We start from the raw sequence: 72,089 nt of genomic DNA on the forward strand, positions 1-72,089 counted from the left end.
CAATCAGAGACATAAAATTGGAATTCAAACGATGGGTGCCGATGGCGGCCTGGTTTCAGCGAGAATTGCTCAAGGGCTTTATTATGCACTGTTATCCCTCCGATATAATCAAAGTTATAGCAGTACTCGATAAACAAACTCTCATAATGTGATGCGGATCTCTCAATTTTCTCAGAATGCAACCCCTGTTTTTAACTAAATAACTGCTTTAAAAGTTTCGATGATGACGATTATTACGATGACGGATTCTTGAACGTTATGTTACTTACACATATTGTTGGAACAGTAAGTTTAAATGGTTTGGTTCATTTTCCACATTGTTTTGTCAGGTAGTGCTCTTTCAGATAACAGCATACTCCGTGGTTAGCTATGGTTTCATTGAGATGGTTATATACTGTTAGAAGGTGTCGTTTTTTCACACAACTACAAAAGATAATAAAAATACCGAAAGCGCAATGTGTCAAAGGATATTAGTGTAATCGGAAAGCAATTTGACTCAACTATAGTTAACGAAATAGCAAATAAACACACACGACTAAATTATGTAAAATGAATGTCAAGTGTTGAATTCCAGGAATTAAAGAAAAAAATATGATATGGAAAAATGGACTGCCAATATGTATGAAGCAAGTGTTCATAATTACCTGGAAGGTTATTAACGTAACCGCCGTCCAAGAGTAGATGTCCGTCTTTCGGGTCACACAAAGGAGGCATGTATCCGCTCAATGACATAGACGATCGAACATAGCGCCAAAGAGAACCTTCATTTCATCATTCAACCGGACAGAGGAATTTCACGCATCAGTGTAATTTTGGGTTTTGTTTCAGAAGGGTGTGGTATGAAAGTAATACAGTTCATAATAGGAAAAGTATCAACCAAACAATTCATAACTAAGAAATGCCAAACAGTACTACCATTCTGCCAATAATCAAAAATAAAAATCAAAATAACTAGTTTTGTAGAGATTCGTATAAATTTCGGTTTGATTAAAGGCAGACGTTAACTGGAAAGCAAGTTTAATCAAAGAGACAAAAGAGAGCAAATTTGAGAAAGCTTTCAGCAGGACAACATCAGCCGCTGTTGTCGCGGAAAAATCAAATCCTCAGAACGTATTTTATGGGGAAATGGAGCAAATAACTTGCAAAATGGCTTATAAGGGCGGTTAGAGCTACAAGTGACACATTACCATGGGTATGAGTACGCGCACAGCTGGCCGAAATGTCGGTGGTAAGCGTAAAGTACGGTATCCAGAGGTCCTCGATGTACACGTCGCCGAAAGTACCCCGAATGGTTTGATTGAAGTCACGCCCGGAAAACATGGAGGTGATTGGATAGGTCAAGTCCATCAGCTGTCGGCCCCACTGTGTCATTTTCTGCAAATAAATAATTAATAATATAAATGGATTCGCGTTGATAAGAGTGTACAAAATAATAGGTATGTCAAATTGTGTTTGCGTTTTAAGCAAATTGAGACCTGATCAATGGGATAACATTTATTTGCTTTTTTGTTGAGTTCTGTAGAGTCTACAGTAGACACGATCCAATAAAATTAGTACTGATCTAAGGTGGCTATCCAGGGCTCAAATAAAATTGGAGCAAATGTCAAAACTAAAAAAGCAGTTTTCTCGAAAATAACCGACCAATCGAAAAAAAGAAAATATACAGCTGTTTTATTTGCGATAAAACTACTTTTCAGTTTTGACATTTGTTCCCATTTTACTTGGGTAAGCATTTTAAAAACGTTTCCAACTTTGACATTCAAGTAATTTATTTGCTTATCTCACAGTAAATTATAAGAGCAGGGTGTTATGGCTTAGACTACTGAGAATACGTTAATTTCTCTACGTCAACATGTTCTAGATAAGTACCATTACTCATCTAGTTTTGGTAACTGCTCCTACTCATTTTTTACTCATGATCAGGCATTGCAGAATTCGCTCTCATTTGAGTATGAAGCACGATCAAAGCAAGCAAAGAAAAACATCCCATCTGTTGCGGTCCACGATCGTCATTGTATCGCAAGGTGTAACAAGTCTGATATATGGAAGCAGCGAGCGAGAGCCCCAAAGAAAGAGCGATGATAAACCTCATTTTACTCGCTTGTTTACCGTTGGGGATAGGTGTTTTTCTTTACTGGCACGATAAACAATCCACGAACTTCCAATAGCAATAGCGTCCCCCAGGCTTGGAGCATGTTTAGAGGGGTTTTATCATGCGCTGCTATCCCCCCAATCTGATCAAAGTGGTAGCAGTATACGATAAACAGTCTCTCATAATGTGCAGCATGTTATGATAGTTACAGAGAGCGATACGTGAGAGATTCTCTCAATTTTCTCAGGATTCAATCCCTGCTCATGGTTTCAAGCACGAAACAAATGTAGAGCATGATCTAAAACAGTGTTTCCCAATCTTTTTCGTTTTAGCTTCTTTCAGACCAATGCAACGAATAATCAGCGAGAGAATACGAACCGGGACAATCGGCGAAGACCACAGCAACGTAAAGGGACTAGCGATTGGCAACTCGGTACGTGTAACTGTAAATCTCTCAACTTTATCGGGAGCAAACGCATACTCGCCGACGTGCTGAAGGACCGCGGATTCGGCATCGTAGCGTTGCAGGCAGTGTGTTGGAAGTGATCAATGGTGCGAACGTTTTGAGGTAACCATACCATCTAAACGCGCAGCTATTCAGCAAGTCCAAGCTGAGGGTCGTGGGTTCGAATCCCACCGGTCGAGGATCTTTCCGAATTGGAAATTTTCTCGACTTCCCAGGGCATAAAGCATCTTCGTACCTGCCACACGATATACGCATGCAAAAATGGTCATTGGCATAGTAAGCTCTCAGTTAATAACTGTGGAAGTGCTCATAAGAACACTAAGCTGAGAAGCAGGCTCTGTTCCAGTGGGGACATAATGCCAGAAAGTAGTAGTAGTAGTATACCATCTACCAGAGCTGCGGCAACACACACCAGCTGGGAACAGCTTTTATAGTGATGGGTGATATGCACGGGCGCGTGATCGGGTGCTGGCCGATCAATGAGAGAATGTGCAAGTTGAGGCTCGAAGGCCGGTTCTTCTACTTCAGCATAATAAACGTGCACAGCCCTCACTCCGGAAGCACTGATGATGATAAAGACGCTTTTTACGCGCAGCTCGAACGCGAGTACAACAGCTGCCTAAGCCATGACTTCAAAATCATCATAGGAGATCTAAACGCTCAGGTTGGCCAGGAAAAGGAGTTCAGACCGACTATTGGAAAGTTCAGCGCCCACCGGCTGACGAACGAAAACGGCCTACGACTAATTGACTTCGCCGCCTCCAAGAATATGGCCATTCGTAGCACCTACTTCCAGCACAGCCTTCCATACCGATAAACCTGGAGATCACCACAGCAGACAGAATCACGAATCGACCACGTTCTGATTGATGGACGGCACTTCTCTGACATTATCGACGTCAGTGCCTATCGTGGCGCTAACATATCGACTCTGACCACTATCTGGTGATGGTTAAACTGCGCCCAAAACTCTCCGTCGTTAACAACGTACGGTACCGACGGCCGCCTCGGTATTACCTAGAGCGGCTCAAGCAACCGGATGTCGCAGCGGCATACGCGCAGCACCTCGAGGCTGCATTACCGGAAGAGGGTGAGCTGAATGAAGCCCCTCTTGAGGACTGCTGGAAAACAGTGAAGGCAGCCATCAACAATGCAGCTGAGAGCAACGTCGGGTACGTGGGACGGAGTCGGCTGAACGATTGTTTCGACGAGGAATGTAGGCAGAAGAATGCAGCGTGGGCGGTCATGCTGCAGCAAGGGACCCGGCAGAACGTGGAGCGTTATAGACGGAACCGACAACATCAGGCCCCTCCCCTTTTTTCGGGAGAAAAAACGCCGCCTGGTGGAGTAGGAGTGCGAGAGGATGGAACAGCTTTGCCAGTATCAAGAAACACGCAAGTTCTATCAGAAGCTCAACGCATCCCGCAACGGCTTCGTGCCGCGAGCCGAGATGTGCAGGGATAAGGATCGGAGCATTTTGACGGACGAGCGTGAGGTGATCGAAAGGTGCACTTCGACGAACATCCGAATGGCGCTGAGAGCACAGGCAATGATGGTCGGGACAACGGAGGAAATGCCTTCGTCGGTACTGCGGAGGACGGAAAGGAAAGGTTAAGGATGCCATTCACCAGCTCAAGAACAATAAAGCTGCTGGTAAGGATGGTATCGGAGCTGAACTCATAAAGATGGGCCCGGAGAGACTGTCCATTTGTCTGCACCGGCTGATAGGCTTTTTCTTCTTCTTTTCTGGCGTTACGTCCCCACAGGGACAGAGCCTGCTTCTCAGCTTAGTGTTCTTATGAGCACTTCCACAGTTATTAACTGATAGCTTACTATACCAATGACCATTTTTGCATGCGTATATCGTGTGGCAGGTACGAAGATACTCTATGCCATGGGAAGTCGAGAAAATTTCCAACCCGAAGATCCTCGACCGGTGGGATTCGAACCCACGACCCTCAGCTTGGTCTTGCTGAATAGCTGCGCGTTTACCACTACAGCTATCTGGGCCTCTCGGCTGATAGGCACAATCTGGGAAACAAAAAAGCTACCGGATGAGTGGAATGAAGGGAAAATATGCCCCATTTCAAAAGGTGGCAGACCTGTACACCCGCCTGAAACGTGAGATAGCGAAAGTTCGACTGATGGCGAATGCGGCCAAGACAAAGTGCATGCTAGCTAGTGGGGCCGAGCGCGACAGGTATCAGTGTTACGATAGACGGGGATACGTTCGAGGTGGTCGACGAGTTCGTCTACCTTCGATCCTTGCTGACGGCTGACAATAACGTTAGCCGTGAAATACGGAGGCGCATCATCAGTGGAAGTCGGGTCTACTATGGCCTTCACAAGAAGCTGCGGTCAAAAAAAAAAATCACGCCCGCACCAAATGTACCATGTACAAAACGCTCATAAGGCCGGTAGTCCTCTACGGGCATGAAACGTGGACGCTGCTCGAGGAGGACTTGCAAGCACTTGGAGTCTTCGAACGTCGGGTGCTTAGGACGATCTTTGGCGATGTGCAGGAAAACGGTGTGTGGCGGCGAAGGATGAACCACAAGCTCGCCCAACTCTAAGGCGAGCCCAGTATCCAGAAGGTGGCCAAAAATGGAAGGATACGATGGGCAGGGCATGTTGCAAGAATGCCAGACAGCAACCCTGCAAAGATGGTGTTCGCTTCGAATCCGGATTTTTATCATTTTTATGATAAAAAAAAATACTATTGAATGTCAATTCTCAGGGATTCATCATAAAATTCATATGAATCCCAACTCATTGTAATATTTATTGCAATGAACATTTCATTGCGACAAATTCATTTCTCCAAGAAACAAATTAACCCTCTGATGCCCAACCCTGCCTTTAGACGGGATGCACTTTAGAATTTTGTATATTTTTTTGTAGCTCGGAAATCAAAATGATTTCGTTTTTGGTTCAAATCTTTGACCAAAACATGCATATAAGGAAAGTTTTTCATGACTTTTAAAAGTTTTTTGTATTTTTGAAATATGTTAGATTTTTTTTTATAACCTACACACTTAATTCAGAATGCCGAATCTCGGCTTATTTCAACCGAGATTTCCCGCATAACTTATGATCTCGACCGGTTTCGGGCTCGATGTTGCCCATCTAAGGGACTTCCAACTGGTCGGACATCGCCCCGTAGATGGGCAACATCGAGCCCGAAATCGGTCGACATAAAAAGGTAATGTTTTAATATCCTTTTTATTTGTAAGAACAATAAGTGTGGTGTATCGTCTCGCGTCGCATTTTTTGTGATCGTAGTGAAAGTTCTTACGTTAGCACACCCCCAAAAATGGAATGTGATCCCTGTCCTTTTTCATCTTTTTTTTCTTGAAGCCTCTCCTGATTACTGATTTTTGGCAATAATAAAAATTCAAGTTTTTACGGTACTTTTGAAAATATTATTTTTTTTTCTGGGGCATTATTTTATTTTTCTAACGGAATAACAGGTTCGAAATTATTTTAATACCACCAGGCTCTTCTTCTGTTATAAATTAATTGTAGAAAATTATTAAAGATACGTTTTTTTATATTACACCTTAAATTAACCCCAGGAGAGCGGGGTTGGTGGTCTGATGGCTACCGCTTCTGCTTCATAAGCAGAAGGTCATGGGTTTAGCCCCAGGCCCGTCCCTTTCCTCGTACTTTGTAGTTGTATATCTTTCACTTGCTTCTATCTTCCATTCCATCACACTCAAAACTATTCGTTCATAGCAAACGCTAGAACCAAAGACGGACAAGAAACCGTTTCCCTAACGCTTCAATTCTTCCACGCGCATGCCTTCCCTTACGCCTGATACACAGGTAGACTGCTAACCACAAAAGCAAACCTCTCAGCCATGCCTTTCCCCCAATCCATACACTCCCGCATGAACTGGCGTAGATGCAGTCGGACTCCACGGTCTACAGTGGGCCAGTATAAGTGCAACATCATTTCCTTCTTCTTCCCCACATTGGTCTGCATTCTGACGTGGCAGGTACCATTGCAATGCATTGTCGCCTAAAAAAAAGAAGATCACCAGCACTTATACACTGAGGATGCCTGTTAGTCCCAAGCAGTCATTCAGTTGGTTCCTTGTGTAAGAGCAGCTGGTCTGGCGATACTGGAGTAGCATCCACAGGCGGCCAATCAAGCTCAAGCTCATTACACCTTAAATTAACCCCAGGCATTTGTACAATTTGTCAAACATTTTTCAAAAATACAAAAAAAGATCCAAAAGTCATGAAAAACTTCCCTTATATGCGTGTTATGAGCCAAGGTTTAAGCCAACAATACAATCATTTTGATTTTCGAGCTACGAAAAAATACACAAAATTGCAAAGTGGGTATTCAAGAGTTAAATTAATTTCAATTTTAATACACTCTGTAGTGCATATACCTATAGATAGATAGATAGTTATAGCTTACCTTACACCACTCTCGAGCCTTCTGCGTGACGGTCGTCACGTTTTTCTCGGAACACCAGAGTGCCCCCATAAACGCGCCGATACTTACACCGCCAACCATATCGATCGGAATGCCAGCTTCTTGGATGGCTTTGAACATGCCTACGTGCGCAGCGCCACGAGCTCCTCCTCCGCCCAACACCAACCCGACCGAATTACCCGTCAGCCATCTGGCCAAACGTGAAAAGTCCGAATGGATATTCGGTTCAGACATCAGCACTTTGCTGTACAAGTCGTTCTGAAAGTTTAGAATTGAAATGTAACTTTCCTAGGTATGCTTTTAATGGACTGTATTTTATTTTGTTTTCTTGCGCTTTTTGAATAGCACCAAACCGTTGATTTTAAAGATATTTTTTACTCGGAAATGTTTCTTGGTATAACAAATATGAGCTCAGAAACTTTCAAAAAGCTGGGCTTTTTAAAACCCCTCTGTCGAAGTGAATCAAAATTGCCTAGAATAGGATCCAGCTTCCTATCAATCTGAATGTTATGAAAAAATATATCAAGAAATTCTTCGAACAAACTATACCGCTAAAAGCAACGGTTTGGGCGTCATTCATTCAACAAAATAAAACACTGTGAAATGATGACCCTAATATACTTACAATCCGGTATTGGCTTCTCCTGGTGAACATTCTTTTAGGACACTGAATGTGATGATGGCCCGACACCCAGGCCCGCATGTTGAGCCAAGTGGTAGTGTTCGTTGGTCGTGCAGCTCCCTCATGATGAAGCAAAACTAGTTCCTTAGCGGTACGTATCGCGAGTTGATTAATCTGCGTCTCCAGTGACCCAATGGTAGGAGATCTGTCTCCCAAGCCAACGATCAGAATCACGTCGGCCTGCCGTAAACATCGCTGAGTCCAAGGACCAAACGTTAGATCGCACTGATACAGTGCAATGTTGTTGCGATCTTCCTGTTGACCGAGCCAACTGGTGAGACGATATTCGTTGGATTGATCCATGATCTGTGGTCCCAACGTTTTTCGAACCACGTCTGAGGTCAGTCGCAAAGTTGATCCAATGGCACATAGCGAGTGATACAACTCATAGGTGAATGCAGTCAACGGAACATCTTCACTGATAGGGACAATAGCGACAGTGGAGTATCGATGTTGAATCTGTTGGTTCGTGTCGAATGGGACTGTCGTCAGAGAGCTTCCTGTGATTGGACGAGCTTGCATCGAGCCCAGTATTCTATGGCTTAGCAAACTTATCAACTGCGTTACCACAATCGGATACTTAAACTTAATTGCATTGAAAAGACCTTCCGGCAGTTTCGCAAGTTCGGAATCACGAACTGCCATCACAGTTGTAGTGCGGGGAGTTTCCGTTATCATCTCCACGATGCCGATTAAGTCTCCTTTGCCATATTCGCCTACAATCTCTTTCTTACCATCTGAGTGAGTGATGACCGAACGGAGACGTCCATTTAGGACAATATATGTGCAGTCACTATTTTCGTCCTGTCGATACACAGCACGACCAGATTCTAAAAAGTTCCAGTCCAAGGCAAAATCACATTGACGAACTAGGGGAGATAGACGCTTCACTACACAGTTGGCAATGTCTAGCACGACAGCCGGTCTTTCACGCATTATACTAGAAAAGAAAACGAAAAGGTTGAAATGCATGAATGACATCCTAGGAATAGACATGGGCGTAGCCAGAGGGTGAACAGGTGTGCCCCTGCCGGATACAGGGCTTATATCGATCATGAAATAAGAACTTTAGGGACCTTATACTTGAAAACAGAGACCAGAATAAACGAACTGGAACCAGAAAGATACCGAATAGAATATATTTATATTTTTTTAATTGCGACATATATTCTGCCCTCTTTGCATAATTGTAATTGTAATTGTAATTGCTCGATCCACACCCTGGCAGACATCCGTCCGCCTATCTAGACACGGGCTAGGTGAGGACCTACCAAGCCTCCCCCGTTAACATGTCCTATACCGTTTAGCACACCGGGATCTTCCACAAGCAGGCGCCGGTATTTAAAGCGGTCCCACAAGTTTCAGATACATTAAATAGATATAGTCCCTCTGGTACTAAACCGAATAGCGCCCTCCACATCATCACCAGCACTGCCCATCCCGCGCGCCAACAAAATGCCGGAAGTAGCGTGCCGTGTAGCACATCAGATGTTTTACACAGCACACCACCTCCGACACCATGCTCAACGTACAGCAAAGACAGCGCTGATAAAAAGCGGAATGCGTCATTCGATTCAGTACCAGAGGGACTATAAATGTAACGAAGAGGAAATGAAAAAGATAGTAGAGATGGTTTGGCTGTTGGATTGCTGGAACGAGAAGAAATAAATAAAGTTATTACGTTAAAACGTGGTTTTTATAGTTAAATAAATGTATCGATAGTTTCTCATCTGTTTCTTTTCCGTATCGTAGTTGCGTCGATTATATCCAACTCGAGTTTTATCGTCTCCGCTCGGGCAATGAGGACCGCGATGAAATGAAAATATAAAAATATGAGCATTAGTGTTTATCTATTATTTAATGTGGTTCTCATTTGCTTTCCAATACCTAAGTAACATGTGAACTCTGCCTCTATCAGAAAATTCTAATAAATTATAATTTATCCTCCTACACTTCCCTAACACAAAGTATCTCTATTAAATAAAACATTTACTAGTGCAAAAGCGCAAATAATAACCAAACAAATACCCCAAAATTCTTTCTCATTGTACGACAAACATTTCAAAACAATTACGAAATGCTAAAATTCAACAATAACTACCCTCAACAAAACTATCATTCAATCACCCTTAAAATACCTACACAGTCATCAGTAGACCCTGCACTATAATAACCTCCTAATATAACGCAGAGCTAAAAATGCTCTCTTGCGTTACACAATCTAAACAAGAAGCCATTTTCAAATACTTCCCATAATTTGTGCGCGGCAAAACAGATTCCACTTTCTACATAATGTAACCCAGCATGAACAGCTGCCCAACTCTCCAGATCTGCGCCCTCCAAGTTCCAAGGTGCTGCTGCCTTACGTTGAAAACTTCTTTCCTCAAAGTCTGTCTATCAATTCCGAACTCTATTGCATTCTACCATACCAATCAGACCCTATTCCTGACTAGACACAAAGTCATAACCCCAATGTGATGGATTTACCCAGTAAATCCACAACCTTGTCATAGCCCCTTTTACGTTAAGCAATCCTCGAGAGTCATCCATATTGATGCTTGGCAAAAAAAAAAAAAAAATATAGGTGTCAGTATTCAATCCACAAATTCCAAATTACACCACATTACGTTGGTCCGTTTGGCGTCGCCGGTGGATACCTGTTCTGACATTCGTTTCTTTCAAATTTTACTTCTGTCCTCCCACTTTATCAATACGAATGTTGACGAATCACGATAATCTGAAGATCGTGATCAGAACGGAGGTAGGATTTATCACTAGGGACCAACCACCACCATATATTCTGCCCTCTTTGCATAATTGCCCATAATTTCCCAACATGGGGCAATTATGCAAAATAGGGTGGAATATTTGTTACAATTGAAAACAAAATAGAAATATCCATAGATCCTATTTGATCTCCCTTTTCAAGTATTTCTAAAGTTCTTATTTTTCGGACACTCAGTCGCATGGGACAATTATGCGAAAAGGGGTTGTTTTACTCGTGATATCACTGTATGCACTTTTTAAAGATGTTTTTTCCAGGAATTGCATCAGATTTTTGTCCAACGTTTACTGGCTGTGCTACTGGGGCTTGGAGGTCTAATGGCTACCGCTTCTGCTTGGTAAGCAGGAGATCGTGGGTTCAATCTTAGGCCTCTATGTAGTTTACTTTGTAAATGTATCTTAGTTGAGCAATCCGTATCTATCGATATTCTTTAATCTTTCATTTTCATTGATTTAGTTAACATCTAAAAAGATAATACTACTACTTGGACCCCCTCCCCTCCTTTGTTACGTTTTTTGTGTGTGTCCTCCGAAATTTTTGTAAGGCTTGTCACGCTATGCTTCACCCCCTCCCACCTCGAAGCGTGACATAATTTGTGCATGACCCCTGTTTAGATTTCAATTATTTTTACCCGTCACTGTAGATACCAATCAGTTGGTCTAAAGAGTGACCGCATCGGTGTAGGTATACATTTAAGTTATACACAAGAGAGATACCAGGTAAAGGGTTTGGGTTGTGCTCTCACAGCATGAATCGAAGTCAGCAAAGCTAAGAGAGTGAGTAAAATCTCGACCACCGACGGTATCGGTAACGATCGGAGGATCGCCGCGATCGAGTTAAATACAGTCCATTTAAGTTGAACAAAGGGGTTCAGTAAATTACTCTAGTGATTGTATCACAAGTGTTCTTGCGCGTTATACTTAAACGTCGATTCGCGGGTGATTCGCGGAAGTGCGAACCGGGAGTATCCCACAACCCCTTTCAGGCGGGTGTACAGGTCTGCCATTGTTCCAAAAGTTCTGCCGACAGTATCCATATCATCTGCGTAGCCAACAAATTGGCTAGATCTTGTGAAAATCATACCTCGGTTATTAAACCCGGCTCTCCGCATGACACCTTCTAGCGCGATGTTGAACAGCAGGCACGAAAGTCCATCACCCTGTCGAAGTCACCGGCGGGATTCGAATGAACTGGAATGTTCGCCCGAAACCTTCACGCTATTTGGCACACCGTCCATCGTTGCTCTTATTAGTCTTGTGAGCTTCCCGGAAAAGCTGTACTCGTTCATGATTTTCCATAGCTCTTCGCGGTCGAATGCGTTAAGCATCTCGTAGAACTTTCGCGTTTCTTGTGAAAGATGCAGCTGCTTCATTTCTTAACATTCCGCTTCTTCCATGCGGCGCTTTTTGTCCCGAAATAGGCGAGTTTTCTGCTTTCGTTTCCTATTATATAGCTCCACGTTTTGACGCGTTCCTTGCTGCAACATTACAGCCCGCGCTGCACCCTTCTCCTCCAAAACCTGCCTGCATTCTGTAGCCGCACTACAGAGTTCGTGGACGGCCGAAATACAACCGGAATTCAATTGCCGCCACCGTGGATTAACGCGATTATTCCTTTAAAGCGAGAAGCTTAAGCGCCACCTCTTTAGAGGATCTCCCGCTTACGTTAATTGTTTGCCCGATCTGAGATCCAACTAAGTTGGTCCGTTGAAGAACCTTGGAAAAAGGTTCGAAGAATAATCCGGTCAATTCCACTTTCCTAGCGTCCTACTTATTAGATTCCGAATAAACCCAAAGCGAATATTACTCACACGACCCTAGTTGCACGTGCGAGGAAAAGCTTTGGGATCATGCACAAATTACGTCACGCTCCAAGGGGGGGAGGGGGTCGAGCCAAGCGTGACAAGCCTTACAAAATTTTCGGAGGACTCATACAAAAAGTGTGACAGAGGGGGAGAGGGGGTCGAAAAAGTTGAAATTTAGCGTGACATAATTTGTGTACCATCCCTTTCCAAATTCAAAGTTTTATCATCATTGGAAGTCCCGACACCGTCCCAGAGATGGTGACACCGACCAGAAAGCTTACCATCATTTAACCACATTACTCAATGGAACTACGAACGCGCGCAAGAAGGAGATTGCTCAAGTGAACCGACAACCAGAGAACATTACACCTCAGCTAGGGGTTTTCATTGGGGGTTTTGTATAACACATATGTTCATATTTACAGCGCTATATTTATTCCTAGTACTTCGAAAATATTAATTAGACCTAATTCTTCCTATGCGTGTGTGCTCTTACCCCTACTCAAATCTCATAGCATTCCATTTCCCCAAACGTTACATGTCTCGCATAACCTGTGATCTCGCCCTAAAAGCCATTGGTACCGAGTATGTAGCTCCTTGTTTATAAGCAAATGAATGGACCAGGATGAAAACTATCACCGCTGGGAAATAGAGGAGGATCTCCTTTTCATCGTAGCATTGTTAAATAACGTGTAAATCCATTTGTTTACTCGGAAACAACAAGCTAAACACTCGGCTACCAATGGCTTTTAGGGCGAGATCACAAGTTATGCGAGATGTGCACATGGTTTTCTATTCACTCTTTACTGCATTCTATCGTGGGTACCTACGCTGATTGCGTCAGCAGGCGGCGAGGTGATCAGCTACGGCGGCCGCTATAGTTGGTCGGCGTGGCTTGAGACTATTGTTCGACGGCTTGGGTTGACTCGCTTGAAGAAATATCAACCGCGAGGATGAACGACGACGTAAGAGGGTCACGTTCTCGGTCGAACACTACTCGAAGACGATCGATGCTGGGCGCGATGTTGACGGCGCGGCCTTTTCGGCCACAGAACGGCGTAGGCCGGCGGCTTGCTGGACTGACGATCACCGTTGCTAGCTGGGAGAAGCAGGTTTCTAGATGCAACAAATAGAGCCGTCGCACGGCTATACAATATAAGGGATAAAGAGCACAACGCAACCTATCAAGCACGACTTCTATACCTTTCTATTCTGCACTGAGGTATTACTTCACAGACTTCTAGCATTACTTCGCACACGGGAATAACTTCTTTCCTGCAATGTTTAAGACAGTCAGTTCATCGAGCAATATACCTTAGACTATAAGTCTCACTTCTAGAGATTTACGGAACACGGGAGAAACACTTTCTAATTGTTACTGCTGCGGTGATCTCCAGGTGTACCGATACAGGAGGCTGTGCTGAAAGAAGGTGCTACGGCCATGTTCTTGGAGGCGGCAAAATCTATCAGTCGTAGGCCGTTCTCGTTCGTCAGTCGGTGGGCGCTGAACTTTCCAATCGTCGGTCTGAACTCCTCCTCCTTGCCAATCTGAGCGTTCAAATTACCTATGATGATCTTGACGTCGTGGCTTGGGCAGCGGTCGTACCCGCGTTCGAGCTGCGCTTAAAATGCGTCCTTGTCATCATCAATGCTTCCGGAGTAATGGCTATGCACGTTTATGATGCTGAAATTGAAGAGAACCGGCCTTTGAGCCTCAACTTGCACTTTCTATCGTTGATCGACCACCACTCGATCACGCGCCTTTGCATCACCCATCACTATAAAAGCTGTTCCCAGCTCACGTGTGTTGCCGCAGCCGTAGATGGTATGATTACCTCTAAACGTTCGCTCCATCGAACCTGTCCAGCAAACCTCTTGCTGCGCTACGATGACGAAACCACGGTCCTTCAGCCCATCGGCGAGTATGCGTGTGCTTCCGATGAAGTTGAGAGATTTACAGTTCCACGTTCCGAGCTTCCAACCGCTAGTCTCTTTACGTCGTTGTGGTCTTCGCCGATTGTCCCGGTTTGTATTCCCTCGTTGATTATTCGTTGCTTGATTTTTTTACGGCTGGCTTGCAGGGCCTGACACCAGCATCCTAGATTTCCGGAGGACCATTCCCCCTAAATTTTGGGAAGGCCATAGTGCACAGATTAGCTTGAGTCCTTCTCTGGCACTTGGACGATGATCAGCCGCCCTGACATGGAGAACAGACGCTTCCCTGTCAGCATACGAGTAAGATTCCCACCGAGGTTGGTTACCCGATCTTCCCTATGGTTGCTCTACCCCGCCCAGTGGCCAGTATCGCGAGGAGGTAGGGATATGAACTGCTGGGCAGGAGACTAAGGAGCACCCAAAGGGGTCTATTGTATTCCTTCAGGTACGCGAGGTACTAGGAATCGCTAGAACCAGATACGGACATTATACTGTTACTGTTATCTTCACAATCTATCATCATTCTGATCGTACCGTCAAACGGGGTGTTCAAGCCCAGCAGAGTGGGTCGAAAGGCAGCGGACTGTAAAACACTATTGGGAAGATACACGGCGGAACAACCCACTTCGCGGCGGAAGGATCACTTTCGCGGGAGGATTGGTAAGGGCCAACTTTTCTTTAGATGCGAAGGAATTGAACCTACAGACGGCTACGCTAAAATTATTAACTTTATTCTACTCGTCTTTACTACATCGATCTGAATATTATACGGTTTTACGCAAACGGTGCGTTCTCGGCGTCGGGTGAAAGTGAACTGATGCTGACTGCAGTTGGCATGAGCTGGGTTTGGAAATAGGGTGGTGATGGGTATGCATGGAAATAGGGTGGTACATGGTTTACGCTTCCGTCGGGAGACGGAACACGGGGTGACTTGCAAAAATTTTCAACTTCAAAGCTGTATGGGTGATACATTTGAGGATTCAAATGAGACAAAAACCATATAGTACTCTAATCGCCACGTGAAGAATATAAACGCAGTATAATTTTATCAGCATTAGGTTTTCTGGGATCAGGAGAGACAAAATATATAAATTTTTCATGCTACTCCTGATGTGGGGTAACATGCAACACACAGTGCTACCTGAAGTACACTATTGAAAACATAACCTTTATCGTGTTATTATGATCATTTAATAATTTTCGGCAGTAAAAGTATGACAATAATCAGAAAAAGCTACTGTACTCTTAGAAAACTAATAATTATTGATTGAATTATGAGTATTAAACCAATTTGATTGAAAACTTCATTGGTATTGCATAGGGTGTCCACACGGAAAAATTCTAGTATATCATAAGTCTTGACAGTTATTGGAAAACAATTAAAACATTTTAATGCAACTTTTCTACAAATACAATGCTTCACATAACTTAAATTTTATACAAATTCAAATCAAAGTGACGTATCACATCACATCACATATAGTGTTTAAGCATCACATTATCAAAACTTTTATATTTTCAACTAGTGGTCCCGGCAAACTTCGTCTTGCCATCAAGTAGGCTGTTGAAAAACGCTTTTGATCGTCCCATATAAAATGACAGTTTCGTTCGCGCTCGTTTTTTCAACTTTCCCGGTGAATATCCTGGGATTTTTATACACACGAACACGTCGGAACCCCTGACGAACAAAACTGAGAAAGAATCTTTCCAATCCGTTGACCCGTTCGTAAGCCATTTCGTGACATACAAACACCATTCCATTTTTATTTATATAGATAGATAGATAGATTTGTACACTACTAAGTACTGTTACTAATAGCAAATGCCTCGAATGACATATTTCTACCATTTGTGTGGTACGAGGAACGTTTTCCTGCATAAATTTCATGCAATCCAACATTTAATATGATTCTCACCTCCAGCAAACCAAGCGAAAAAGAAACAATATCCAAACCCTTGCCTAGATCTTCTGTTGTATACCTGAGGGTCAATAAATGGCGAAATAAATTATAAACATTTAACTCAATGCTGATCGTAACGACAATTCGATTACATGTCGAAGTGTTGCAAGTTACCCCGTTTGACGGTATCTTTTCAAACGCTATACAATATACAAATACTATACACGGGTGGGACATGGGCAGACAGTTGGGCGCTATGGAAGGCCCGCCAAATCACCTTCAACAATGTTTTACAGTGCCAATCCATGGAGGAATTTTGAGATTAGCAATTCCTGAGACAAACCGTTGATGAATACGGGAAGAAATCCATCTGAGAATTCATTTTCAACTGAAAAAAATGGTAAGGTTTCTTGGAAAATCCTTAACAAATTACGAACAAACTCTAATATGAACAAAATTATTTGGAAGATCTGCTAGGGTGACTACTGGAGAAATCAGTGGAAGCATTGGTGGAAAAATCTTTGGTGGAAATCCTGGAATAGTATCTGAGAAATTTTTCAGAATAATTACTGTGAAAATTACTAGACGTAGTTACCTTGCATTGGACCTTAGACCTATAGATATTTTTTGGACCTAGAGTAAATTCTTGCACGAATTTCTAGAAAACTTTGTAGAATTATTCAGAGATATTATATCTCTAAAGGAATTCCTGAAGGGATGCCTGTAGAAGCTCATGAAATTGTTTACAGAAAATGTCTCTGGAGAAATCACTAGAAGCATTCCTGAAGCTTTGCCTCGAGGAATCTGAAAATTAATTTCTTCAAAAATAATCACGTAAAAGTATCTGAAAGTTTCGCTGAGTCATTTTAATTAGAAAGAAGACTTTGGAGACCGTTCAATAAAAACAGAGCCTTCCATCAAAATGGAAACCAATTCTCTAAAAGGAGACCTGCTAACAGCCTTGCCGATTCAAAGAAATCGCTACGGGAATTGATTTTGTGTTTTTTTTTTTCAAAGAATGTCTCCAACACTCATATTTATTTATCAATTGCGTAGATTTCTTTGAGAATTATTGAAGCCCACCAACCAATCAGGCTTTTGAAAAAGATCTTACTGACAAGTAAACGAAAGTTTTTCAACAGTTATTTTTTGAATCAATACATTTAAAAGAATGAATTGAGGAACTTCAAAATTTTTTTGAAGCAAAGGCACCCGGAGAAATAATTGAAAAAATACAGGAGGAAACCCTGAAATGTTTAACGTTTCACGTTAAAAGGTGCAGAGGTTGTGTAGACTGCGTCTCTTTCGAGGTCGCTTGACCACCTCACTGATGGAAATTCTGACTACGCCCATGGGAATACAACACACTTACTTGTAAATAATTTCTTTCTGTAGTAATCCCACACGAGAAAAGTGCTTCGCCTTGATGGTGTATAAGCTGCTCTCTCCGGTCAGCACTGCCAGACCACCGACGACGTCTCCAGGGTGGATCGTAACGGTGTGGTTGTCCGATTTGTCCAGCTTCTTGTTACAGCCAATGTTAACTTGCGGATACTGTGCTATTGTCAAACCACCACTTATCACGAAAATCAGCAGCACGTCCTGAAACAATCAGTTAAGTGGGTTTTTTGTTTGGCATTCAATAAATGATATTAACTTTCTGTCCTGTGTGAAAAAAGTTACGTTGTCTGTGTCTTGGGGTCATATTGACCCCAAATTGAAATAGCGATAACCTCGAGAAATTTGAACAGCTTTTATTTTTGGAACAATTCAGAAATTGGACATATAATCCCAGAGATTTAGACAAAGCACTTTTGTGTTTTTAGGAGGTGAATCCAAACTTCTCCAACTTGCAACGGGGAACAACACTGAAGTTTTTTACGCGTTGTATTTTTGCACGATTTTTTTGCGATTTGAATTTGGGAAGTATATAATTCACTAACTAAAAAGTTACAGCCCTTCAAATTTATCTTGGGCCATATTGATACAAAAACACAGACAAAGAATAAACATAAACTTACATCACTTCTGCCTTGATGCGTCAGAGTGGTTCCCGGGGCTATTTCCTTTATATCGATGTTCTGCTCCACGACTGTTCGATCCTCTTCCTTCAGACCGAGTTCCTTCAGGAATCCTTCGACAGCAATCGATTTCATCAAGGTGTCATCCATGGGTTCACTCGGTAGTGCTGATGGCCGTCGGCTTCCTACGTGGTCGGCCAAATCGGCCAACATATCTGGACGGGCTTCGCCGGTCACTGTATGCCCTACCAACGAATGAGACGGAGCTTGCACATCCGATGGCACTCGCCGATGGCCGGGACTATTTTTTAGTGGCACGGCAACCTTCTTCCGCTGTGATGAACACTGAATTTCAAAGAGTAAGGTTGAGCATTATTAAATAGAAGAACATATCGTGTAACGGGGAGACTTGCAACACTTATCAACTTCAAAGCTTTTTCGGATGGAACATTGAAGGATTCAGGCGAACTGAGTACAATCTGGTTGAAAGTCTACCTCATTTGACGGTAATTGAGATATGCTTACTTGAATATATTCAGTGCTCAATCCCAAATAGTTGTGCAAAGCTGTAATTGTGACACGCTGCAACCGAATCATGATAACCTGTATCACTCGAACCAGAAGATCGGGACTTTCGTCAAAGACCTTTTTGAATGCAGACATTGGCAGAAGTATAACCTTGGAGTTCTCCATTGCTCTGGCCGTTACTGTTTTATACTGGCTAGTGTTTCCCTATAAAAAGAGATAAGAAATCACATTTGAAATGCAAGTATAGAAATAGAATAAATGAATGCGTGCATAATGGCTACTTACCACCAACACATCAATGAAACTCAACAACGAAGTAACAGATTCGCCCTTTCTTACCACCTTCAGCGCAATTGAACTGCCATCGGGATTGTTGAGAAATACGTTCACTTGCCCCGATTGTACGATAAATACGCTATCATCTGGATCGCCAACCTTTATCAACGATTCGCCTGCGATCAAATTGATAATTTTGGTTTGTCGGCATATTTCCAAAAAGACGAGCTTCTCAAAATGGCCAAAGATTCGAATGCTTTGAAGCATGTACAGCGCATCAAGCGGAACTCCTTCCTTGCCCTCTGCCGCTTCTTCGAGATACTCAGCCGGTGGCCCAACCACTTTAAGCTGAATCGGATCCTTTTCCTTTTGGATATGTAGGAATCGTTTGGCGTTGCGTATGAAGTTTCTGTGTTTTCTTTCCTGGCTATTGTAAGCTTGCCCGGAGATGGACTTCATCTTTCGGAGCATGCGCCGTCCATAGAACAGCATTTTATCACGCTTGCGGAATCGTAGTTGGGATGGATCATTCCTTAGGAATAGTAACTGAGCAGCTTTGTCGCGAAGCTCTGCAATAAAAAAATATTACGGTGTTATTACGATTTCTTTATTATTTACTGTAGTAAGAGGGGGTGGGGAAGATGGGTTATGTATGGAAAGGATCCCATAACTATCCATAATCAAAGATTGATTTTTCTAAAGAGGATGACCTGTTTAACTTTTTTGACTGAGTAGTGTTTCTCCTTTGATCTACGTCGCTTGCTCCTGCGAGGGTGGGCGACAAAAACTAGTTCGTCGTACAATACGATTATCAAATAATATCGCAAATTCGATCTTATCACAATAACCCAATATCATTTCCATGACTACTGTGGAGATGAAGAAGACTCTTCGGTCTCTAGTAACAATGGCTGTCTAACTAACATTTCATCCCTTTCACGATGACCGTAAGAACGTGGCCAACACCGATATTGACTTTACTACCGCCCGATAGCACTCACCAGCTGTGCATGCTAAATTGCAGAACGGATGGCAAATCGTCGTCCGATGGAGCAACTTGAGTCCAATGGCCTACTAGTGACCGCCAACATGCATTCCGGCCAGTGTATCTTACCGGGACTTACTAACAAACCTCGGAAGTATCCTCGACGACATAATGAAGGTGCAGGAAGACGTATAAATCGTATTATTCGACCTTGTTAAGGCATACAACCGGGCCTTGACCCCCAGAATCCTCAAGCAAATAGTAGAATGAGGAGTATCCGGAAACCTGTTGAATTTTATTAAGATTTTCCTCACAAATTGAACCTTCGTGGTCTTGACAGGAAATCACCTATCAAAGGTCACGAGAGAGGAGGCCGAAGTGTCTCAAAAGGCTCTGTGATTTCGGTCACACTCTTCCTCGAAGCCATTAGTGGGCTCTTTCTGGTGCTACCGAAAGCGGTATATATATTAGTATACGCGGACGACATCCTGCTCCCAGTCACCGGAAAACATCCCCGTTCAATACGCCGGACAGTGTTGTTCAGACTCATTTCCCCGAAAATAACATTTTCCGAACTACGAAGCCACGAACTACTACAACCATGCTCTTTCCTCCTAAGATAGAAAAGCAGATGGTTAAGCTTGAGTACTGCACACAAAATCGATCAATTTTGATCCCAGAGAGCCACAATTCAAGTTTAGGTGAAATGAAATGAGTTAGTGAGTGAGTGAGTGCGAATCATTTCACCGAAACTTGAATTGCGATCCACCGAGATCGAAACTGTCGGATCCCATGTGCAACACTCAAGCTCAACCACCTCCCCATCCATCTCAGGAATACAACGCCCAGTTATAACAGTTCATGGCTTCACAATTCGAATTTCGGGGAAATGAGTCTGGTCAACACTGACGCCGGAAGATGCAAGCTGCAGTGAATGCCGTAACCAAATGTGCTGGCAAAACGGACTTTGACATCACCTCCGAAAAGAGCTTAAGACTTCACATCTGCAACTCAAATCACAAAGAACACCTATCACGGCTAACGGAAAGACGGTCGCCTTGAAGAAGACCCTTAAGGGTGCAGGGAGGGACGCTTGATCGAAAACTTTCTTCCCACAGTAACCTTTTCGCGGTCTAGAAGAGTTGTGCAAACCGTGTCAACTTGATCCGTACCATATCCTCCAAACGGACCGCGACATCGGGTGGCCGATGCCGTAATTTGTAGCCGCCTCTTCTACGGAATCGAAATCACCAGCCGCGCACAATATAACCCAGTGAAAACAGTGGCGCCGACCTACAACAATACCATTCGGGCGATCTCTGGACTGCTACCTTCCACTCCTGCTGACACAGATTGCGCAGATGCCGGTGTGTTACCACCTTTAGCTATCTTGAAAGGATCAAGGAAGAGGGGCAGATTGGTTTCCGCAAGGAGAATGTGAACTCTACCCTTACCGCTGTGGCCAACATTGTAACCTCCCAAAAAGGTTACATTTGTTTTTTTTTTGTAAATATTTCTTCTTGTAAATAGTACTCTGTTTTTCTCTTGAAAATATTAAGGTAGTTTAAATTAGCAAATAGGAATTTGAATTTATTAATAAGCGAGAAAAAAAAACTGAACTTAACTGTAATCCAAAACTGAATTGAAAAAAAAACATCGAATGCATTTCTCTTGAACACCCCAACTTCCATAGTGGGCGTACCAACACCACCGTTACGGGCTACCACAACTAGCCACAGCGGCCCACAACTGTCATCGCCACGACGCTGGTAGCCGATCGACGCCGACGGCGTAATAAAACTGTTTACCACCGTGGGATCGCGGCCTATGAGCCATTTTACGAAGCAGGTCAAATGACAGGAGACCTGGGATTTTTCAATCATCGTCGTCAGTTTTGGCGATGATGATGGTTGATGACTGTGCGCATATCTAGCGTAGCTTTTCAGACAGGCGAAAACTTAAATGGAGAAAAAATATTAAAATATTTCTGATCGTAGAAATGCCTTTTTATGTGAAATATAGGTGAAAAAGAGGTAGCTGATACAATAACTAGGTGTAAGGTTGCAGTAACAAACATTTTTGGATCTCTTTTTTGTCATTTTCTTCATTTCCTCGTTTGGTAAGATGAGGCGTTGTTAAAAATCACGCTGGATTTAATCCCAGGTCTCCTGTCAATTGACGCCGTTTTGGCGATCAGCTGTTCCGAAACGTCTCGTAAAATGGCTTATTAGGTGAACCACCATCCTCACCAGAAGTGTTCTAGTTTTCACTCCGTTTTTTATCTTTTTTTTAAAACAGTGAACCGCCATTAGAAAATTATTGGCAGCGAGTAGTTAGTGCGCCACGTTTTGTAGTGCGGCCCGATCAACAAGCGAAAAGTTGAAGTGTAGCATCTCGCAAAGTGGTGCTGAGCCGCGGAAGACAAGTGTTGTGTGGAAGACGCTGGTGTGCTTGCGTGGCACTGCTGGTCGGTTCCGGATCGCCCGCAAACCAACCTGGTGATTGAAGATCGAATCCGGCCGACTGATTGTTACCCCGGTCCAATGAATGCCTCCATCCCGTCGCTGCACGACAGGCAGATACCACAGCCCAGAGAAGTTCGTGAAACCTGCTCCCCACATGGCTCCTGTACGCCCCGACAAGCATGCCCCCGTTCCTGGAGTGGAGAGGAGTTGACGGCCTCATGGACAAGGTTCCTTCCGCGCTGGTAGGCTGCGCGAAAACGTTAAAGGTGTGTAAAATATTTATTCAAAAATTCCTATCCTGATTTCCTGTACAAGAGAAATGTCGAAATTTTAAAAATGGAAATTATGCTTTAAGAAATTTCTACCTCTTTTAATTTTTGAGCTGAGCCCTATTTTCGCCTATTTTTCTTTTGTATTTGGTTCACCTTGACAAAGGATTTTAACGTAGGAATACGTTTTGAGTTTTTGAAGGGAAGTAATTCCGCCAACCAACCCAATTTCCTCCAAGAGCCATCAAAACGACCCTGAGGCCCAGGTCAAAGCCTGGGTGGGAACAACAGAGGTCCCCAATCTATAAAATCTCTAACAACATCCAGCTTCCACCGGTGGCCGGGCTCTACCGAATCGAATCGGGTCGATCAAAAGACCTAAGATAGCCCAAAACATTAAGATCTATTTCCGGATACAGTGCAACCCCACGGAAGTACAGACCGCTTTTAGAGAGGTACTAAACAGAAAATTCAATTAGCACGAGGTCCGATACACCGACAGCTCCAAGCTGGCGGAGCCGATCGTCCTCGGCATTAATAGTCGCACTGCAGAAATCTATCACAGCCTCCCAGGTCAGTACTCCGTTTTCTCGGCTCAAACAGCGGCCATATTGGTAGCCACCACGACGCCTTGCGACTACCTGGTGCTGTTCGTCAGTGATTTGGACAGTGTCCTATCTGCAATTGCAAACCCGAGCAACCGACAGCCTTAAATACAAAGAACCCAGGCAACCTTGGATAAACCATTCACTAGAGCCACATTCATGTGAATCACCGGTCACTGCGGCAGCCTCATCAATGAGAGAGCTAACACACTCGCTGGCATCGACCGTAACAGCGCAGGAGCGACTGCGGACCGCCTGGTTCGAACGAATGGCACCGAAACAGAGGGTTGTTCCTCCGAACAATTAAAAACACCCCGACTACATGACGGCACGGTAAATGGTTAGGCATGGTGTACCATTGCTACCTCGCATACCTGCAGGAATAAAATAGATCCCTTTGTCTGGTTCTTAGCCTCTTGCACAGCAACTTCTACCCCTCCTCGCGGTACTGGCCGAGGTACGAGTAACCCAATGAGAATATATATCAAGGTGTGGAAGAAGAAGCAATGGCTATGGATTAGTGAAGAGAAAAAACGTAAACAAAAATAACTACGTCACTAATTCACACGGCTTCTTATGGGAGCTCACGCGCTTGTAGTTGTGAAACGTTTTGCACCGTACACGGATGTCACGCACACTAAATGTATTTTCCACACCTCGGTATATATTCTCATTGCGAGTAACCTTAGGGAAGATCGGATAACCAACCCTGGTGGGAACTTTGGTTGTATGCTGACAGAGAAGGGGGGGGGGTTGCTTTTGCTTTTGCAAACCTGGAGCGTCTGTACTCCATGTTAGGAGCGGCACACAGCAGCGTCTGTTCCCCATGTCAGGGGCGGCTGATCATCGTCCGAGTGCCAGAGAAGGACTCTAAGCTAAATTGCGCTCTATGGTCCTCCGACAGGGTGTCTACTCATTTACAGAAATAAAATTCCCTGAGTTTTCCAGGTTTTAAAAAATAATTCTAGGTTAAAGAAATTCCCCAAAACATACGAATAGTTAATTTGAGATGATAATTTTTTTTTATCAAATGAAAGGTATCTTCAAAAATAAATTTATCTAGGAAAAAATTCAAAAAAAATTGGTGACTTGTTATTTACCACGAAAATCAGGAATGTTTATCCAATGATCTGAAAGGGCCTTTCCCATATCCTTTCTCTTAAAATGGTATTCATATGTACAGGGTGTCCGCAAATTATCCGAACAGCAAAATATTGGAAAGATGACCTCGCATTGGAAACAATGAAAAAGTCAATGTCTATGTACCATTTATAATTCAACTATATGTTAACACAAAATACAACTTTAAAAAAATCGAAATAATTGCCTGTAACTGAGATAGGCAAATTTAAATTTTTCGGAGACGTTTTTCCTGAGGGCCGCTACCCAGACAACCAAAATGTACGTATAACGAAATCACCTGGAGACTTTGTATGTGCAACATTTACTTATAAGATGTCGCGAAAAGGCCTTCTACGTACAAAAGTGGAGGCGATATGCGTGCATATATTATGTGATGAATAATAACATACAATGCGAGTGTATAAATATTCCACCGAACTAACCTGTGATCTTATGCGACTTAAATGATGATAACAAATGTCGATTTGACAGCTGCTACGGATTTATTCGACTTACTTTGTACGAGTGTACGGGACGAAACAAAATATACAAATGAACTCAGAAAAGAAGTGTTTTATGCGAGGAAGCTCATCAATCTGACGAGTTTATCAACGGTGTTTTGCGAGTTTGATGTAATTAGTATGAATAAACGAGTTATAACATGAACTTTCATGCGATTTCTGGTTGTCTGGGTAGTCATACTGGAGATATGTTATCCCTAAAACCTAAAAGAGATGAATCCAAATGTCCTATTATTATTTGAAGTAATCTACTAGTGGCTTCAAGTTAGACTGGAAATAGAAAATTGTGCGGTTCAAATCCAGTGAGTTCTATGGACTTTTCTCTTATGTCATAAAGCTCGGAAAACAGCTCCTTTTAAAACATCTCAATACATTTGAGTTCGTTTTGCAATTATTCACGCAGAGAAAACAGACCTTTTTGTTTTAAAAATAAATATTATTGAAATATTTTTTAAAAATTACAATTATTTTTGTTGAATACAAATAATTAATTTTGTTGATCCAAAAATTTTAATTGTTGTTTTTACACCAAACTGATGGGAACATAAGTTGCGTAGATTCAATAAAATATTTTTTTGATTGTTGGCATAATCTGTTTCGTTTTCAAAAAAAGTGTTTTGGTTTCAAAAAACCCTATTACTTACACACATACATATTTATTATATGAGAGTGTGTATGTTTTGTTTTCGCTATTATGTACGCACGGCTTGTCAGACGCCATTTCCATGATTTCAAACAAAACTCAAAATGGATTCAACAGAAGAAGTTTTGGTTATGGAAGTTGAGGAAGTGACGGTGAATTTTTTGCTGAGTTTTGGACTCTCTGAAGAAATTATCAATCGTCTTCTGGGTAAGAAATTGTCTTGTTTCCATGTAACTATCTGATATACCAACTTATACGCATTGTTCGATTGTTTCTCTCTAGAAAATCAATACTATCTTGAAATTCTGAAAATCCTGGAACGGAAGGAAATTGAAGAATTGATACCGCCGCCATTTCTGGTTGACCGGACGAATTGCATGCATAGATTGAATGTTTGGAGAATTTCACCAGGTATAAATAAACGGATGAAATGTTTTAACAAAAGGAATAATAATTGTATTTTTCTATGTATCATAAGATTTCCACAGATTGTTATTCAACCGCATCACCGGTGGTAAGAGAAAGTAATTCTGAATCCATCACTCGTGAACGGTGCACTGCAAATTACTTGCTGACTGCTTCTACAAAATGCAGAAATGGCTAGAGTAATGTTATTAATCAGAGTCATAGGAAGGCAATAACTCATCTGGTGATTATTTCTAAATCAGATGTAAATAAAATCCAAATGGAGAGAAAATAGTCTTATTATTTATGATCATTTCAAATTAAATAGAAAATAATGAAAATACATCCTACATAAATAAAAAAAATAAATATTGAATCAAAAATGTACTTTTTTGTTTTTAAAAATACTTTTTTTTGGTTCAAAAAATATAAATTTTTAAAGCAACACAGTTATTTTTTGTTTCAACATAAAATACTGTATTAACAAATATATTTATTATGAATTCAAAAAAATAATTTGTGTTCGTGTTGACGACTGATTCTAGAAACAAAAAAAAATATTTTTTTGAAACAACAAGGTTTTGTTGTTGAATTCAAAAAAATATATTATTAGCCGAGAAATGATAATTTTTTCTGTTGATTTCAATACAGAATATTATTGATTTAAAAAATCATTTCTCTGCGTGTTTGAAATCGGAAATGTGTCAAACTTACTTCTTAAGAATATATTAAGCCATTGTTTAAAACCATGCAAGAATATTGTATATATTAGCCTAGGCTTCTTTAATTCAATCTGGATTTTTTATAAGGTAACCACATCAGGAATCATCCATCCAAAAATTATTTTATTAATTTCTCCAGGACTTCCTCCAGCATTTCTGTTTAGAGTATCTTCAAAAACTAATACAGTAATTCCTCCAATTTTCTTTTTAAATAATTTTCATTGAATTCTTTATATATTTTCTAGTCATTTATCAAAATTTCAAGCAAAATTTCTAGATTGTTTTAGAAAAAAAAATCTGCGTTGAATTTTGAAAGAAAATCATGGAGTAATTTTGTGTGAGTTCTAAGTACGACTTCCTTGAATTCCATCGAGGATCTCTGAAAGACCTCCTAAATGTTTGATGAAGTTCTTCCGAAAAAAATATAAACAAATATTATCTCCAAATAATGTTCTACAAGACGTTTTGAAGAAAATTATTGAAGTGTTTGGACCGAATCCCTGAACCTTGAATAAAGTTTTAAAAAATCTGGGAGATTTTACAGAAAAAAAAATATCAAAGGAATGTTTGAACCGGAATATGTTGATGATATGCTGGAGACATTCCAAGAGAAACTTCTGAAGGAACTTTATGAGGAATCCTAGAAACAAATTTATCGAAGAGTTCGTTGAAGAGTTTATAATAGACATCATCGAATAACGCCTGAAGAATTTTTTGAGCAATTACTGAAAGTAATCGAGGATAAATATTTAAAAAAAATCCTTATGAAAATGGCTGGAATAAATGAAAAAAATCGGCTTATGAACTATTGTAGGTTTTTGTGGTAAAGTGTAGAAACGAATAAACTTTTGTGGAATCGTTAGAGCGCTCTAAGATTTTTGGACCAAATCTTGAAGAAATTTCTCTTGAAAAATCGCAGGTAGCATCTCTGAAGAAATTTATGAAAGTATTCATAAAGAAATCACTGGAGAAGTTACTAGAAATCTTGAAGCATTCTGAATATATGAGATAAAATATAATTAAAATATTAAAATATCATTAAAATCTTGTGGAATAATAGGTTTTGTAGGTTTCTCTGGAGCCTCTAGAATTTTGCACCAGATGTTTGTTTATTTTGTATAATAGGCGAAAAAACAATTTTGTATTTTTTTTAAGTTTTCAACTTAGCAACTGCTCATAAACGACACCCAACTGGAACTGTACTTGCCTTTGGCAATTTAGCAACCTTAAGTTCTGAATCCTTGTCTAAACATGTTTTATACTGATTAATTAAAAATCGTTAAAAGGACTGACATGTTCAGCGTTTTGATAGCGGCGCAGCCGACAAAATTTATGGTTGAGGAGATTCATATTCTACCATCTATTACTGTTTCAAAATAATTTCCCTGAGTGTAGTCAAAATTTCCTGAGAATTCCAGTTTTTTCCAGGTAGTAGACACCCTGTCTGGGGCAAGTGAAAAGTTTGTCGTGCTAAACAATAAATTTAAAAACTAACCGATAATTTACCATTTCTATTAACTTAAACATTTGTTAAGGATGTTATAAAACATTAAGTAACATTAAAACAAAGACAATTTTCTTCTGTTCAGTTATGTTAGGTCAAATGATTCGACAACATTATATAACATATTCAACGTTAGTTCTTGCATCATGCACGCAGAGAATGACCAGCTATTTAAAATAATAAATATTAGTGTTGTTTTCAATAAACATTTTCAATTTGTTACAATTAAAAAATGCGTTGAAACAACAATTATTTTTATCAGAACACAACACAAATATTGTTGAAGTAATCCTAACAAGAAATTTGTTGAAACAATAAAAGAATAACTTTACTTCAAATGGAAGTTTTATTTGTTTCAATTTCTTTCATTATCGATTCAATCAATAATGCGTATAACATAAAAACTGGCCCGCCATTTTGGTTTTGATTGGAAATGGCGAGAATGTGCGCGGATATTACTAGTGCGTTGAATCAGACCAAAGTGCAACACGTGCAGGAAATTGATGTTTAAGGAAATAAAAAAAATATAAATTTAATAAATATTTTCAAACCAAATAACGAGATGTTATTGAAACAATGAAAGCCAATTATAAGCCGGCATATTGTTGTAATGATACAGAATATATTTGATTTTAAAATTGTTTTCTCTGCGTGTGGGACAGCAGAAATGCAGTCTGCTCTGTAGAATTTTCACTACTCGTTATCTGTTTTTAAGAATGTCGGATAACTCCTCGGGCGAAATCATTTCTTGGAACGGAATCCTTTAATGAAGTATATAAAATCTATTTTGTGTGGATAGACCAATACCCCATTTTCATGTTTTAAACTAACACTACTTAGACATTCCACGGGATTTCCGTGCGTTCTCTTATATGTATTGGAAGTTTTCAATCAACTTCTTACTTTCAGTCGGTTGTATGAAGTAGACACATTAATATCGTAATGTTTAGTTGCCCCACGTGATTAGAAAATTGACGGTGTTTCAATTTAGTTATTTTTAGGTCTACGTCGAATAACATTTTCTATTTCAGTTTGAAGCTGTCAGACAGGACAACTAAAAAGTAGTACAGCAAATTTTTTCTCGCAACTTTTTTTCCACTGAAAATATTAAAATAAGATTGTACGCCGTCAACTTGTTTCGCTGTAACAGTTGACAGGTTAACAATTTTTCGCTCTATTATGCACTAATTTGGGAAAATCTCAGAAATTTCGTATTTATTGCAATGTTTGGAATGGCCCCAAAGGTTTACGCATTAGTTTAAAACGTTAATTCACATATTTAGTAAAATATACAAGTTATTTTCACTTACCCCATTTAACCACTTGCCCCGCGGTACCTTACCAATTGTGTCAGATTGGTATAAAATGAAAACAAAGTACACCGTAAAGAAGATTGAAATTTGAAAAGCTTTAAGGTGAAGCGGCGTGTAACTCAAAGACTCATTAGAATCATCATTGATGTAGCAGTAGTAGTGTCGCCTTTCCATGTATATTTTCAAAACAAACAAACAAAAAATATAACATTTGTGTTTAGCATATTTTTATGTAAACACATGGGAAATTTAATAGATTGACGAGTATTGGAAATCAAAATCAACTGTTCAATCGTACATATCAAAAGAAAACATTGCAATTTAATGAAGGGCAACGGAATTTCTCTGTTTTTATTGGATTTATCGCATATTTTTGTTATGCATCGGTACGGTTTATGTTTGCAAGGGATGACGGTGTTGCCAGATGATTGGTGACAGATTTTTCTAGCAATTGTTATATGCTTGTTTTCGAAACATTTGCTCCATTTTATAAAAACTTATCATTTTGCAAATAGTTTCCCATCACAAGATCACTGATTCAATAGAATTTGAATGATTTTTGTGATGAATCCACATTAAATGCTATGATTTTACAGAAAGCAACTCTGACATCACTGCGCTCAACGATCGCGATGATTGTGCACACACGATAGACGCGTCCCGACGCATCGCACTGTGGAGCTTTTCAATTATTTTGGGTAGTCCAAATTGATAAACACTTGGTATGATTTTATGCTTCGCAGAGATGGTTTCTGTAATTTGAGAGAATCGAAAAACAAACAACATATGAATTTCAAGTTTCTATGCTTTGCCCAATCTTTCCGCACTGAAAATTAATACATCAGAAAAAAAAAGTTGGATATTTTAGATTATAAACACAGGCATGTCTCAGTGTGCGGTGGCGGCGTCGATTCGCAACAAGTGAAAACCATCGCCATAATAGTTTTGAGTGATGCGGTTTATAAAACTTTATAAATATTGAAATCCCGGTGGAAATGTGTTCCTTTAGGGAAAGTGAATAAAAGATTTGTTTAGTGGAAGTGTAGTGAACGCAATATGGAATCCAAAACACAAATGCTTGCCGCTGAATTACAATCGAAAAGGTAAGCACCTTCTGTTTGCAAGTGTAGTTGTGTGGAGCAATGAAATGCGGCATGAAATCGGAGATTTTTTTTTGAGAATATAAATCTCATGAATATTGTCGCTAAATTGATAATGCTGTATCTGAAAGTGTTGATTGAATATTGAAATACCACCTGAAGCATTTTTCTTCGCATAAATTATCCATTAAATCAGGTGATAAGCAGTTACATTTCATCGATGTTGCAAATACCAATACTATCATAACAATATGTTAATGATTTCGGAAGAAGCCATTTTGTGATGACGCACCAAAAGGCCTTAAGCGCGAAGGGACCTATATATGGTATATGTTTAAATTTAATGTCTATTTGTTAACAGTTACCTGTTTTTCAACTGGACTTACGGCCCAGCGAAAGAGCGCAAGGTTATCGAACGGAAGATTGTGTTCTATGAGTATGTAGTATTTACTACCGAGAATGTAGTAAACTCAACTTTACTAGTTTTTATTCAGACCACCCTATGTGTTCAAACAGATACGACGTTATATCTTCCATGGCTTTGTGCTCTATCACAAACAGATCGAATGACGCTATGATGAAGAAAAGATCATCCCCTATCTCCCCAGTGGTGATGATGATTTGGATGTTTACTTTACTCAGTATTAGGTATAGGTATTTACTTTTCAAATATATTCTCCTCCAGCAGTAAAGCCCAACGATGGTTGCAATCAGAATCAACAGCACACTCAGCGACCAGGCAAACTGAAACGAAAAGAAATCGAACGATATGTAAATGAGATAGATGGACAGTGGTAGAGTTCAACTTTCGCTCAGCAATTGAATTCAATAAATTGGCAATCAGCTAGTATAGCCCGTGAAATGGAAATAAACGATCTTAGTAGTTAAAATATGATATTCTGATTAAATTAACAATTGAGGAAAACTAATCCGGAAATTGATTGTTTCAAAAACAGGGCTGGCAGCAACTGAGTTCCTAAAATATAGAAACTTTATAGACCTTTTGCTTGAAAATGAGACCGAAGATGAACAAAAAATAAAAGACCGAACGGAAACCAAAACTAAACCACAGAATTATAGGTAATATAAACAAGATTCCGGAGATTAAAGTTTTCCGAAAATCAAAACATTTATCAATCAATATTATTAATTTTTAGGGAATTACAAGTATTACTACTGGTATAAAAGTATGTATTTTTCAAGATTTTTTATTCAGGAATTTCATCCGAAACTAATTCAGATATTTGTCTAAAATTAATTTATTGATTCTTAAGAACGCCATTGTTCTTAAGAAATTCATCCATGGTATACATCCAAGATATCTTCAAGAATTCAACCTCGATTTCTTTAAGGATACACCCAGAAATTATTCCAAAGACTCTAACATCAATTTTTTCATCAAAAGATTATATCACGATCTAATTCATATGAGCATGGCTGGAGAAATAACTGAAAAAGACCGGCGTAGGAACTCCTAGAGGAATTCTTGTAGGGATTTCTGTAGAAGCTTTTAACGAATTTGATCAAAAACTCTAAATCTTTGAACATTTCCTTAAAATTAACATCAATAGTTGCCAAGCTACAAGAAGGAAATATTAACCTTCTAAAATATACAAATTTTAGAGACGTCTCTAAAAAGAGACCTGCTACCAGCCCTGCATAAAACGTCATGATAGAAGATACTCAACAATATATTACGAAACTAAAATTATTCTGGTCTTTTTCGTTTGTTACGCTAGAGGGCAATCCAACATTACTTACGTTATTCCGCAGCTCTTCCGCGATGAAAGTATACAAAGAATCTTTGAATATCGTTCCATAGTCCGAATATGACCGCTTGACCAGACCGACAATATTCATTTTAGGGCCAGCGTAATTCCTCCAAAAAAATAAGCAATTATCAACCAAAACAAAAGCACAGCTGGTGGCAAACAAGGGAGGACACTCCTTTGCTTTTTCTTCTTCCTTCTTGCATCAGACGAAAAACTTTTTGCCCGTTTTTCGCCCAAAAAACGTTATTTTTACCAAACTGTTATCACCATCTAACGAACATTTACCCACGCGATCTTTATCTAGCTAAATTGGCACGAAACATTCACGTTTTACAACTTTTATCGCCAATTTTCACTCGACGAACAAATTCACGAACATCAAACGCAGAAAAGAAATTTTTTCACACACAATGACAAGACTTTTCCGACAACAAGAACAAGAAGACCGAGGTAAACATTGGCGACGGGGGAGTGCCCGTTCGTGTTTGCGATGCACTCTTGCACAAGCACGCTAAAAACAAACATTTTAAACACAGATGCTTACACGACGAAAGCAATTAACCTAAATTTTGAGTTTGGAGCTTCCACAAATTTCATAACGCTAAAAATTGTCATTTTTAACACACAGCCCCTCATTTGTATGAATATTTTTCGAATTTTGCATGGGTTCTAAGGGCCCATTCACAAATTTCATAACGCTAGAGGGGGTGGGTGGGTGTCCTCGCGATGTTACGGCCCATACAAATATTTAATAATATTCATACAAAAAGCGTTACAAGGGGGTGGGTGGGTGTCCAAAATGGCCAATTTCAGCGTTATAAAATAAATGAATGAGCCCTTAACATCTTAAGAACACCCACCCACATCCTTCAGCGTTATAAATTTGGGAATGGGTCCTTCACTCAGATAAATATTAACTATTTTATTTGACATTTGTTCCAATGTTTCAACATTGGATATGTATTCTAAGTAACTCATTGATACCAGAGAATTTGTTTATTATAGAGAAGCGCGGAACCAAAGGTTCCAATCGAACCGTCAAACGTGGTTCCAATCGAGCAAATTCAAAAGAACTCAAAGAGATGTTACGCAAAAACGACGATGGATGTGTGTTAGTGAAAAGCGATACAAAAGTGACGTCATTGATAAGCTTGGTTTCTTATGGCGACTGACAGGATGTCACGCACACTAAAATTTTGTTTGAATGACCTCAATAGGGTCCTAAAGCCCTGTCCCGATTTTAGTGCCAAACGCTTAAGTTAAGGCCAAAAACATATCTTCTTCTTTTCTGGCGTTACGTCCCCACTGGGACAGAGCCTGCTTCTCAGCTTAGTGTTCTTATGAAAACTTCCACAGTTATTAACTGAGAGCTTACTATGCCAATGACCATTTTTGCATGCGTATATCGTGTGGCAGGGTACGAAGATACTCTATGCCCTGGGAAGTCGAGAAAATTTCCAACCCGAAAAGATCCTCGACCGGTGGGATTCAAACCCACGACCTTCAGCTTGGTCTTGCTGAATAGCTGCGCGTTTACCACTACGGCTATTTGGGCCCCTCGCCAAAAACACATGTTTACTCAATTTTCTAAAGTTTTCCGGTGGTTTCAGTCCAAAAAACATATTTTTTTTTAATTTTGTCACACCCCTTGGCTTAAACTCAAATTTTGGGTGTATTTTGTTTTCCGTGTCCCTTCCGAAATGTCAGATAGGAACAACCCCAGTGTTGAAACTAAAACCCCTGTGGTGTTTTTGTCGACTAAGCGAACGTCAAACATGATCACAAGTGTCAAGGTTCATTTATGGACCCAATTTTAAAATTAAAGTTTAAATATGATAAAGCCGTTATATTTTAGTATTTTCTATTAAAGTGAATTAAATAATATTCTTGAGAAAGCCCTTTCCGAACAATGTCAGATTGGGTCCTCTTTTTCATAATGATTACTTGGACTGGGGAAAATCCAAGTAAATCATTTATTCCATTTTTGATCTCTTCAGGTGAATTATTGTCACTTGACAGACCTATCAAGACGACTTTGAACAAACGTTCAGTTTTGTCGTCATAAGTAAAAAACTTGTGCTTCTTTTTCTCAAGATGTTTGAGAAGAAGTTCGCGATCTTTAAGAGTTTCCGGCGAAACGTGACAGTCTCCTTTCTTTGCGATTTGGAAGGAAACCTTGATTCCCCTAATGGAGTTCAAGATCTCCTGCCTAAATCCCCCAAATTCGGAACAACTGACCACGGTAGGCGGCACTCTTTGCTTCTTCACTTGAATCAAAGAGCCTGGGCTAGAGACTGCTTCGATTTGGTGTTCGGAAAATTTGGCTAGAGCATCGAACTGATTGCTCATTTCGATACAATCAATATTATTCCCTTGGAAGAAAGTTCGCATTTCGGAGAAATGACCTTTCTTCCATTCTTGCCACGTTTAGTGACAGTGTTAAATCCCACTTTTTTGGAAGGAAGTTGTGAATTCAGAGATTCGCCCTTTCTTTTGTTTGTAGTTGCAACCATGTTTAGTGAATAAACGAAAGAGGACGAGTACTGTTTTATTACTTAAGGTAGTTTTTAAAAAACTTCCAATTCTATTTATAACACATTTATTTTTGGCGAGTCAATGCAAGTTACAATTTTATCATGCAAGTTGACAAAGGCGCTGAATTGACAACTCTTACATGAGCCACATGGTAATAAAAATAACAATATTTTTGTGTACTTAATACATATTTTGTCTTTGTATCTTCAACTATCTAGAAGAATACCACCATGAAAAACTTTTCCTAAGTGAGCTATGTCTGAAAGCCCCACTTAAGGCCCAAACGCAATGATAGCGGAACGGCAACGGAATGCGGAACCGGTTCGCCAGCATGAACTATAATCAGCTTGTCGACTCAGTGTTGATCCAATTTCATTCGTTGTCAGCTCAGTCGAGATGTTGTGATTCATGCTGGCGAACCGGTTCCGCATTCCGTTGCCGTTCCGCTATCATTGCGTTTGGGCCTTTAGGTCGGATTCTCACTTGCCCCGGGGTACCTTATTTGAACCGACAGTTTAGAAGGTGGTCGATGAACAATGATTAGAGTGCGACGTCTGTTTGTCTGAGATAATACAGACTACTAGTATTTAAAAATTTTTCCGTGTCATTGATTTATTTAGTATCAGACTGGTTGAATCTTTATAGAAGCGTGCATGGTGACGTCACGAAAAAATATTTTTCTCTGTCTCTCTTCCACCACGCTCAATAAGCCATTTTACGAGACGTTCGAATGACGTTTTCTGGCGGGCCGCTCATTGTTGTTGTTCAAAAAACTAGCATGATATCTGAATGGCGCTGGTCACATTTTTGTTGCCGATGACTTCCCCGTCTCTTTCAGCGCATGTTTCTACCCGGTTTACATGTATTACAGGTAACGTAGATGAAAAATATCTTCCCTGCCTACTGATTTACATTTTACATGCCAATATTGAAAACTTTGTTGCATTGCCACCAGCGCCATTGTTGAATATGCTCCTTCCAAATGTAGCGCTACAAGAAACGTAAATAAATCGGCCCGCCAGAAACTTTCAAAGCTGGTAAACAAACGGAAACCATATGATTCGAAACGTCTCATAAAATGGCTTATAGACTCTTCAGCTCATTGACATTAACTGCAGGAATTGTTCAGATTTTTTTATATGGAGTTGACATACACTCAGAGCCGTAGCGTGGCTCCATGGCGCCCTTGGCGAACCGTCATTGAAGCGCCCCCTTTCATATATTTTTTTGACTCTATGACACTACCCCGAACGCCACTACCCCGAATGTCACTACCCCGAACGCCATTACCCCGAAAGGCAATACCCCGAATGGGTCATTACCCCGATCGCCACTACCCCGAACGTCATTACCCCGAATTGTACGATTCCTTATGAATATTTAACGAGTTTGGCTCAATGATGTATTTTTCAAATATTTAAAGTCAAAAAAGCAACTAGTTTTTCAGAAATATTTTTTACACACTAAGTTTTGTTTGGATTTGCCCTCTAATTTTGGTGAGATTAACACAGCCACATTGCAATGCTTTGAAAAACAGCCTATTTCGAAAAGAAGGGTAAAGTTATTATGAAAAGGATAGCTATAATATGCACAAAATTAGGATGTAGTATAGTTATTGGACGTCAGCACCCACTCCCTATACTCATTTTTGTAGGTGTCGGACTACTAGCATTAAGATCTTCTAAGAGATTTTGTTTCGTAAAATATGGTAATGGAGATCACCCTGAGATAGTCGCTGCAAGTGTTGTTCTATGGAACCCACTCGAAGACCAACCTGATAGACAACTATTCCGCTATAGCACGGAAACGTTAATACACTTGTATGTACATGTTAGAGAAACGGCGGCCTCTGATTGCCGCTACAGTAAAAACTTTCGTTGGTTTGTGGGATCATTAATTTGAATTTCGATGAAATAACCACATATTTTTTTTTTTTTGATTCAAGACAATTAAGAAAAGATAATGGCACAAAAGTGGTGAGCAAATCCATAAGAGACCTGTCTTTTTTAATAAAAGATGATAGAGGAAAGGGAAAATTTCTGATTAGAATTATAGCAGGATTCACTTTATGTGAATGCCTTCAGGATTTATTCCTTAAAAAAAAGCTGGATATGGAAAAAAAAGCTATATGGAAATTTTAGTGACTAGCTTATCCAACGAAAACTTGGAAGAACAACCTATTTAAAAAAGAAGGGCAAATTTCTGGTGAAATGTTTGCAGCTATGACGCGAATGATCATTGTTACAACGTAATGCTATGGCACAACCTATATACATAAAACAAGATAATATTTGTTTAACACTTCAGTCGTCGCGCTGTTGTATTTTGTACAACATTACTGAAAAATCCTCGCTTTTCGTTCACAACAGCAGCGCAGTGGTTCTGACGGTGGCAAACCGCGCGACGACTGAAAGGTTAAAAACAAAATTTATATATGAACAGCATCAAGAAGTCCAAACACCTTTGATCACGCATCTTTTCAGCAAGACCATATTAAGGATTATGGATTCGGTGGCGGATCTTATGCATTGAATATTTCCTTGATGTCCCTTTGAAAACAGGCACATGAACAAGCATGATAAATTGACAAGGAAAGCTCTCAGTCAATAAAAGGCTTATTTTATTGAAAGCCCATTTACAAATTTCGTAACACTGAAGGGGGCAAACATATGTTGTGGATAGTTATCCTCAAAATGTTATAGCCCATACACAATATGTAGAATTCCCATACAAAAAATGGTACGAGGGGGTGAGTAGGTGCCAAAAATGGCTATTTTTAACGTTATGAAATATGTGAATGAACGCTTGAACTGCGAGACGCACTTTTGCCCGAAAAACAAGATACTGCACTGTATATCGTACTATTCGGGGTAATGGCTCATTCGAGGTAGTGGCGTTCGGGGTGATGGAATGGATCAATTTTTTTACGTTTTCTGATGTGCTTCAAGTAAACATACAACGATTGTTTTTTAAAGCCCTGGGTGATTATAAATTAACATTTAGAATACATTGAGTTGTTGGTAAGAAGGAATATAAAATCTTTAAAATCTCTTTTAGACGTGATCTGACTGATAGTTCTGAGGCTATTTAATAATCAATAACCAATAATTTATTAAATACTAGTTGCCACCCGAAAAACTTTGTACTGCTACTGTGATGTAATTTTTGACAAAAAAAAAGAAGAACAGAAACCGAAAATACCAAAATTGCAACTATTGCCGTTAAATTTATCATGTGTCTTGTCTCATAGAGCTTTCTTGTGTTAGAACTAAGATCACAAATCTAAGAGCCAGTAAAATTTGAATGCTTCGTTCTGAAGTAATGCGCGGTCAAACGTTTGACTTCCATTTTTATATCTATTTTCTATATAAATAGAAATGAAATGATGTTAGTATGTCACGATTTGGCATGTAAAGGGGCCAACCGATATTCATGATTCTTTTACAGTTAAATTCGTGATGGGCTACAACGTGTTCGCTGCCCATCTACGCCTACTTGTCCCATGTTCTATGTAAACCTTATGGACCGCGGGACAAATTTTCGTAGAACGGCAGTTCGCGTGTAAAGCCTGATTTGCTGCTGAACAGGAATCGCTAAAGAAATTTCTCGCCGATTCCTTGCAGAAATTTACAGCGACTCCCATTTGAACTGACAGTTCTTTTCAATTGCGTATTGCGATTAGAAAAAAGCGCATTCTTGATCGATTCCTTGCAGAAATTTCCCATGCATCAAGATAGGCCGAGAAATTACTTGTCAGCAGCGAATCAGGCTTAATAAAATAATTCAAGGGATATTTGGAATAAATTCCTGATCTAGCATTTTGAAAGAAGGTTTCCCATAGCCTACTATAGAGCAATACACCGTTTGTCGAGTCAAGCAGTATATAGCAGCATACATTTAAAAAGATTATTCTCTCACAAATCAATTGAACCTTTCTTAAAATGTTATAAAAAGTTTTTAACAGATATTGAGGGATTTTTTTCAAACAAGCAATCCTTTTAATTATAAAATTTTAGAAAATTAAGTCTAGAACATTTGTTTCGAGAAACAAAAAGTTGATAATCTCACTGATTTTGACTCATGTTTTTATTTTAATGTTCTGAAGTGCTCTGAGAAATCCATGGTTCCACGGTAACACCGTCTAGTAACACCTAAGCATCCTGCTTGAACTCTTTTCGAAACCCGCCTAGCATGTTTTAGGTTATGGATTATTTCAAAAATCTGTTCAAAATTTACTGTGAGAATTATGTCCCGGGGTGTGAGTGAATCCAGCCAATATTTCTGTGAAATCATGCTGTGTTAACTTTGAGTCGTTAGAGCATCAACTTTCGTTTTATGGAGATTTCACATATTCTATTCTAATTATTTTTAAATTATTTTTACCACGAGCACCGTGTGTATGATTTACAAATCATTACTATAGAGAATTATTTTCAAACAAATCTTCAATGTATTTTTATTCATAAGTCCAAAAATTTCTCTCGAAAATTTTCAAATAAGGAAACCTTCACATCTTCTGCAATGTTTCCAACATATTTTGTCAAAACCGATTAAGAAATTGTTTCAATTTATCATGTTAATGTCGGCGATTTTTTGTTTTCTTAACTGTTATTTAAAAGGCACCTTTACAAAATATGTATACGTATCCTAAAATTTGCCACTACGACCGCTTTTTGGCGCCCCCTGAAGGCTGGCGCCCTTGGCGGGTGCCAACCTGGCCAACCGCACGCTACGGCGCTGCATACACTGCAGAAAATGTTAGTATTTTTTATTTGAAGTTTCGAGGCGTGCAACGATCTATTCAAAATAACCCTTGATTAGATTTCACATACGATCGTGTGAAATCACAGACAAACAGACGCTACTGTGACAAAATTCCATCGATCTTTCCTTATATCTTACAACTGGAGGCGCGCGCACTGTTTTCCTTCGTGTTTGTGGTTTTCGTTTTCAAGCCACATGTTTTGTGAAGCGTTTCTTAGTGGTACATATGTTTGTCTGTGGTGAAATCAAACAGGGTGATTTTGATTGTAACCTTCCAAAACACTTTTTGTATGATTTATTTCTGCACCTGCATGCACCAGATAGATATCTTCACATGAACGTACATTTCATTTGACTTGGGAATGCAATCAAAATACACAAACTTTTTTGAATGCTTATTTTCGAATGAAAGTGCGCGTAAAATTGGATTCAAAGCAAAATCAATGTCAGAGCTCTGGGTGATCCAAATCGCTTTTTTTTGCATATTTGAATACCATGGATAGAGGAGGCAGCCGGACGTTTGATCTCCTCTGCTTACTGCTTTACCGGACAGGTATTTGGGCTGACTGTTGGTACGATGAGGCGCAAAACGATAAACCAATTTACGCTTTGCGCCAAACAGGTGCGCGTCTGGGTCGAATGCGCTTCCTCAATTCAGCGTCTTTTTACTCGGTGAGCGTCAAATTTCACACCAACGCAACGCTTCTTTCTCCGACTAGAAAACGATGATAATTTTGCCTAATTATATAGATAAGCGAGGTTGTATTTGCCATTCATATAGTAGCGTGGTCATGCCAAAGAAAATCGATTTCTGCAATTACATTTTTCTTAATTTATCCACTCTGCAAATCTGTGGCAAGTTTTTGTAGTCGACGAAGATGGCCATGAATATGGTGAATACCGTTTTTTGATGTTCATTGTAGCCTTCAAATCCAGTTGATCTTATCTTGGGCTTGTATTAGCAGAGCAACCTGGGGTAATATGCACCTTTCAAGCAAAACCATCTAACTTGCTTATTTAGGGTATTTGCGAAGGAATTGGGAAAGAATTTTCGTCAAGGACTGATAGTTGAAAGCTTAACATATAATTCAATAAAACAAACTTCGAGAAAAAAGTCTCAATTTTTTGAGCAAAATAATAAAAATAATTTCTTACAAATAGACTCCAAAGGGCAAAACCTCATTTTGCGAACTGATTTAATTTACAAACCTTCGATTTAGTTCAGTTGAGGTTATAGTGTTTCAATTTACTGTTACTTGACCATCAACTTAAGGGGCTGTCCATTTATTATGTAAGACATTTTTCGGGGTTTTTAACCCCCCCCCCCTGGTAAGATTTTTTGTATGAAAATTAAAAATAATTTGTATGGCGCGTAAGAAATCTCAGATCCCCCCTTCCCTCATAAATCCTTACGTAATTAATGGACCGCCCCGAAAAAACGAGCAGGTTTACTATGTTTCTATTTTTTTGAACTTTATAATACCGTCAAACGGGGTAACTTGCAATAGGGGTGAAACTTGCAACACAACGACATATAGCTGAATTGACGTTTTCTAAAGCATCAAGCTAAATTATTCTAATTTGTTACACCGGTTAATGACCTTAGGTATGAAAAAGGAGGTTTTGATGAGGATTTTGGTATTATTTCTACTTTGGTTGGTTTGCTGAAGGAGAAAATCATATCACACATTTGATCGAATAAAAACAAGACTGACACACAAACGGGATATACATATTATTCTAGGTATTTGCAATTAGTTTCAGTATTTAATAGTGTACAAAACGACTATAAACAAGTTTTATTAATTTCACGTTTAAACACTGAAAATAATTAAAAACGTTTTTGACCTCTTGTGGGGTAACTTGCAACAGCAATTTTTATCCCAATGGTAAGATGTTTTCTGCCGCTTGTCACCAAAACACATAAAAAAGCAAGATTGATCATTTATTTGAAGAATTACATTGAAATTGTTGAGCCTCACCAAATTTTTACACGTTTGGTATAAAATATTAGAAAAGTTACAATGATTGCATTATTATTGGAATTTATTATTTTTTCTTCGTGAAAACTATAATTAATTTAAAAAATCTGTTTCAAATGTAGCTTGCAGATCGGTCATTGTGAACTTTTTGCATGTAATATAATGATAGTTATTTTCAATGACCAACATAGGCCATATCAAGACATGCTATCAATATATGATACGTTGCTTTGGTTATAAAATGTCGTTGGTGAAGCAAAACCACAAAACCATTGCATTTGAATGAACAAGTAGCACTAAAAATTTTAAATGGCTTTCTATTAGCTGTCAAGGCTTGTGATTTGCTAGAATATCCACTTGTGGAACCAATAAAATACAAAACCATTTGATTTATTAATCGGATAGGGTCAATACTCATAATTCAATGAATAAGAATAATTTTTCAAAAATTATGGTACCTCCTCTCTATTTATTGTCATGTATTTACTGCAGTTGATTATTTAATGATATAAAACACGATATTGATAAAAAAAAATTATAGGAAACTTTAGTCAGCATTGTGTGTTGCATGTTACCCCACATCAGGGGTAGCATGCAAAATGCGTATTTTCAGAATCTCCTGATCCCAGGACACCAAATTATAATGAAATAAATACCACATGGCATTCTTTACGTAGCGATTAGGATGCCAGATTGTATTTGGTTCATCTAAGTCCTTAAATTTTTCGCCCAAATAGATTTGAAGTTGAAAAGTGTTGCAAGTTACCCCATTTGACGGTACATAACTTATACCGATGGTTGAATTCTTATTATAAAATATTTTGCGGGGTTGGTATAAATCTTTTTACAATATTTTTTTAACAGTTAAAAAACAAATGCAGCCGTATCATACTTCTTCAAAGGTTTGTCAACTTTGTCTGAAAGTTTTCCAGAAACCACGCAAAAATCGTTGTTTCGAGAACCTCAAACAGTTTCTTTTGTTATAGCCTTCTTATCACATAACTCAATTTACCTCGTATGAAACTTCAAAATTGAAGTTTAACGACATTTTTAAACCGGCCCAACCTAGCCTTCTGAATGTCATTTTGCTATTGAACAGACCCTTATTTAAAAGTAATTGATGATGATGATGATGGCTTAATTCATTGTTTTCAAATTAATAAAATTTATTTTATTGACTAATTGTATTAACAATAGAGATGTTGAGAACATAAGGTAAAAAAATCGATTAAAATATCGCATGTATTTGAACCGATCTATTTCGTCCATCCGCAAATATATGCAAAAACTTGTGGTAGCACATGAAAGAAGGGAGTAAAAGCTGGTCTTCTCAATATCGAGATATGGAGAGTTGACTGTAGTTCAATTGAAATTGTCAAGTCTAAACTATAGACATATCCTAAATATGATGTTTCCATTGACTACGTAGAGCTTATTCATTAATATGCCAAATGTCGACCCATATCTATTCGTAACGCTATTTTGCACGAAAAGATTTACATTTTTGTGTGAGACTTATTGCTTGAACATAATTCGAGGACATTGCCCTCCAGGATTATAATGTGGTTGCTTCCCGCCTGTATGACGGGACTGCAGTATAACAATGTCGACCTTCTATGGAGCAGAGGTATACGTTTCGGTTTCACCTAGTTGAAATAATAATCCTCTCGACTTCACATCGGAAGCACTGATTGAAACACATTTAATTGATATATCAGATGGATATAGGTACCGTAAAGTAAAACACCTCCATTTTTTGACTAATTAATTGAGTTGCCCGAGCACGCGCTAGACATAGACCGCCCCCGCTGCCAACGATGCCGCTGCCAAAGGTACCTTCACATAAGATCCCACTTTCAGCATAGAGGCTTCCAAACCTACGATTACAGCCCACAAGTTGCGTTATAGCTGGGAATTGCAACGGTCGTCTTTATTAGATTTTTTTTTTATTTTTTTTATTAGTATCGTTTCAAACGTGACATTCATTTCTTATATCTAGGGATTCAGTTCGAAGCAACACTATCATCCTAATTTAGTATAACTAAATTAAGCTTTTATTAACATTTTGTTAACAACATATTACATTTCATTTACCGTGGCAGTTCAGAGTTCGGAGGATGGAAATTTGTTTAAGACATATAGTTTAAATAACTATTATAATTTATTATGCAAAAATATTGCGCTCATCGAGTGTTATGCTTATTATGATCACCCCAGAGAAAAACAAAAACACGTAAACAGTAAAGTTCATTAATATTCCTAGCAAAACTATTTACAATGATATTTCATATATTCTTGTTATCAAACAATCGATACGATTGTTTCCTTTTCATCACTAATTGGGTTGAAAAATATTGGTCTATCATATTTATCTGATTGTTGCGAATCGTTCATATACATATTCAAACTCAAAATATGCACAGTTTTCCAATAAAAATAGAGAAGAAAATGCCAGAATAAAATGGTATTTACATTATGCATTACAACATTAATAGTCAATTACGATTTAAAAATTATTGTGAGAAAGTAAGTAAAATCTTCCCAAAATAAACTTTCCTAGTTCTAAAACTTAGAAAATTAGTAAAGGTTAAAAAACGAATTCCCAATCAGATTTTACACTGCCAGATAGCCCTCGTTCCACTGAATAACTTTGCTGAAGATACCACCTTCTAGCTCGTCAGGATCTTGAGTTATAAAAAAATAAAAAAAAAATGTTACTATCGCCCCCTAGCGAATGAATTCCCAAACTGATTTTTTACTGATAGATAGCCCTCCTTCAACTGAACAACTTTGCCAAAAACACTAACTTTCTAGCTCATAGGAATCTTAAATTATAAAAAAAATAAGAAAAAGTGTTGTTACCGCCTCCTAGTGGACGAATTCTGAAACACACTTTTCACTGTCAGGTTACCCTTGTTCTACTGAAAAACTATGCCGAAATCACCAACCTTCTAGCTCATCAGGATTTTCAGTTATAAAAAAATTAAGAAAAAATGCTGCCGGACGAATTCCTAAAGAGTTTTCACTGTCAGATAGCCCTCGGTCCACCGAGCAACTTTGCCGAAAACATCAACTTTCTAGCTCATCAGGATCTTGAGTTATAGAAAATTTATGAAAAAATGTGACTAGCGCCACCTAGCGGACGAATTCCTAAACAGATTTTTGAGTGCCAGGTAGTCTTTGGTCTACTGAACAACTTTGCCGAAGACACCAACTGCTAGCTCATAAGGATCCTGAGATATCCGTTGCAGGGATGATGTGGCCAATTTTGGTACCCCAAGACAATCCGAAATAACTTCGAATCACCTGGACCATATTCCCAAAACATTCTGACCTTAAACTAGAAAAGTTTTTCGGGAACTTCTGAAAATTCCAGCAAAATCCATCAAGAAACAAAGAAGTTATGCAGGTTTTAGTGTGTTTCTCAGCATGTAAACGTATGTTGGCTGGACGAAGGTTAATCTCCTAAATAAAGAGCTTGGTAGTACAAAAGGTACCCAAGTTTGACAGATCGCAGTACACTTTTCACGGCATTCTAGATTACCTTATGAGCCATAAAATTTTGGGAAACTGCAAGGGACATCGAGGTCTTTAATTTGTCTTTGGTCAAAATATAAGATGGCCGTCAGATTTTATCACGCAAAATAATACTCTTATTCTTCATTCGACTCGAATAAAACACCAACGATTGAAAATTTGTTCCTTTGTTGAACAAAAAATAATGTTTGCATTGATTGCGCTCGCCATATACGTCAAAATCGTAGAACATGATTTAGAAAATCGTTCATTTCATAGGGTAAATACCATTGCTCATCTGGTTTCTGCAGCCTATATTACGCATTTTTTTCTCAGCTTTCTGATGATGGTCTCAGAATTAAAGACTAGCGGTGCGTTAATGGAGAAAAAAAACGATTTTTCTAACAAAATTCAAGATGGCGGCCGAATTTAAAATGGCCACCCATTTGTTTTTAAGTTTAAATAAAAGCTATATCTTTCCTCTATACGATGTCACTAAGTTTGCGATGTGTTTCAAGGAAAATATGAGACATATCACGTGAAGAAACACCCAAGATTTATCAAAAAATGGGCATTTTCGCAAACTGTTTAGCTAGCTGGCGTACGAGGGGCCCACCAATTTGAGAAAACCGAAAGGACCACCCTTAAGTTTTATCGAAAACTAGCGATCAGTGACATAAAATTGGAATTCTAACGATGGGTGCCGATGACGGCCCGATTTCAGCGAGAATTGCTCATATATTATATTTTTATGATCCTTGGCCTAATTGAAATTGAACTAAAAATTAAATTTCTATAACTTTTATGACGGCAAATCGGTTGAAGTCAAAAAATTAAAAAATGTAACAATAAAATAAATTACAAAAAATTTTAATTTTGGAATGCAATAATTACCCAAAGTTACGCACTATCTGAAAGCTTATGGTTCAACACTTTTATCGAGCATGAGGATGTAAAAAAATATTTGGTTTATATTTTAATACTATTCAATGATTTTGAACATGAAAAACAACTCTTGTCGCGTCATGTCGCCGCCATTTCGAATATTGTACATCAAAAAGCATCCTTGGATCTTTCAAAAAACGTTTAAATTTTTTGCCGAAATTTGCAAGTTAGAGCTATTTGAATAATTCCATATTTTACATATATTCTGACGATATTTTTCATACAAAGTTCATATAAAATATATTTAACCACTGTTCATACACATTTTGATCAAACTTGGACAAATACAAACAAAATTTGTGCTTTCAGCCCAGTTTGATAATGTTATAAAAAAAAAAAATCAAAACAGTTACGCAACATGTGAATAACTCCTTCTGATACAATAAAAACGCCAAATAGCCTTTTCAGATTACATATTTTATCGATTAAGGCGACAAAACTAGTTTTGGCCAAACTTCTTATTTTTCCGACCATTGTGCAATTATTGCAAAATAATATAAAATAAAAATGGGTTCCGATTTTGGCACGGTTCCATTTTTGGTAACTGAAGATTTTGATTATGTTCCCAAAAACGGATTTCCACTGTTGTATTTTAAATAAAGTTGGGAGTTCCTTCGCTCCAGTCAACGCAACCTGGGCGGTGGCGGTGGTAATGCCAAGTAATGTAGCGAAAAACGTAAGAGACGGCTAGATCTCAACAGCTGTGGACTATTGCTGAATGGATAGCCCCTTTAGGACGCATCAAATGTGGCGAATGTGTTGCCCACTTGCGCATCGCTGCTTCACAATTGGATCCAATTGGGTTTCCGACGGCCAGTGGTCGGTTCTTCCGCTTTTCTCCATCTCCAATAAAACGCTTTATAAATATTTAGATATACCGTCCTACCCACCACGAACAGTAAAGCACTGCTGGAACAGTAAATAAATAGAGAAAAGCTTTAATAAACACGATAGCACGGCCAGCGCTCAAACTGCAGGCTGTTCCGCTCTAATCATCTTGATTTCTGCATTAATCGTCGTATACCTAACTACATATGGCGAGTACCGTCAAACGGGGCTTTTTTGACACATTCTTCATCTTCCAGCATTTGTTACTCTATGGATAGATTTAGACAATTTTGTAAAATATCCACCAAGAACTAAACAAATATATGAATATAAGACAAAAGGGGCTAGTTGTTACATTTTTTTAAATCGATACAATTTGATAATAAAACGCAATTTTTCTCATTAATTACAAAGATAATCATTAATTTTTAAAGGTTTTTATTTACAGCTCAACATAACTTATGAAATGACTTGTTCGGGAATGATTTTCTTGCTAAAGATTGCTTCATGGGGTGTTTGAATATCGTGGAATGATTAATATCATCACATCTATGTTTAGATCTTACATCTTATCTATGATAAAATGTTACAAATTTTGTAATGGTTCCGCAACGTTGATCACGCAAGTGGCTTTCTTCTTTCTTTTGGCATTACGTCCTCATAGGGCAGACCTTGCTTTTCAGCTTAGTGTTCACTGAGCGATTCCGCAGTTGTTAACTGAAAGCTTTCTTTGCCAAAGTTGCCATTTTCGCATTCGTATATCGTGTGGCAAGTACAATGATACTCTATGCCCAAGGAAGTCAAGGAAATTTTCATTACGAGTAGATTCTGGACCGACTGGGAATGGAGCTCAGATACCTTCAGCATGACTTCGCTTTGTAGCCATGCACTCCAACCACTTGGCTCAGGAAGGCACCGGCCAATATGCATCATTGGCCTCTTGCTTAAACCTTTGTAGTAATATCATCATCATCATGCTGCAAATAAAACCAACACGCGAGTGGCCTCCGAAACCAAAAGTAGCCCCGTCTGACGGTAGATGGAAAAAAATGTGTAACCCGAAAAAAATATAACCGCAGTCAGTGCATCCACTCCACGTGGGCCTGCTGTTCAAGAGTTGGTGCAAAGTGCTTTATTTTACTTTCATCTCATCAAGCCGAGGGAAGTTCCGTGAGCTGGGAGAAATTTACCCACCAAGAGGCCACCACTCCTCTACTTGCAGCGCCCCCGTGACAAATGGGCTGAGCGCTTTTGCCTATACCTTATATTATCCTTACGGGCATCAGCGAACAGAGCAAATTCGGCGATTTCCCATTCGCTGCCCAGCTGTGAGTGGTTACGAAAGATTTAAATCGAATGTACAAATAGTGGTAGTTTTTGTACATTTATGTTTTAAACATTTTTTCAAATTTTCAGGCCAGCCATGTTGTATGCTGTACCAATATGGACTAGCTGTTGTAATACCAGGAAAAAAGCTCTGCAGAGAATTCAAAATAAAATTTTGAAAATGATTCTGAGGGTTCCTCCCTGGTATAGTACCAATGAGTTACATAGAATATCCAATGTTGAAACATTGGAACAAATATCACATAAAATCATTAATAATTTCAGGCAAAAATCGTTGCAATTTTCTATTGCCACGATTAATGCGTTATATGTTTAGGTTAAGTTAGGTTAAGTAAATTGAAAACGTTTTTTTTCTCTCTTATAAGCAGGTGAAATCAACTCACCTGTAAAAAATATGAACTGCTACGGCAAATGAAATGTAATATGTTGTTAACCAAATTAGGATGATAGTGTTGTCTAATTACACAGAACACCTAGATATAAGAAATGAATGTAATGTTTAAAATGATCCTAATAAGGCTGATACAAATATTAATTTTCTTTTATGTCACCCCCCGCTTCAAAAATCCGAAAATTTTGAAGGAGAGAAAAAAAAAGATTCATCATTTTTTTGACATCAGTTAGGTTTTTTTCAATTTTTAAAGTAAAAAACAAGTAAAATAATAATGAGTTCTGTCTGATCTTTCGACCTTGACGCTTGCTCCTACGGGGGCGAGCGACGAAGGCAGGATCAAACATGTCGCGCGTCGGTCTAGTAAGTGAAAAAGTGGCGTGATCGGTTAGTTCTTTTTGATCCTTTGACCTTGACGCTTGCTGCTGGGCAGTGCGTCAAGAAAGCCAAGTTTTTTTTTTCCTTTTCGGGTCGCGTGCCTATTTTTTTCTGAGTGCTTTTATATAGCCGAGCAAACGAGTGAGGCTGAGAGTGGATTGTGGCTGCACAGTGAAGGATAAAGGATCAATTGGTGAGCTCGTTTCATGCTACTATTTCCAATCTATAAAATATGTATGACTGCACATTTAATCGTTACAATTGTGAGACGTAAATATAAATTTTCAACAAACTATGAATTGTTCGTCACTGTGAGTGTCGACACAAATTCTGATTCATGAATTATTTATGTTTCACATTTTTGTTTATTTTCAGAACACCCCTTTTTACCTTTATTTTTGTAATTAAAAAAAACATTGAATGGTTCGACACTACAAGTGTAGACTTGCGAAAAGTTCACTTTATTCAACAAACTTTGGATGGTTCGCCACTGTAAGTGTCGGCATAAGAATAAGAGTGTTCTATGATGTTCCAACCAATCGAGTTTTTTGTTTCTTTTCAAATAAGTAAAATATAATAACACATGCTTTCGTCCTGACAGCTGTAGGAATGTTACATTTAGGTATTTGTTCAACAAACTTTGAATGGTTCGTCACCTCAAGTGTCGGCATAATTTTCCACTACATAGAAATTGGTCATATCAAATGAAAATATTATATTTACAAATAAGCATGTATATATCTCACAAATCATTATTTATCATGGTCTAATCGCTTATCAAAGTGAATCCTGTGACCCAACGATCCTTCCCATTAACAAACATCCCTCCCAGTAACCTTTGTGGAGATGCAGAGGCAAACACGGTCTCCAAATAGCAAAGGTTACACACTAACATTCCTTCCCCCAATCCCACCTGACTGCAAGGACGTGGCCGGCGCCGTTATTGACCCTGTATAAATAGAGGCACTGAATTATGCACATTGAAGAAGATTATGGCCAATCCCAGCCGAACTTCTAGTTGATTCTTTGTGCATTTTCACTGACTTCGGTCAATCACGGAATAGCAACCATTGATATGTGTAGTCAGTCTAAGCTAAGCTAAGCTAAGCTAAGCTTTTAAAGTAAAAAACAAGTAAAATAATAATCCAGAGGAGGTTCGAATAAAGTTTAACAATTATCGTTAAAAATAAAAATTCAAAAAAAATATTTTTTTTTTCAATTTTTTTTTGTTCCTTATTTATTTTTATCCCCCCCCCTCGTACCTTCCAAGTGGTCTCGGACATAAAAGAAATTTAATATTTGTATCTGCCTAAAGAAATTAAAAAAAAAATGCATTGGTACGAAGAAATCACACGCTATCATAGCCCATAAAGATCCATTTTTATGATCTATGAAAAACTACTTTTTATCAAATGCTTGTCAATAAAATGCGTGCAGAAAATTCTTGCCATGAATTTATTTACAGAAACATTCTCATAATCTAGTCATTGAAAGCCAGTGGAGAAGTTATTTCAACGTCTCGATCCTACTACGAAACATTTTATGGCAGGATGTGCAAAAATAAATTAAAATTGTTTTGCTGAATAATGGAACCTATCCCCAAGCATTTTTGAAATCTAGCTTACATTTTGAAATAGCCTCAAAAGCCAATTTTGTTTTTAATGTTGATAATTGCATCGAAATGAGCAATCAGTTCGATGCTTTAGACAAATTTTCCGAACACCAAATCGAAGCAGCCTCTAGCCCTTTGATTCAAGTGGGAAAACAAAGGGTGCCACCTATCGTGATCAGTTGTTCCGAATTTGTAGGATCTAGGCAGGAGATCTTGAATTCCATTAGGCCTGAGAGAGAGGAGACAGCTCACCAGAGCTGCCAGATGATTTGATAGAAAATCTGTATCCACCAGGTTAGAAAATCTGTGTCCCATACAAAAAAAATATGTGTCCATACAAAAATTGCTGAAAGAAAATCTGTGCTTCATACAAATTGAACCTGTGTCAGAATAAAAAAAATTGTGTAATACAGATAAATCTGTATATGTGGCAGCCCTGCAGCTCAACTCTTCAAGATCGCGAATTTAGACAGAGAACTTGAAGAGAAGGAGCACATTTTTTTACTTATGACGACAAAACTGAACGTATGTACAAGGTCGTCTTGAAAGGTCGCTAAAATGACTATAATTGACCTGAAGAGTTTGTAAAACTTAAACAATGATAAAATTGAACCAATGTATCTATACACCACAGACAATGTCAATGTCTGTGTATACACTTCAGGTTTGTTCCATTTAATAAATATGTGAAGCGTGTGAATAAGTGGGCTTCGTGGCCGTACGGTTAGTGTCGTCAGGCAATGAGCTCATCGCGTCATGGGGTGTTGGTTCGATTCCCGCTGCAGCAATTGAAACTTTTCGTCAGGAATATTTTTCGGTTGTACCGGTTGTCTAGTGTTAAGATACTGAGAGAAACTCGCGAAGAGGAAAAATATCAACGTCATATGCAGCCCAGATTCCACTGTCACGAAACGTCAAATGCAGCCCGCCGATTTTATGGCTGCAAACGTGAAAAGTATTGGCTTCAAAATAAGCTGTGATTGAAAATCTCAGTCAGCGGAGCTTTTTTTCCAAAGTTGCTGATAAATCTCAACGCAAGATTAGTTATTTCTGATGTCTGCTACGTTTGCTGCCATGATATTTCACACAAAAGGCTATTTATGATTCGGTGTGATGCAAACGCAATCATTTTTTGCTGAAAGGTTCATGTGAAGGTTTGAACGGCTTGCGCATGATTGGTAAAAACACAAAGTGGAATAAGAAAAAACTCACCAATCACAGAAAAATAAGACCGTCTTCGCGAATCTCGTCTCAGTTAAGATACAGTCTGTGCGTCAACCCACCAGAACCCCCAGTTCAACAAGCGATCAGCGTCGACCGATGTACTTACTGTCGACACGGATCAAGCCACCCATCGATCAGCAGCACCGTCGTTCACACCCACCCACTTTTGTCCTGCTGATATGGTACCGTAAGTAAATGCATGCAAAACAATGAAAGTCCTATGCGCATGGTGTAGAGTTTTTTTGCCCGCTCCCGATTGATGGTTGGAGACGCGTGGCGGCGGCTAAGCTTTTTTGACGGACACTACCCAAGTAACCATGGACCAATGCACGCATTCATTCTTTGACTTTTGAGCAGTGCCGTGTTATTTATGTGACCATAGAAACGCGTGAATTCAGCACCGCTCAAACGTCAAATTAGTGAACTCGTGAATTGGTCCATGGAGCATTATATCATTGCTTCTCGCAATGGACCGATGCACGAGTTCACAAATTTGACGTTTGAGCGGTGCTGAATTCACTTGTCTCTATGGTCACGTAAATAACACGGCACCGCTCAAACGTCAACGAGTGAACGCGTGCATTGCTCCATTCTCGCTGAAACCAGGCCGCCATCGGCACCCATCGTTAGAATTCCAATTTTATGTCACTGATCGCTAGTTTTCGATAAAACTTAAGGGTGGTCCTTTCGGTTTTCTCAAATTGGTGGACCCCTCGTACGCCAGCTAGCTAAACAGTTTGCGAAAAAGGACATTTTTTGATAAATCTTAGATATTTCTTCACGTGATATGTCTCATATTTCCCTTGGAACACATAGCAAACTTAATGGAATCGTATAGAGAAAGGATATAGCTTTCATTTGAAGTTAAAAAAATTTGCGGCCATTGTAAATTTGGCCGCCATCTTGAATTTTGTTAGAAAAATTGTACAACAAAGAAACAAGTATTCAATCATTGGCGTTTTATTCGGGTGAAGTGAAGAATAAGAGTATTATTTTGAGTGATAAAATATGGTGGCCATCTTGGATTTTGACGCCATCTTAATTTTAAGTTGTAGAATGAATTTTTCACCTTGATATCACTCAACATGTCGAATCTAGAGGCTACCAAGAACAACAAGGTTATGTATATTCTTCTTATTCTTCATTTTCCTGACGTTACATCCCTACCGGAACCGAGCCTGATACTCAGCTTAATTGATTATAAATACAGGAGTTTTCTCTTTTACTACGATTTTTGATAACGGAATATCTTTGAATTCAGTTATTAAAAATAAATTCAATAAATGAAAACCGTTCAAAAACATTGATTGAAATAAACAAAAATTTTTTTTAACCATTTGTATTGTTGTTCATTGAATGAAGTTTGTAGATTGCGCGTTGGGACATTAGTAAGTCATGTGATTATATTTGTAGTTTTAACGTAAAACATTGTCAAAAGTACATCAACTTAGAATAGAAATCTAATGTTTTTGAGCAAAATAAATCCTTTATTTTCTGACCAATAAAGTATCGTTTTTACTACCGCCATGTGAATAATAGCGAAATTGAAAGATGAGAAGCAGGCTTTGTTCTAATGTGGATGTAATGCTGAAATGCAGGTGTATCATTTTGAGGTTGAAAAATCTGGCAGCCATCTTGGATTTCGACGCCATCTTGGTTTTTAGCAGTTGAATGATCTTTAGCCATCTTAGCGCTTATCATGTTGAGTTAAAAGGCCTCCATTAAAAATAAAAAAATCAGATTCTTTCTTTCTTACCTTATCTCAGCTGTTCAACTGATTGATCATTTCTATCAATGGTTTAAGACCAAATAAATGAAAGAATTAATGCTATTTCTCAACTCGAAGATATGCAGATAATTGTTTTTGATTTGATAATTTGTTTATGATGGCTGGCGAGTTCGTCTACCTTGGATCCTTGCTGATGGCTGACAATAACGTTAGCCGTGAAATACGGAGGCGCATCATCAGTGGAAGTCGGGCCTACTATGGGCTCCAGAAGAAGCTGCGGTCAAAAAAGATTCACGCCCGCACCAAATGTACCATGTACAAAACGCTCATAAGGCCGGTAATCCTCTACCGGCATGAAACGTGGACGATGCTCGAGGAGGACTTGCAAGCACTTGGAGTCTTCGAACGTCGGGTGCTTAGGACGATCTTCGGCGGTGTGCAGGAAAACGGTGTGTGGCGGCGAAGGATGAACCACGAGCTCGCCCAACTCTCCGGCGAACCCAGTATCCAGAAGATGGCCAAAGCTGGAAGGATACGATGGGCAGGGCATGTTGCAAGAATGCCGGACAGCAACCCTGCAAAGATGGTGTTCGCTTCGGATCCGGTTGGTACAAGAAGGGGTGGAGCGCAGGGAGCTAGGTGGGCGGATCAAGTGCGTTTCGATTTGGCGAGCGTGGGGCAGAACCGAGGATGGAGAGATGCGGCCACAAACCGAGTATTGTGGCGTGAAATTGTTGATTCAGAGTTATCTGTTTAGATGTTAACTAAATAAATTAAATGAATGAGATGCTCGGAAAATTTATTCAAAGTTCTTTAGAGAGCTGAAGGATTGAAGGAATGAAGGGAATTTGTTTTTCTTTACTGTTTCTATTCAACCAATTGACTGAATTTACTTGACTTTATTGGCAGAATTTTAGTGAGATTTTTGTCAGACGTCGCATATTGTGGCCAATTATGAGTTCAGTAGCTCTCAAAAACTTCAAAAACCCCACTGCCGAAATGAATTAAATCTGCGTAGAATAGGATCTTCTTCCTATGGGTGCAGTAGTAGTGATCTATTTCTATGAGACTTCTGCGAAGATTTTTGATATGACAAAGCCCATTTGCAAGTTTATTGAATTATTCAAAGCAGCATGGACGACATCAATTCTTTATTTGGGAATCTTCTTGACAAAATCGAACCCCTTGAAAATTTCCGAAGGAATTTTTTAGGTCTTGTGAAATTGTATGGTTTTCTAACAAATCTACCTGATTTGTTGATTTTAGAAGTTTCTTATAGAACTCGTAGAAATATATTTGGAAAACTCTTTGCAAGATTATTAGCGCACTCCAGATGATTTAGCAGAATCATTGCATTTCTGTATGTACACACGAACGATAAGTTGTACTGTTCTTTGAATCTCTCTTTAGTAGGTGATCTCTTAATCACTCTTTCTATTCCTCAGCTGCTGCAAGGACGTGGCCAGGTGATGCATCAATCTTGTGTGAGAGTCAGGGGTAGAGTACCAAATCTCTGATTTAGTAACGGATTGTAAGAAAGCAACCTAGGCAAGTCTAGGGTTGTACCACCTATAAATATTTGGGCTTTTCTTAGTGCCAATGCTATTTGTAACATATTATTCTTCTTCTTCTTTCTGGCGTTACGTCCCAACTGGGACAAAGCCTGCTTCTCAGATTAGTGTTCTTATGAGCACTTCCACAGTTATTAACTGAGAGCTTTCTTTGCCGATTGACCATTTTTGCATGTGTAGGGGCTCCTGGGGTAATATGCACTGCCGGGGCAAAACGCACCTTGTCAATTTCTCTGAAATAAACGAGTTTTGAGAGAAAAACGCTATGCGGATTGATGAAACGTTGCAAATTGCGACACCCTGAGAATTTGATGCATTTTGACAAACTTAACAGGAAGATAGAACAATAAACTCGAAAAACACGATTTTGATGTAACTTTCCCGATCATTTCATTTATTGTTTTGAAGGCGATGAATTGAGATTTTTACAACCTTTCACCATAAAACAGATGATTAGAGACTGGGTAAGTTGTTGATGACATGATTTGGCGAAAAAACACAACAATTTCTATTTTCCATAACATTTTCTGTTAAGCGCCCGGTTGGGGCAACATGCACTCCTTTGGTCGGGGCAGAACGATCCATTCCAAAATAAACTACAATCATAAAAGTTGGTCATTTGAAGTCTTCATTAGCATATTTATGCGCAATTGTATCATCTTGTAGACGAAAATCATCCAAAACACGTGTTTTTACGATACATAAAATTACGTTCAAAACACGATAGTGCATCTTGCCTCATTGTTGTGGTGCATCATGCCCCTTTGTTTAGGTGCATCGTGCCTCAATGTTTTGGTGCGTTCTGCCCCAAAAAGCGGTGCATCGTGCCCCGCATCAATCTTAATTCACGCAAAAGTAGTGTTTGAAAAAAGTTCAATTATCCAACAATCTACTGTAATTATGATGGAAATTCCTTCAACACCATGTAGGGTGAACCCAAACCAACTGGATTCGTGTATTAAAACACTACATACATGTCGTTTAGTGTTCATTTCAGAACATTTTCCTTAAGTGGTGCATATTACCCCAGGAACCCCTATATCGTGTGGCAGGTACGAAGATACTCTATGCCCTGGGAATCGAGAAAATTTCCTTTACGAAAAGATCCTCGACCAGCGGGACGGATTACAGACATGAACTTTGGTGTGCTTGCCAAGGATATCTTTGTGATTTCAGCAAAGCGTCACAATTCATACATTGTTTAAAGGCTCCATATAAGAAGTTTGACATACGGGGAAAAAGGGTCGAAAACATTTTTGAAGTGACGTGCTTCATAGACGCTGCATAACAAGAATAATAGCCCTTAATCTGCTCACAGCTTGTGGCTTATGTCGAATTCGTTTTTGATTGACGTTGTTTTGTTTATGTGTAGATCACCGACCCAGTTCCTAAAAACGAAAACGGTATTAGGTAGTTATGTATGGTTTCAAAGACAATATTTTTGAATTATCGGGGAATCATTGCATGGATCAGCAATCTGAAATGCGTTAAACTTCAATATCATATTTAAAATCTTCGAGGGTGCAAAAAACTTTCCTATCGGATAACCATCAATTCGTTCGTGTGCCGATAATTCTATTCATATTGTTATTGTTCACTAGCATCCTAAATCCATTTATCAGATGCTTGAATGCATTCGGACTGTAAAGATATGTACGCCACGCATTTCAAGCGCAGCTCGAAGCCTGTATGATAGATTGCGGACAATAACGAAATCGAAATTAAGTTTAATAAATTCGTTCCAAATGAACAAATTTGCTCCTAGCTGTGCCATTTATGCGATATTCATTGGCTAACGCTACATCTTCAAATGGAATGACTCACAATCTCTTGATTACCGAGCCACTCCGATGCCGATTGCTCGAACGAGGCCCAAGTGCAGTGGCCAGAGAAAATCAGGCTACCTTTTTTTGCTGGATAGTAACGGCACCCTCTAACTTGGCTATCAGCATTCAATTAACGCCTCGCCTGACCGATTGTACCTATTTTAAATTTAATGATTGATTTTTGAGTGCGATCAAAGAATCTAACTTAGTTGAGCAAATTGATTGTCAAGATTTGTATTGCTTGTTTATGATAGTCCCTGATTTCCCCAGATCAATATTGACTGGAAGTCGTGAATGTTCAAGTCTATCCCAGTCTGATGCAAGTGATTATTGCACAAAAAAAACTAGTACGATTCCAATCCATCCATTATCGATAACCCATAAAAAGAAGTTATAATTACTGGGCTCTTCTCTTCATCTTTCACTCGGGCTGTTTCCCTGAGCGTAAAGTAACACTTCATTTCGATCTGCATAAAAAATTTAACCGCTTGCCATGTCACCACCCAACCAAGTTGTATGCATTTTCACCTTACCTGGAAATCTAATTTCGTAAACACCTTTGGCCGCATCCATCGTCATCATCGTCAGTGATACCGATTACTAGGAAAAGTTTGCTAGAGCACGAGGAAAACAGATCCATAAAGGCATTAGGTTTATAACGTAAAATACAATTCTGTTGACACGGATTCGTCCGCTAAGTATGTAAACAAGATCTTTAAGTTTCTTGAGCTCTTGTTGACTATTTTATTAATGATGTTTTCTAGAACAAATAAAGCTTAAACCTAGAAGGAATCTTTGTCAATCAATATTTTTCTTGATCAGCATACATCGAACAAACAAGTTTCGATATATGATGACTTAGACGAATATTGATTTAATACGGCGCTACATACCTTAAAACGAAATATACAATGCTAATGTGGGTCCAAATCAGTGATGAGAAAAGTACTGGAGCAAACATTTACCGCCTCTACATTTACATCTTTCTACACGACCATCAAAATCCAAAGCAAACCATGACCGTTCAAAACCAAAAAATGTCACGGCTCTTCAAAACTGTAATCTTCTTCTTCCTAACTACAGTGGTGACACGATTTTTGCGGTTTTCGGGGTTTTGCATTTTTGCTCGATAAAGGTAGCATGAAATTGAACTTGTTTATATGTATCGCAACGGAATGATTGTGCTCTTTCTGTTAGAGCTAATAGATTTCAATTAGTTGAAAACACTAGCGAAATATTAGCGATTGAATGATTTAACACTTTTTTCAATCATTCACCTTGGAATGGCTGCCCGAAAACGGTCATAGTGGAGAGACAAAAACAGTCAAGCAGTGTGTAAACCGTTGGCAGCGCAACGCCTGATGGTATTGATGCTGCTGCTGCTTTGTGTTTTGGTTGAATGGCAGAATCGATGAACTGTGGTGAATTGTGGTCACAGTTCCCAAGACTGGACTCCAAATAGCTCATCTGTTCGTAAGGAATATACTAAGAGTAGTGTGTTCGGATCCCGCCGAAGGGGTATTTGAAGTATTTGAAAAGTCCTTGACAGTTTCAACATAAGATCCATGATTATTACAGTAGCTATACTGGGGTGGTCCAAGGAAGCAATGTATGAGGAGATACATAAAGCAGTTGAGCCGGTCCGAAGAAATGCGGAAGTTGAACGTATCCCCACCAAACGCATGGCCGCATGTGCCGAGATGTGCAGAGATAAGGATGAGTGCATCGTGAAGGACGTGAAAGGTGGAAGTAGCACTTCAATGAAAACCTTTATGGTGCTGAGAGGGCAAACAATGAGTGTCAAGGCTTGTTGCACAAAACAGTTTTTCGTGCAACATCCTCACCAGATGGTGTAAACTGAGCGATGGATTTTAATACAAAATACAAATATTTAATTTAAGTGTTACGTCTGTCTGCGGCATATGATTCAAAATATTCATTGTTTATTTCAATCGACGGTGTTAGTCCAAATAAATGAAAGAAAGGATATTATTCTAGAGATAAAATATATTTCAAAGCTTAATTCTAGTACCAAATAAGTACTATAAAAAACTCTTATTTAACATCCTGTTTTTATAAAGAATTAAGGTGAGAAGCATGCTCTTTTCCAGTACGAACGTAACGCCAGGGAAAAGAAGAATAATAAGATGAAATGTAACTTGTTTTCAGCAGTAGTTTCAAACAAATACACGTTGAATGCTAACAAGGTGAACAACTCATTCTACTACAGTGGGGCTTCGCTACATGGAATTACCCGATGGTTGGATGTTCGCTGGTTGGAAAAAATCCTAACTAAAAAGCATTCAAAGTTGACAGGTACTGGCACTCATTGTTTTCAGGTTTTGTTGAACAACGAAAGAGTGAGAATTTCGCCGTGAAGTGAGCTATACATTAACCAGCACAGTGGCGTAGCTAGAGTTTTCGGGGCCGGAGCGGACACAAATTTGGGGGCCCTCAAATTAGAGGAATGCTCTGCCGTGGTATCGTAAAAATTAGCTCACAATAAGATTAAGTAGATTTACTTTACAAATGCATAGTTCTTGCGCTGAAAAACCTGAACTTTATGAAAATAAATATACCTATAAGTTTTAAATTCACATGTACCTTCAATATTCTCGAAAACTATTTACATTTGGCCGGCAAGAACTCACTCATACAAGGGCGTAGCCAGGATTTCCATTGTAGAGTATGTCTGGAGCGGCATTTTGCGGAATACAAGAAAAATGTGTGAATCATCTTCTTCAGAAGTTTTTATTTGATTAGAATACCTTGAAAAAAATAAGGAAGTATGTAAGGAAGTATGGACATAAAAACTATCAAACTCATGCTGAAACTTTTGGCAAAATCTCTGGCATCCTAAAATATATGAAAACAAAACTTTTAGCAAAATTTCAGAAATCCTAAAATATATGAAAAAAAGTTAGACAATCTTTGAAGAAATGCATATATGTTACTGTAGCTGGATAAGTTCTGTGTGGCATTGATGAAGAATATTTGGGACAATTCGTGAAGGAATTCCCTGGAAAATCTCCGGACGGACTTTTTGAAGAACACTTGAAAGAATTTCTGTATGGAAGGATCGCAGCAAGCCACGCGTGCAAACTGACGTGTTGAAAATTTTCTGTCGCTTATTTTTTCTCGCGTAAAGGCCGGTTTGCTACTGACAAGAAAAGGAATCGCCTATCTCGATGCGTGGAAAATTTCTCCCAAGAAATGGTCAAGAAAATCACTTTTTTCTGATCGCAGTACGCAGTTGAGAAGAAATGTTACTTCAAAGGGGGCTCTCTGTAGGAAATTTCTTGACCCTTTCAGTCAAGGAATTTCTTTACTTTTCTTGAGCGAAACAGCATACTTAGCTTAAAGCCTGATTTGCTACTGAAAAGGAATCGCTAAAGAAATTTCTCACCGATTCCTTGCAGAAATTTTCTACAGCGACTCCCATTTGAACTGACAGTTCTTTTCAACTGCGTACTGCGATCAGAAAAAAGTGCCTTATTGATCGATTCCTTGCAGAAATTTCCCATGCATCAAGATAGGCCGATAAATTACTTGTCAGCAGCGAATCAGGCTTAAATTTTTATTTCGGCTGGCGGAATCGCGAAACGGCTGATGTGGGTGTAGAGTTTTACTAATCAACCATTTAAAATTACACATTATAAGTAACAGACGAGTCGAGTCTAGTACACGACACTGAAGACGGCCTTACAGTTGAGGTCGAAATACGCGTATCTGTCAAAGGATACAAACTCTAGTGGAATTAAATGATATAGTACTAAATTCGGTTTTTTCATCTACTTAAATTATTTTTGTCAACCGTAGTTTAATGGATAGCACCGTGAATCGATTGGAGTTCGTCGTTTTGTACCGTCGTGAGTGTACGGATTGATTTTGGAAATTGTGCGTTAGGTAAAACTCAAGCAAGTGGGTTCGTGTTTTTAACTGCCTCACCGGAGTGGATTTTTTTTCTCGGTTCCACATTTTGGTGAGCAGTGCTTTGCGAAAGCCCAAGCCTAATAATTCGATTACGCGCGTCGTCGGATGGATAACCAACTGATTAGTTCGTTTCATGCTTGTGAACAGAAATTTGTGTTATCAATGGCAATGTTTTATGTATGTAATCATTAAACAAAATATGGCTGGATCGTCACTGTAAGTGTCGGCATAAGCCCTTATTTCTGTTCTATGAAAATTAGATTCACGTTAGAATAGATGTCATTTAAAATAGTTTTATCGCAATTACTAAAAATAACCTTTGAATAGTTCGACATTAAAAATTTAGACGCACTGATAGATAGATTTGAATTGAGGCTACATGCATCGCATCACTTACCAAGGTGAATCCTGATCATGTAGCTTTTGAACCCTCCCACCAACAAAACTCCTTCCTGTGAAAACCATGGAGATGCAGAGGTGATCTCGGTCTCTAGTAGCAATGGACGTTAAACCACAGATAACAGATGTTTATGCTAGAACAAAAATCTTCTGGAAACATGTGTAAATATTCAAACTAAAACACGTTGAAAACACACAACGTATTGCTGCAATCAGTGGTGAATATCAGTATCTTGAAATGTTTCATATTCACCACAGACATCACCATGGGAACTTAGCGATAGCAGCGCCGCCACGATGTTGCTACTTGTATTGCCACTTAATATTACCATTAATTGTCTTACACAGTTTTATAATCGGACATAAACATCTGTTATCTGTGGTTAAACTACCTTTCCTTCCCTTCCTCGATGACCGTAAGGACGTGGCCGGCGCCGTTATTGACATTACTAACACAGATAACAGATGTTTATGATAGAACAAAAATCTTCTAAAAACTTGTGTAAATATTCAACCTAAAACACGTTGAAAACACTAGCGCCGCCACATAACGTATTGCTGCAATCAGTGGTGAATATAAGTATCTTGAAATGTTTCATATTCACCACAGACATCACCATGGGAACTTAGCGATAACAGCGCCACAACGATGTTGCTACTTGTGTTGCCACTTAAGGTGAAGATGAATCGAAGCCAAACATTACATTTTCAAGAGCACAAATCTGGAGAACCGAACACCTGTTTGAGCTGAAAATCTGATCGATTGGTCACCACCAGCTAGTGACCAATCGATTGAGTTTTCAGCTTAAACGGATGCTTGGTTCTCTAGATTTGTGCTCCTAAAAATTTGAGGTTTGGCTTCGATTCATCTTCACCTTAAAATCACCATTAATTGTCTTACACAGTTTTACAATCGGACATAAACATCTGTTATCTGTGTTACTAAGTTTGGAGTTCTCGAAATTGTACATTGAAGATAATATGCTACTCCCAAGCTGCATCTGTTGGTTTCCTGTACAATTTTGATTATTTCGGTCAATCACTGAGTAGCAACTACGAATTGTACGGTCATCAATGCCTATGCCTATGTCTATGCCTAATACTTGAATAAATTTCTGTATGAATTGTTATAAATGTCTATTAAGGAATTCAAGCGAGAATTAATTAAAAGCAACTCTTGAAGGAATCATTGAAGGAAACTATGAGGAAATTCTAACATGCAAACCAAAGGGAATTCAAAGAGGTGTTTATGGAGGAATCTCCAGATGGCGTCCTAGAGGAACTTTCGGAGGCATTTTTGAAAGAATTTTAGGGACGAAATTTTGAATCTCCATTTTTTTACCAATTAATATACATAAAAACATGTCAGTACAGTTAAGATTCATTATATGTTGTAATGTTTTTATCAATATCAAACGTGCATGTACCTTTTACTGATCGGATGCCTACAGCAATTAGCTTGCCCACCAATCGTATGAGATTTTCAACAAGTTACCAATATGAGCCTTCAACTACTAGAGGCTGATTATGAGCGTGATTACGTGACGATGGTGTCGGTTGAGGGGACCCAAATGCACCATAAAGCCAACCGAAGCTGAATTTTAGTGAAATTTTTTAAACTGTAGATGCACAATACTGCTGATTTGATATATTTTTATCGCGCCAATTTCCTTCCACAGCACCAATCTCCATTAACTAATCGATGGGGTCTGTTTCGCTTGATAATGAGACAGTTGGCAGCAGTGGCTGCAATAATACTTTCCCCATCCTAGTGCGAGCGGCGAGTCGTCTCAAAAGAAATAAATTTGATTGCTTGTCGGAACAGCACCGCAAAAAAGAGCAAGCGTTTAGAGACTTAAGTAACAGTTCGCAATTAATGATGTTGGAGTCGATCAATCACAAGATAACTTTTGGGTGTGGAACAGGGTGTTATTGAAGTGCAATATTATTTTTTGATGATCTTACTAGGGCAATAATCCCTCCCCTAAATTCAATAAAAAAAGGGCAAATGAGCTAACCACTGTGGTTAACACTGATTATTTTTACAGATTTTATTCCAAGTTCAATAGTAAGTTTAAGTTGTAGAAGCACTTTCCAAATTTTCACAATCTCTTGCAGCTAACAAAAGTTTTGAGACTTGGTGAAAGTAAAATTTAAACGATTCGAATTTGTTTATTTATTTATTTATTATTCATATCTTCGACTTGGTCGTACAGATGGTAAAATATATAATTACGATATCATATTTCTTAACCTATTTTTGAAATTCATTTGTGTTACTAAGTTTGGATTCAGCAAGGAGATCCTGAACTTCATTGAAGGAATCAAAATTTCCTCGCAAGTCGCAAGGAAAGGAGACTGTCGCGTGTCTTCGAAACCCTTTACCTATTAACGCCCAGCGTCCTATTTTGAGGACAGATGCGCCGAACGCTTAAGCCCCAAGCTCTATGTAAGCGGCAGCGCGGTACAACGGCAAAACGGCAAGCCTATCTTGAGCTACACTCTACTTGTCAAGTCAACGTTGAAAAGGATTTAGTCAACATGAGATTGATAAGTAAAGTGTAGATAAAGATGGGCATGCCATTTTGCCGTTGTACCGCGTTGCCGTTCACATTGTGCTTGGGGCCTTAGCGTCTTCAGGACAGGACAGTACTGCCCATAACTGCATAACAGTCACATTCGACATTTTTGACAATTTCGAGTTAATACCGGGGAGAGTCATCAAATAACAAATACTTTCGATCCACTTACTAAAATCTGCGAGATTGTTCTAGAAAATTCGAAAAAAATACCAAGTTGTTTTGTCACATTGGCAATTGTAACCGCATAACAGTCACATTGAGATTATACATGAGCCTCATAAAGCAGTGGCAACGAAATTTCTATCAGAATTTTTTTTCTGACTATTCACCCAATAAGCGATATGAGTTGTACAGAATTTTAGCCTCAAATAAGCACTTTTGAATTCTTAGTGATTTTTTGAAATATCAGTTCCCTCCCATACTGCAATAAAATGCAAACTTGGTATCCCATTTACTCAATGCCTACTTTTGTCGAATGTTACTAATATGCGTTTATGGACGGTGTAAATTGTCTTTTTTTTAATTAGAGTTCTGGAACTTATTTTTTACCAAGAAACCCATAATTTATCATTTTAAACATTGTTATATTATTTAATTTGGGCTACAAATCCGTACCAGATAAAACAAGATAGTACCTCTTATCAACCAACTTTGGATTCACTACCTATTTAAGTAACTTTCAAGTGTTTATTGGTATTGAATAGTATCAGGTTGCATGGCCGCAAAAAAAATTAAAAACGTTTGGTTGACGGAGATATGTTTTGTCAAAGTTAGACTTTCAACATTTTCTAGACCCTTTGTAGTAAGCGAAAGATTTGTCCTGCTTGGGGGTAAATATATTATTTTTTACAACACTTGCTGTTTCTAAAAGATCTACTGACATGCATTTTGTCTTAATAAGATTCAAAATTAATTCTTTGGAGTTGTCAGATATCGACGACACGCTTTCAAACATTTATTCGCATCCTCAACATAGACTCTATTTTTTTGCCTAAACTGTGTTTATGTTATGGGAACACATGTATTGATAACAATTTTGAGACTTAAGTGCAATTTTGGGATACCTTGGGCGTTAACGGGTTGAAGATCAGAAATAAAAATAGTCACAGATTTACTAGAATTTCAATACATTCATTCAATTCAAGTTTATGTATTAATTACTATTTTCTATCTGCCTCTCTTTCATTCGGCTGTGAATTTTTACACTAACTGTCTTTTCGACTGGGTTGAAGCTTAGCGATGCTTCAACTCAGGCGAATTTACAAGTAGGATTAAAAGTCCCTGCAGAATGAAAGAGAGGCAGAGAGAAAATAGTTATTAATGCATAAACTTGAATTGACATTTGAAATTTTTGTAATTCTGTGACTATTTTTATTTCTGAGCACATGGACTAAAACACTTACATTTTAGTATTCTCTATCATTCGGTTGAACAATTCTCCTATCATCAACTTATTTTTTACTCGTTTTCTCTCAATTTACACTGCTCGTTAACTATTTAAAATAATTCTCATCCTTGTTGCCAGTTTCACCAAAAACAAAAAACCTCAACAACAGGCGTGTTCAAAATAAGGCCGGCAAGCTACTGAAGGCAAAGAGCTGGAATTTTACACCTACGATGCCCCCGGTAGCAAGCCGATGAAGGTTCTCGTCCGAGGGCTGCCGGAGTACACCCCGGAGGCAATCGTCGACGAGATGAAGTGCGGCTGGACTGAAGCCGTCGAATGTGTTCTCCATCCAGTGAGCGCAAGGAGGAAGGCATCGGAACCAGCTCTACCTGGCCCAGTTGGAGAAGGGGTCTACCACCATGGCGGGCCTGACGAGGGTGAGAGCGCTATTCAACATCGTCGTTGAATGGGAGCGCTACCGCCCAAAGAAGAGAGACGTGACGCAGTGTGGCAACTGCCTCGCGCTCGTTCACGGAACGAGAAACTGCCACATGAAGCCCCGCTGTGGCAAATGTGCCGGCCCGTACGCCACGACGACATGCCAGCCGATGGAGGGCACCGAACCGAAGTGTTCCAACTGCGGTTCCAACCACGAGGGCAGCAGCCGTAATTGCCCCAAACGAGCGGAGTTCCTGGCAATCCGCCAGCAAGCATCCGCCAAGAAGCAAGGACGGCAACGCCAGCGCCAACCACCCCCACCAAAGACAAATTAAAGACCTCCATTTCCCTTGCAGTTGCCCAAAATTTTATGGCTCATAAGGTAATCTAGAATGCCGTGAAAAGTGTACTGCGATCTGTCAAATTTGGGTACCTTTTGCACTACCGAGGGACGAAATGCAGTACTAGAAGTGGTACCCAATCTGAGCCCGAGTGTGACGGACCTGACCCCCACCGCTGACTGAGGAACACTTTCCAACGCCCCGCTACCAGGTGCCCAATCTGTCACCGCTTCCACCAACCCACCGGCAGGCATCCCGCCAGCCGGCCCCCTCCGTTTAGCACTCGCGGCCGCCGCCACCGCTCCATGACGGCTTGGTGTACAAGCTGCACCGATACAATCTTACCACCTATTTGTTGAAAATCATCAAAAACTATCTATTTGACAGGACGTTCAGGGTTTCCCTCAAAGGAGTCAACTCAGACCCAATCAACATCCCCGCAGGTGTTCCACAGGGCAGTATTTTAGGTCACCTACTATACAACCTGTTCACCTCGGACATGCTTCACCTTCCTGAAGGCGGCTCTTTATAGCTATTTGTTGACGACACCTCAGTCTTCTACAGCGGTAGATACACGAGAGCGTTAACATCACGACTCCAGAGCGTCCTGAATGTCTTGTCAGATTATTTGAACAGCTGGAAGATATGTTTCAACGCGGCGAAGACCCAGGTCATCCTCTTCCCCTATTCCAAATTCCCTAGACCTGTTCCGGATGAGAATTGTAAAATCACCCTCGGTGGATCAACGGTGGAATGGTCTGAAGTAGCCGACTACCTTGGCTTAAGGTTAGACAGCAAGCTTCTCTTCAAGCCAAATGCAACATCTTGCTGAAATCACTTTACCCACTGATCAACTGAAAGTCAACCTTGTCTATGAAGAACAAGTTTTCTGTTTTCAAGCCGGTTATTCTTCCGGTCATTGAATATGGCGTACCAATCTGAGAGAGTTGCGCCAAAACCCACCATCTGAGGCTCCAGAGGACCCAGAATAAATTCCTCCGGATGATCCTCAACAGTCCTCCGAGAATAAGGACAACCGAGGTCCACCGTCTGGCCGTGATTAAAACACTTGAAGAGCTCTTTGCTGACTAGAACGATAAGTACAGGGCTCGTTGCCAACAATCTGGCCAGCAGGTCATCCGGGACCTCGTTTCCCCCATTTAATTATTTAATCATCATTATAAATAAAAATGGAATGGTGTTTGTATGTCACGAAATGGCTCGAGCACGGGTCAACGGATTTGTACAATTCTTTCACTGTCGTATTCATCAGGGGTTCCGACGTGATTGTGCGAAGGTAAAGTTTAGAAAAGTCTCCGGAATAGTCGGAAGAACGGGATTGAAATAATCTGTCATTTTGTATGGGGAGAGTTCATGCCATTTTTCAACAGCCTACTTGATGGCAAGACGAAGTTAGTTTTAAATAGTAGTAGTTACTACCAGAGCCAATAAGGCCAAAACACTACTAGGGTAAAACCAAAAAATCCAACAGTACAAACAAATATTATCGCAATCAAAGCTGAAAGACCCCTTGGGGTCAAACTCTTACAATGTAAGACAATTTTAATGTAAAAAGTAAAAAACTTAATGGAAAATATTTATGAATTTAATCGAATCGAATTTGTACAATTTATTGCTTTCCGACCCCAGACATCAAGTTGTTAATTGCCTTGAAGAAGTTTGCAGCTTAAAGCAAAGCTTAGCTATGGTGACTGAACTTGTGCCACTGTCAACTAAAAGCAATTTGCTTGGTAAAACACAAAAAAAATCGCAAATGACTTGAGGACCCAAACATTTACTACGAAACCTCGTCAGTTCCGTAATGAGAAAGCGTTGCGTAATGAATCATTACAGCACTGGTTTCAGTCGCGTAATGACATTTCCCGAACTGCATACTTCAGTGCAGGAAAGTAGGCCGTTTCATGAGAGATTGGCATGATGAAAAACAGCTTATTACGATGAGTAATGAGAAAACTATTATTTTTAAAGGTAAACGTCCAAGAAAAATCCCAAACTTTTTAGCATTAACAAACAGATTTAAAACTAGCAAACAACACGAAAAATAATGAAAACCAACACTAAAAATAAAACATTTTATTTATTTCCCCCTCTGACATTTTTAAAAATTTTAAGGGAGGGGTGACAAAAGTAAAATTTCAAATTTGTTCCGGCCTAACTGGAAATGAAAGTTATTGATCGAACAGTCATTGGGCCAGATATTTAAGAAGTCTTCAAATTCCTCACGTTGGGCAGCTCTGCCTTATGCAAATCTCCTAGTTATCAACAAAAATGAATGTTCTATTTGAAATGATATCGATAAAGAAATTAAAATAACTGCCAATTGAAAATCAGTGTATCTGAAGTGTAAAATATAATCACTCTACAAAATCTGTTCACTTACATGAAGCGTTTATCTGGACAAAGAGGAGCTAGCTTTTAGAAAAAAAAATGCATGTCGAAAGTTTATGGGATGTAGGTTTTCAGTGAGCGCATGATCATTTTTCGTTGAATAATACCATAACCATTGTGGTCATTATTACGTATGCCACACTAGGTTGCGGTAAATCTAAGCACATCCATCAGGCAATGACATGCTGATGAATCAAAAACTTCCATCAATCTATCTGCACCGTGTCAGACCCAGGATTGCGTTTCGTATCGCATCGATCGGAAGATGCACCAGCGGGTTTATCGTCTCACCACAAGCAAATCACATTGCTGCGTCGCACACAGGAGTAGTTTACGTCAATTCTGGCCAAAATTGTGTTCTGCCCCCAACTATTTTTTAAATGTTTTTAGTTGGAATGCTCGTTCTTTAAATGGTTAAGGGGACGAGCGGTTTAATTTTCTTACAGCTTATAGCATAGCAGTTATTACTGAAACTTATTTGAAACCTTGATTCAAACTGAAAAGAGATCCAATTTTTTTTTTGTTAATCGTAATGATCAACTGGATGGAGCATGTGATGGAGTTGCTATCGTCAGTCATAGGCGAATAAAACATCAACTTTCTGTCGTTTAAAACCAAAATTTAACCCCAACTTTGTTTTTTTTTGTTGAAACACAGCTTGGTAAATACTTTCATAGCTGCCTACTTGCCTTTTTAATGCACTGGGCAGCAAGTTAATTTGCTTCAAACTGACTTGTGAAAAATGACTCGCAATAAGCCATTTTTTTGTCATCGATGACTTTCATGCAAAACATTGCTTATGGAATAATTCGTAAAGTGATACCAAGGCAGTATTTTATTTGATGAGTGCTCTTCAGGATATTTATCAATTCAATACCCTGATAGCCCTAGTTATTTTCTCTTTCCTAGAAATCCTTATAGGATTGATTTGGTTTTAACCGACTCTAGCTACCTTTATAGACAACTGATTACTCACGCTGATTTTGATTCAAATCATGTCCCCCTGTTTCATATCAAATATCCCGCCTCATGGGATCCTCAATTATCATTCCTATCAGCTCCAATTCCAATTATTAAAACATACGAAACATATATCGATAGTAATCTTAATGTAAATCCAACTTTTTACGCTAGCTTGCTATAAACATTGAATCACCTCTTTTTGACAAATCCTGCCCACACTATAATATTTTTATGGATTAATCGAAGCAAACTTTGCGATTTTGAAAAATTTTCATGTTTATGCAAAATAATGTCAAAAAATGGATCCTTGATTGAGGTAAAGAAAATCTAATTTATTGATTCCTGATTCCATGTTTTTACCATTTTAGGGAGTAGGCAGTTACCAAATGGACTGATTCCTGCTAATTCTCAATAATAACTGTGTTCGGATAAACGGGAATGAACGGTGCGGCGGTGAATCCCCCGACAGATTGTTAACAAAACGAACGCAAGGAAATAGATGTTTTTCTACCCACTTAAGGCTAAGTAGCCCGTCTTTCATTTTGGCAACAATGATGACTTTTCAACTTGCATTTCAAAGTGATAAAACTCAGTCTTGATAGTCAATATGGACTTGAAAAAGTATCACTGTACGCGCTTACATGCATAAAGTATGCTGAAAGTATCAGTGAAAGTGTCAGTGCAAAACCAACTGATTTTCTTTGATTCTAAACCGTGAGATGAATTAGCAACAATCATCAACGACGCGTACAAATTTCAATGACGGCCTACTTCGTCTTAAAGTCCGAACAAACTGAACTATGTGAACGAGTGTTGGAACTGTACGAAGATTTTGATGCCAAACAAGCTTTAGAGATTGAATTCTTATGGTTTTGTTTAAGTTTTTTCTGCAAGACCGAGCTTGGACGACCCTTGAATGAATTTTTAGAGTTACCAGTACGGATCCAGGTCAGGTATCAGAAGGCCGGCTCCAAAGGCACGTCTGTCCCCCGTGAATGATAAACTTATAATTTCAACAAGCTTATTTCCCGGCTATGATTTAAGTGAAGAACTGCATGTTTGAAGGATATAAAACGTGCATAGGGTCAATATTCGACATCTCAGACCACCCACCACTTGTAGAAATTTGAAAACTTGCATGTTTAATTTCCCTACCTTCCCCATAAAATTTACGGAAGGTTTTCAAATATATAATGGTCGTGCCGGATTTGCTAATGTTGGTTGATCGTGTTGGCCAGAGTATTTAAACAAACTATCTTCAAAATTCTTTATCTCTAATTAGACCAAAAACGCTTTCCTGGTGTTGATTCCTAAAATGAAAAGAATGAAGTTTGTATTTGTGGTGATTTATCATTCATAGTATGCCATGACTACTCGAAGATCATTATCATTCAAGTTGTCAAGTCAGATGAACAAGAAACTCCACATTGGCGACGAAAGGACTCACGTACGTCTACAATGGCCATCAAAAATCTTTTTGTTTTTTTTTGCTAGAAAAGGATATTTGAAGCGTTTAATAGCTGTATGAAGATTTGTATTTCCGCAGAACTGTTACCCAAGAAGTAGCCGTAACCGAAATTTTTGAAGCCATTGTTTTTGCGATAATAGTAAAATTAATAAGTACGTAAGGTATAAAAAAACTTCACCTTAGAAGGTAAGTTGCCTTAGCGGCGGATTCGATCCGTCGGGTCAGGCTGTTTCAATAAAAAGTTCGAAAGGGATAACAAATGCTCGCCTTAGAAGGGAGCTACTGCAGCGACAGTTTCGAGCTATCGGGTCCGGTCGAAAAGTAAATGCTCGCCTTAGAAGGGAGCTGTATCAACGGATACGATCCGTTAGGTCCAGCGGAAGTACAAACACTCGTTTCAAAACGAGTACCAACGCGATAGATTCGATCTATCGGGTCCGGTGGAAGTTTCGAAATGCTCGCCTTAGAAGGGAGCAGCCACGGATTCGATCCGTTGGGTTTAGCGGAAGTATAGAAATGTTCCTCTCAGAAGGGACCAGGAAAATGATATGTTGTGTTTGGTGTAAAATGCTCACCTTAGAAGAAATGTAACAGATTGTCGAGTGCCGCAAAAGAAGAAAATGTATGGTCTGTTGACATAGTGGATGTACGAAGATTTCAAAGATCTCTAGACAACGTCTGAATATACAAATTTGCATAGATATTTTTCTGAGAAACGTCCAGGAAAAAGAGGAGATAGAAAACCAATATGAATATGATTGTCAGGACAGTATAAAATTGAGTGACCCGCAGCTTTTTTTTGAAAAAATCATGGTCAGCTTTAGAGTTCAATAGGACCCAATTAGAACTGTCATATGCTGGCATTGATACCAACAAAACTCTTGGAAGAAAGAGACATGTGGTGATTTATCATTCATAGTATGCCATGACTACTCGAAGATCATTATCATTCAAGTTGTCAAGTCAGATGAACAAGAAACTCCACAGTATTTATAAAAATATAAATATTGCAATACGAAACAAACGCAGATGCAGAGCAAATCCTGTGAAAATTGTTAACATTCCAATCAACAACCGTAGAGCATGGCCTACTAAGACTAAAATATAAAATCGGTGAGCAAGAAATGTCAAAGTCGGATCACCCCCCGCACTTTTATA

The 72,089-nt window shown here is 39.1% G+C and overlaps 1 protein-coding gene across 2 annotated transcripts; it reads right to left on the minus strand.

The window, feature by feature from the left end:
* Positions 1–206: 206 nt before the first annotated feature.
* Positions 207–32,782, minus strand: LOC5578658 (neuropathy target esterase sws). Of its 2 annotated transcripts, none has more exons than XM_021848819.1 (11): positions 32,353–32,782; positions 31,254–31,335; positions 18,947–19,506; positions 18,659–18,865; positions 18,134–18,478; positions 17,485–17,714; positions 7,631–8,627; positions 6,988–7,263; positions 1,188–1,374; positions 645–761; positions 207–367 (listed from the first exon to the last, which is right to left on the minus strand). In XM_021848819.1, the coding sequence occupies exons 1-11, from the start codon at positions 32,449–32,451 to the stop codon at positions 306–308; spliced, it is 3,162 nt and encodes a 1,053-aa protein (XP_021704511.1). In that variant the 5' UTR covers positions 32,452–32,782; the 3' UTR covers positions 207–305. The 2 variants fall into 2 exon arrangements, with proteins under 2 accessions (XP_021704511.1, XP_021704521.1); XM_021848829.1 differs by lacking the exon at positions 207–367 and adding an exon at positions 401–423.
* Positions 32,783–72,089: the final 39,307 nt, after the last annotated feature.

Source organism: Aedes aegypti, chromosome 1 (genome assembly GCF_002204515.2).
Source record: "Aedes aegypti strain LVP_AGWG chromosome 1, AaegL5.0 Primary Assembly, whole genome shotgun sequence".
In the NCBI taxonomy this organism is placed as follows: domain Eukaryota; kingdom Metazoa; phylum Arthropoda; class Insecta; order Diptera; family Culicidae; genus Aedes; species Aedes aegypti.

What these genes read in the sequence shown, in the direction of transcription:
- LOC5578658 (XM_021848819.1), bottom strand. Translation starts at nt 32,451, where the DNA reads ATGAATATTGTCGGTCTGGTCAAGCGGTCATATTCGGACTATGGAACG. An exon ending in CGGAAGAGCTGCGGAATAAC is followed by an intron (nt 31,336 to 32,352) that starts GTAAGTAATGTT and finishes TTTTCGTTTCAG; the next exon opens with TTTGCCTGGTCGCTGAGTGT. An exon ending in TGCGCGTACTCATACCCATG is followed by an intron (nt 762 to 1,187) that starts GTAATGTGTCAC and finishes GATGAAATGAAG; the next exon opens with GTTCTCTTTGGCGCTATGTT.